Source organism: Parus major, chromosome 1A, assembly GCF_001522545.3.
Source record: "Parus major isolate Abel chromosome 1A, Parus_major1.1, whole genome shotgun sequence".
Lineage (NCBI taxonomy): Eukaryota > Metazoa > Chordata > Aves > Passeriformes > Paridae > Parus > Parus major.
In genome coordinates this window covers 64,856,412-64,928,089 of record NC_031773.1, presented here as the reverse complement: position 1 = coordinate 64,928,089, position 71,678 = coordinate 64,856,412, and the positions used below count along the sequence as shown (strand labels likewise).

The following is a 71,678-nucleotide window of genomic DNA, read 5'->3' as shown; positions in this document are numbered from 1 at the left end:
CCATGCCTTTAAAGAGAACATACTTTCTGCTAAGTGTTGAAAGTGTCCATGAGCCTTTCACTGCTCCCTCAACAAAGGAATGGCCTTTAATTCAATCATTTGCTCTCAGCTGCACAGCAAGGGTGTAACAGGTGTGTGCAAGCATAAAATGGTGCATTGGGGGTAGGGGTATTTTTCAAGGGCTATTCCAACCGCACTACAACATCTGATTTTAAAATGTTAATTTTAAAGTAGCTTTTGAGCAGGAAAAACTCCCTAGAGAACCCCTGGGTTTGGGGCAGTGAGCTGGGAAGGTGCTTCTTGGCATGGAGGTTCCTACACCCAGACACCTTGTGGCTTCATGTGCCACCCCAGGGTCCCTCACCAATGTCCACAACGCCAATGTCAACCCAGAGACTGGCACAGAACGAGCCAAGCAGGAAGCCCAGTGTCGGCCCAAACATGCCTGAGGATCTCACCAGGCCTGGAAGAGAAGGAGAATGAGAAAAACACCACATGGACAAGGCAAGCCTTCCTCTCTGAGGAAATGTGAGGAAGGAGCAGGCAGGATAGGGACACAGGCCATTATGGAATGTCCTGAGCAGCAAATATATAATGTACAAGCTGCCCTAAGCACAGCTGCAATGTAGATGAGAAGGTGGGATGCCCTTAGGAGCAAATGAATAAGCTGTGAATACCAGAAACCCAGGAAGCTGCACTGCATTTTGCTGACTGGATGTGTAAATACAGCACGATTTGATTTTGATGACCACTACTGGCAATCAACATAAAATAAAATATCTTCAAAAATAATTCAGGCATAGGTTCTCACATTCCCTTGCAACTTGTGTTGTTCTGTTGAAGTTTAGTTGTGAGGAGGTAACAGGATCAAACTAGAGCTCAGTTATTTGGATTCCTGAATTCTAGTGCAGAACTGACACCCTGAAGTTGCACAAGGCAATTCCATTACAAAATGAGGAATTCTTTATCAAATGCCTGTACATTCATCCAGCACTGTGCTCTGTAAATCCCATTGTGCTCCACTGCAGAGATTTTCCTCCTAAGAGTTGGTTTTGCAAACTCTCTTCTGAATATAATGATTGCTCAGCTTATCACCCAGAACTTCTGTAATAAATCATTACATCTTAACAAATATGCTACATTTTCTGTTCCTTCCCATGGCAACCCTGGTATTATTGCTGTCACCACAACTCTGCCAAAATTATTTTAGTTCATTCTATTAAGAAAATGCTGTCTCTGCCTCAAAATACCTTATGTTCTTACTCAACAAAACATCAAAGGACTAAGGAAAAAGGAGAGACAAAGCTGAGACTTCTTGTTCAGGGTCAAATAATGAGATTAATGCTCAAAATTAATCAGCAAGGCTTGACTGACTTTTTTTATTATTGGACAATTCTTTTTTATGTTTCTATATTACAAAAGCACTGATTATAAATTGATTCAGCCTGTTGGTAAAAAAATAAGATATAGAAAATAATTAAAGTTGGACAAGAGAAGAAATTTCTGTTCTATAGAAAAAAGTGTTCCTACTTTAACTTTTTTTGTGAAGTGGTTTAGTCCACCAAAATGGAATAAGTGACTGAAAACTGCTATTCTGAATGTAAAAAAGAAATATTTTAACAAACTGTAAACTAAATACTTTACTTCTCTTGCATAAACCAATTTCCATTTTGGCTGAATCCATGCTATTCTCCACGTTCGCTTTATATTTCTGATCTCACTTGCCCAGTAGTCCCCAACCTGTCTCAATCTCTCCCAGATTAGATTCTCACAAGAAAAAAAATCAGCTGAACTTTTTCAAATACCTTTAATCAGAAGCTCAGAGGCGATTACAAATATTTTGGATAACTGCTGAGTGGAATACTTGTTTTTGACAGCTAACTCCACAATAATTCCATTTTCTTTAACTTGCAGATTTCCTCATTCCCAAGTGGAGACATTGGCTGTGGCCTTACCCTGTAGCATTGCATACTGAGCTCTTCCCAAAACCGTGTCTTACTATATTTCTGCTCAATTCCACCAAATTGACTTCAGGCCACAGTTCTTGAGCTCCCTCATCCACACAAACACCCCATGCTATTAAATCAGTTTGCCAACAAATTAATTAGCTTGGGTGTAAATCTCTCTGTCTTGGGCAATAGGTTATGTACCGTCAAAACAAGATCAAAACCCCAATTAGAAAGGATTTGTTACAACACCTGGCAAGGTGTTGTTTTTCCTTCAGCAAATCAGTGACTTTAAAAAGCTTTCAACTGGAAGTGTGCTGCATGTAAAATTCCAAAAGTCAGGTGAGAGGTCCTGAAAGAAATTCACACTACTGTTATTAATTGTGACTACATCACAGATCTTCACGTTAAGGATCGTTCCCTTATCTGTGAAATAGTGATTAGGAAGAATTTGGCTCTCTGAAGATGTGGTACTGAAGATGATGTGCCAGATAAGACAGATACGATTTTGCACTTTGGGGAAATGAGCATTTGATTATGCTTCTCTTCAGCACAGAAGCTCCTCAGGGAAAGCAAAAAGACCATCCTGGATTTATGCCTAGAAAATAAATATGAGACATCTTTTGCACTGTTAGGGGTTTTTTTGTCTCTGTATAACTCAAAGTTATCCAGATAAATTTTTTGTTGGGTATTTGCTTGACTGTAGAAATGTTAAAGAACAGAATGTCTAGCATAAAAATCACTCATTTGTACATTACCTATGTAAAATGCTGAGTTTTCTTCTTTAGAAAAATCATCAATATATGAAACTCCCAGTGGCATAATTGGTGCTTCCCCAATTCCACGTAGAAGGTTCCCCACCAACACAAAGAGCCACAGATAGGAATCTGTTGTTCTCTCACATCCTGCAGGCCATAAACATTAATATTTCTGTGAACATGATTCTGTCAATGCTTTATAGCAACAGTAAAATAACATAAAATATGGGGTTTAACAATCATTATAGGGTGGGTTTATGTATATCATGTTTTCTAGCAGGGGTTTTACTGTTTCCAATAAAAAAGAGTAGACAACAGGGAGAAGCAGAAGAAGGGAATCCAGCATCAGAGCTTTATCTTACCTGCATTTATCACTGTGCTGAGTGTTTCTGTAGCATCTGTGACTGGAGGGCCCTCAGACGATGCTGGGGAGCAAGCTGACACACTCGTGGAGGAGTTGTCCACACTAACAGTTATCCTTTCATAATTGTAACTGGAAAACAACTGTGTGAAATACAACTGACACATGAAGGACTTTGCTTTGCAGGAAGCGTGTCTGAGCCTTGTGTTCACATTTGTTCATTCTTGTTCCACATACACAAAGTGGAGGGGAAGCCCATTTCCAGTGCTTTGCTTAAAAAAAAATAGGTATCTTCATACCATTTTCAAATGCTCTGATTATTCTAATTCCAATATTTTCCTGAGCTACAGAGCAACAAATCTGCATCCAGAGATCATTCTTTAGACTGCATGACAGAGGCAGAGGTCATCCACATCTGCCCACATACAACAGGGTTGATGTTTTTCCATAATGGCAGCTCTTTCTTACCTTTGTGGCAGGTGCAAGGATGTCAAAGGATTGGAAAGTATGACCTGCATCTGACAATTATGTGTTATGCCTTAAATGTGAATGGGGTATTCAGATATTTAATTCTCCCCAAGTTTAGATTAAAATCTTCAGCATTTTACAGAGCTTATCATGAGTAGCCAACATGGAGAAAGAACCCTTTTCCATCAAGATTGAATTACAGTTCTTACTGTAATTAGATATACTAATAATGCTTAAATACAAATACTAAATAGAAAAAAGGGAACACACTTTAAATATATTTTTATATATTTATAATTTATTATATTTCTATTATATGAATATGAATATATTCATATAATATAAATATATATGTATGTGTATATGTATGTGTATATGTATATTTATACATATATCCATCCCAGGTGAAGAATTCAACCCACTTTATCCTTAGTTATATATAAGCTCTGTAAAAATCTGAGGTTTCTCTCCTGCTTACCTGTGGCAAGAGGTTAGCTTTCAGAGAGGAAATCAGAAAGTCAATACTAAAAAATCCACCCATTTTCCTGTTGGAATAGCTGGAAGAAACTACTACTGTCACGCTTTTAACTTAGATGTATGCTTTAAAAACACTTCATATGATCAAGTTCAACTAGTGCACAAGGTGAAAACTCTCCATATTTACCGTCCCATTAGGAACTGAGGCATCACTGACAAAAAAGCTCCTACGGACATGATGAGACACCCAACACCAATTATTTTTGGCCGATGAACTCTTGGTCCAAGGTAGCTCACCAACACCATCACCATTAAGTTACCTGCATAAACAGGAGAGAGAGCCAGCACAAATAAATAGAATTTTTTGGGGTGTGAAAGTGTACAAAGAAGCATCTAATCCACTTTCAAAGAAAGTACATATACCTATCTCAAAGCTGCCATCAATAATGCCAACGATCGATGATGAGATTTCAAATCTCCTTTCGATTTGACTGGACATGCTCTTCATATAGCTTCCAGAAAATCCTTTGGCAAAAAAGGAAAAAGCTAGAGCTCCAAGAAATATCTGAAAAGAGAAAACAATTGAGTTTGCAAAGTAGTAAATTTTTGCTTTATGGTTGGATGCCTGAGCAACCCACTCAAGGAGCACAAAAATTTTATTCTAATTCTCTGTGAGGAGAATCTTCCTATTGTTATTATTAAAATAGATTTTACTTTCTTTTTCAGGGTGGCCTCCAAAAACTCTGCTACTTCAAAGAAAAGGAAAATTCACATTGATGGTGTGCATCTTCTAACTTTCTAGTACACATTGGTTCAGATGGTTCCTTCCTTGGGAAAAACTTGCAGCAAAATTTTATTAATTTCTGTTACATCATGGTATATATTATTACCTCCCCTCCTGTTCTAAAAAACATGAATAAAAAGATACATCTGCAGCTACCACTGTGAGTATAACACACCTCTAAATGAATTGTTAGTAAAACGTGACCTGATTTTTTAACTTCTGAGCACATTTATTGACTTCCATGTGCTTGGAATCACAACCATAGAATCAGAATGGTTTGGGTTGGAAGGAACCTTAAAGATCATCTTGTCCCACCCCGTGCCATGGGCAGGAACACCTTCCACTAGACCAGGTAAGTCAGAGCCCCATCCAACCTGGTCTTGGAAACTTCCAGGGATGGGACATCCACAGCTCCTGTGGGCAGCTCTTGCCAGGGCATCAACTCCTTCACAACAAAGAATTTCTTCCTAATATCCCATCTAAACCTACTCTCTGTCAGTTTGAAGCCATTCCCCCTTGTCCTGTCACTCCAGGCCCTTGTCAATATTCTCTCTTCATCTTTCTTGTTGACTCCTTCTGGTACATCAAGGCCACAGTGAGGTCAGCCCTGAGCCTTCTCTTCTCCAGTCCCAATTCTCCCAGCCTTTCCTCACAGCAGAGCTGCTCCATCCCTCTGATCACCTCGGTGTCCCTCCTCTGATGGCTCCAGCAGCTCCATGTCCTTCCTGTCCTGGGCCCCCAGAGCTGGAGGCAGCCCTGCAGGTGGAGCTTCAGCAGAGCAGGGCAGAAAGGCAAAATCCCTCCCTCCTCTGCTGCCCAAATCTCTTCCATCCCCTGATGGATGCAGCCCTGATCATTTTTCCCAACACATAGAGTATCAAACAGTGCCACACATAACTAACTGAATTTTGATAGGACTTCAAACAGCAATTCAGTGTTCCAGAGAAAATATGTGGTGAGGGCTCTTCCATACCTTTAGCTTTGAACAATTATGGCACACAGTCTTGGCAGGAACTGCACTGCCATCGCTTTCCTGGAACGGTGATTTTTCTTTAAGCTGGCCAGCAGTGACTGGTCTGTCCATGGTTTTCCTTCTCAAGGCCTGATATATAGGTCTTCCTGTTTGAAAAATATTGCTATATTTAACTATTATAGACATAAGAATTGCATGTTCTGATGTTTTTCAGACATACTCAGTGGCTAGACGCTACTTGAGATATCTGCACATTGACAGCTTTTCTCAGGAAGGGCATTAAACAATGTTCAAAGTACCTACTGTAATTAATTAAGGACTAGTGCACCTGATTTGTGACACTAAAGCTGTGACATTTTCTAAAGATTCCATGGCTTTCTTGGATAGATGGAAAAGACAGATGGTAATTCACTGAAGGGTTTTAGAAATCTCTGTGGAAAAGGGAAGTCTCCAGGAGGTTAGAACAGTTTGTCAGAAAAACATCTTCACCACACTTGAACCAATTCTTTCTGAGATATCCATTTTTGATCACTGTTCCAGACTAAATGGTCCTTTGCTGCCATCCAGTAGGCTTCTGTTATTATATTTTTGAGGATTTTCTTAGTGAACACTACCATTCTGTCAGCATTTGAATGACAAACATTATTAACTGGATAAATGTAGAATCAGACCACAAATGATGACAGAGGACAAAATAGGGTAGGTAAAGATGTACTAAGGGGAAAGAGAGCACTGATTAAAAGAAACAAATAATGACTTTCTCTAAGTTGGCAAGCTTTCACAAGCTCCCTGCAGGACAGATGATAAATGTAGATATTTTAATAAGACTGATAAACTTTTTAGTTTGAAAGTTGGCTCTGATTTAAGTAGTCAAATGTGTTGGCTGGTGTAGATTAAGCTGATCAGGGGAAAGCAGCTAATACCAAAACATCTGGAATGATAAAAAGTAAAAAAAACCCCAAGTATTGCAAAGTTTGTCTGTTGAAAAACTGGTGCAATAGTACCAAAATCAACTAGTAAGCTCTAATATACATTTGCACATATAGTAAAGGAGTACAGAGGAATATATGCCAAGAAATTGGCCTGTAATATTTTTCCCCCAAGACACTGGAATCTTAAACGTGCCACGCTGTTCCAGTTACATGGGGACTTTCAAGGCTTCCCTCCTGCAGGCCCCTGAGGCCAACTGACCTATGAGTGGAGCCCACAAAAGTGTTGTGGGAGATTTTTGTCACCAGGGTAGGGACGTGGCAGGACAACCCACAGACATCACCCAGTTCCTCTGGAGAGTTCAGTTCTCCCAAGCAAGATGCCCAGGGTGACCCAGATTCCCTGAGAAATGTCTACCTATGCCAGAAAGGACAACACGCTTAGAAACCCAACAATCCCCCAAAGGTTACTCCTAATGACTGAAAATAGGCACTAATGTCTCATAAAGAGATATAAAGCCTCATAGGCACTCTAATTTGAATTTTGTGGATTTTAGTTGCAAATCCTACTCCAGTAGAAGGGGACAATGAAAAGCAAATGTATATTTCAGACAAAGCCAAATATGAAATTTGTAAAGGGACCTAACCTACTTCAGACCATCTTTAACATCTCCTAAAATAAAATAAATTTAAAAGTAAGCTATAGGTAATTAAAATATGATAAGTCAGACTTACCCCAGTCTTTACAGGATAGGAGCTGGAAGATAGAGCTCTCTAAAGCAAATACATTCTTTATTGATTTGTATTTTGCTGATGATTAACTTTGTGAAACATCTGACTCTGTTAAACAGACAGTATCTAAATCAGTGACATGGCTTTCTTTTCAATATATTTAATTTTAAATATAAAATTTTATTTATGGTTCCAGACTAACAATCTACCTGAAACTCAAAGAAAATCTTAAACTGTAGAAACACTTCTCTTAAACCTAATCAAGCAATCACATTTTCCATAACCACTCTATGGGAATCTTAACTTTGGCAAGCCAGTGAACCACACCAGTGGTATTTAAAATTAAATGAAGCAAGAAAAAAATAATCAAATATTTAATTTAACAATTAGGGGTAATGGGTAGTTTTTCTACAGGGGGATAAAATACCCTGCTCCTGACAGTGCTTATCCTTAAAAAAAAACATACTGATTTTGCAGAATTGCACCTTTGCACTTCACAGAAAGCCTTTCAAGTTTAGTGAAAATGAGATGTGTGGAAAGGCTGCACTGGGAGCTCGCAACTAAACAAACAAACCAACTAACTAACAAATGGAAAGGAGCAGGGAGGGAGGGTGTGGAGAGACAGCGAGAGGCAGAGAGAGCACTTACGTTGTGTCAGAGCGGTGTCAGGCTGTTTCTTTCCTGTGCCCGAAGGCTTCCAGGCTTGGAGCCAGCACAACGTCACAGCCAAAGAGCTGCCTGCTCTGAGAAGTGGAGCACTTCACCACATGTTTCTTAAACCTTGGATTTCCTTCTTATGGTGATTGCAAAACTTTCCCACAATCACCGATACAAAAGCTGTGCAGAAGAAGGCAGGTCTCCGCTGCTGTCACTGCTTTGGCAGCCTACCTGCCAGCGGTGCCAGCCTCTCCCAGGTGGAACAACTTGTTTCCTTCACTCTTTCTTTTTATTTTTTTTTCCCTCTAATGTCTAAACATTGGAGCTGCACTAAGCACCTCTCAAGGGAGCTCCTTACCATCCACCCAACAACCATGGAGTGGGCACAAAAGCCCTGAGAGCACAGGCTCAGCTTTTCCAAGCACCTACAGCCTCCTAGCTTTCACCTCTTGGTGCCTTGGAGAAGGGTCTGCAGAGACACCAAGGGATGGCTGAGCTCCTGAAAGGGCATGAACAGCTCATGGAGAGCTGCCAGGTTTTGGGTATGAGCCCTCTGCATCTCAACCACAATGCAGAGGTTTGCATGGAAAGCCTTGATTACCTTTTTTTTAAGGGATTTGCTAAAGACTAAATTAATTAAATATATGGAATTCTAACTCTTAGTCAGAACTAAAAAACATTATGACAGCTAAAAGAATTTATAAATTTGCTAAGTACATAAATATATGTAAGCTCTCATTGTCACCTGAAGCTTGCAGGTTAACTGCAGACAATCAGTTTATCTGCCATATTTGCACTTGTTGGATTTTCCTTGATAGAATTTTACACATTTTACTGTGATTGTTATGTATTTTTTAACTGACTAAGGGTCTTAATTTAGAGTTTCAATTTTTCTGTTTTACCAGCAGGGCTATATGCTCTCTATATTTGCTCTCAGTGAGCAAATCAAAACACAGCTTATTTCTACCATTTCATAAGACTATTTGCAACAGAACAAAGTGTTATTTTCTATGATCATTTTAATGCAATGTTCCTGTATTACTATTTAAATACTGACTTCTTATTTAATTAATTTGGTTTTACTGCAAGGGAACAATGTACATGTTGAAATTCACTTTCTCTTAGAAGAGTTCAGAATATGGGAAATCCATCAAACCTATTCTTCAGATAAATTGATTCTCATTTACATACTTTTACTCATTTAAAGAGTAAAAAGAGTAAAGAACAGTTATCTTTGCCTACTTCTTAATGCCCTAATTATTTTAATTTTTTTGTTCTTTAAAAAGCTTAGATTAATTTACCAGAATATCATTAGAAAGAAGGAGATTTTGCATCATCTGACAATGTCAAATTTACATGTACTTCAACCTGTATTTGGACTGCTTTTAACTATTACAATATTGCAAAGTTAGCAGGAAAAAAACTTGTGAACATTAGCCATGGGTTTCCTATTTATTCTTGCTGTCAGTCTGCAACCAGGTGGAAAAAGTGAAGTATGTTGGAAAGGCACCTGCAGCTCATTGTCACTTGGGAGACCAGGCTCTTAAACACAGCTCCCAAGATGAGACACCCACAAGAAATGTATTTTAAAGCTGAATACACATAAGTTTATCCACAGAGGATATGACAGCTCTTATGATCCATGAATACAGATGGTGATATCCACTTACAAGGCAGCATCGCGTGGATTCAGAGCAGACGTGTCCAGATGAGCCACTCAATCAGGTTCACCTCACAGTCAGAGGAAAAAGAAGTATTTCCAAAGGCATGGGTTCTTTGATCTGTTCTAGATACTTTAGGTAGGAGATGGAATGAGCTCCAGATATGGCTGTGAAAGGCTAGGCAGCCAAGATCAGCTTTTGACAACAAAAAGTCGGGGGAGATGAATCCCACCATGAAAGACTTCAGCACTCCCATAAAAAGTCTTCTGCAGCTTTTTAAACCCGAGCTCCAGTGCCTGTGACAGCATTTGCCATCATGCCTTGTCCAAATCTGTTGTGATATGGCAGCTGCTGGCAGGTGAAGAAAATGGCCCTATGGCAGGGCAGTCCTGGAGAGGCAAGGCACCTCTGCCAGATCCTGGCCAGCCCACTGGCACATGCAGGTGGAGCACAGCATCAGCAGCACACACCAGAGCCTCTCCCCAAGCCACACTGTGGGCTGTTGTGTCAGCCACCAGCCTGACAACTGGCTGTACTGGGAACCTGTTCTGCAAGGCCCATGGCAGCACACAAACTCAAAAACAGGAGAGCTGGTTACCAGTTAGGAAGTGCTTGTTGTTGCTGCTGAAGTGTTGCTGCTTCTGATGTGACCAGGGCTGGCAGTGATGGGCTGGCAGTGGTGCGTGCAAGAGCCCCCAGAAAACGTCCCCAGGAGCAGCTCATGGGAGAAGCTGCCTCCTCCCAGCCTGGCTGTGCAGCACCACCTTCCACATTCCCAAAGCAGGACGTGGTGTCCCTGATGGGATGCACCCGTGTGCGATGAACCGCACCAAAAGGCTGCAAGATGCTCTGCGGCTGGGGACACGTAAGGACACCCAGAGAGAGAGTGCTCGGCCATCTCCTTCCTCCAAGAGGTTATTCTGTGTGGCAGTCACTTAAATTGCAGAATTTTTAGCCCTGGCCTCCTGCCACGCTGAGGTGAAGCAGATGGCAGCTTCCACTCTGGAGCTGCCTCTTGTTCATCTGTGGAGAAAGCTCTGCACGAGGGGGACCCGCTTGTCACCACTTTAGTTATGCTCAGTTGCACTGATTGGGCTTTCCTGCCAAACACAGCCCCAGCCTGCAGCAGCACAATCCCAAGTGCCAAGCTCGCAGTGGGAGACGACGTGGGCTGATGAGGCTGCAAGGGCAAGGCTCAGGGAGCTCGGTCTGCAAGTCACATCGTGAGTTTCCTCAGTCACAGAGGGAGGAGGAACATGAATTCTGACAGATTGTACCCTACTGCTGCTGAAACATTGAAGGACAGTATGTGCAAAAGGAGGGGACAAAACCAGTTAATCCTCTGCTTCAATATGAAAAGAGTTCTTAGAAGTATGATTTGTACATAAGTTTTTTGCTTGACACCAATTTTTCACCTCTGGAAAAGTGCACGAGGGTTTGGGGTTGCTAAGCCAAGCAACAATTTGATCTTATTTTATTAATTCCAGCCTCTTTAGGTTGCAAAGAAAACTCACAAAAGAAAAAGATACAAGTGGCAAAAATAATTTCAAAGTGCTCCTCTATGAGAATTTTCTCCAGTAAAACTTAATTTGGGAACTTTTCACAGGCATCATGCAAAATTGATACCATCAAACTCTGCAGTAAGGGAATTTCTTCCCCAAGGATGGGACCCTACTGAGTACCCTTGTGTGAAAACCTCAAACAATAACAGTAGTAGATGAGAAGTGCTATGATCTCTTCATTGCTATATGTGTGCTTATATGGAAACAACACTATTTAACTTGATAAAATTAAAAATAATTCCAACCCATAACACTTCTTAGTAAACTGTGTCTTTGCACTTACATATAATTTGTCCTTGAATTGATTAGGCTTCTGAAAAAGAAAAGGATATCTGAAAAAAATCAAGTTTATGTCAGAATTAATGCAAGACTTCCCATCTGACTCTCCAGCACATGCTGGAACAATGCCTTAATCTGAATAAAGGAATTATTGTTTAGATGCACCCTAATCTTACAAACAAAACATCACAGGATTTGAACAGCCCAAAGTGGGGATGCTTTCAAAGCTGAAAAGGAGAAGTTTCACTGCCACTGATAACTTTTGGAAAAGGGATACCCACTTCAATATGTGCCATTGGAAATCACATATTCCAAGTGCCTTATGTGCAATCTGAACTAAACACGAGCCTAATGAACTGATGGAGAAATTTATCTTCTAAAAATCACAGCCCTTTTTTGCTGCAGAAAGTTTGTATCAAAAGAAAGTGAACAAGCAAGTCTATAGTGAAATACAACCCAAATGAAATCACCTTCAAATATGTTATTATTGATGTTTTTCTCAGGCCAAGATCTCTGACGGCCTCTCTAAGCTACAGCTCAGAGTGGAACCTGTCCACTGCCTGTGCCAGCACTGTGGGAATGCAAAATGTGCCTGAGCCAGGGTAAAAGGAGCAAGAAGCAGGATCACAAAGTGTGGTGCTGCCTCCATGAGCAGAGCAGCAGTGGAGAGAAACCTTCCCCTTGTAAATAGTTAACTCTGGGCACTTCCAGCAGCATTTCTGTGCAAGGAATACACTTTCAATCCTATTTCCCTGTGGATGGTAACCTAAAAGCACAGGACAAATTCACTGCTGCAAAATGAGTGCAAATCCCCTGGATTCCAGAAAAATTGACCAAAATCATAGGAAGAACTCTTGTGAGGATTATGATGGGCCTAAACAGCTATGGCTTAACAGAATGATAGATCTTTAAGTGCTAGCCAGCTCTTTTATTCTTTTATAAAAGTACAGTAATAACAGCTTATTAACTAACTCTCAAAAAGTTTTCATTATGTCCTTGGTGGGAAATGTAGAAGGAACATCTCAATACCAATTTGTTTGTATATTTGGATATTATGAACTTACTTTCACTTTTTTAAAATATGAAGAAATCTTGAAGTATTTTATATGCAAGACCATCATTACTTATGCAACCTAGAGCTGTTTTTCTACTAAATGTGTTTCAAAACACATTTTTCTACTAAATGTGTTTCGAAAGTCATTAAAGAAAGCTTAAAACTTTGTGCTTTCACTTAAAAAGAGATGGGTGTGGGAAGCTTCAAGGAAAACATTTCCTAAGTTATCATCAGATCAGAACTTCTAATTGCAGTTCCAAAGGTTGCTTTTCTTACTGTCATTTTTTGAAAAAAAAAAACTAAACCAAAACATTTTAAGTAGAGTTTTATTTTTCTATAAAACTATGCATTAAGAATTTTTTAAGCATTAGTCTCAGTAATTGGTTTTGAGCAAGCTGGGTTTTTACATGAGAACTATCTAAAGCAAACACATTGTGAACTATCATTAACATTGTTGTGCAGCATAAACTTCAGCAAACATCCCATGAGAATGTCTTTCTTCTACCGAGGAATTTAAACATATCACCCTCTGTGATCTGGGAGAAAAGTCAGAGGTTACATTGATACAGCTCTAATCACTGTTTTGGTGTTCCACTCCAGGAAGAAGCATGGTTCTTTTTCACCCATTTTTCTTTGTTACAGAAGTTCTGCAAAGCAAAAGCAGGAGTCCCTGAGACGAGTTTCTGACACTCAGCTACATAGGACCAATGGCAATTCAATTTGCAAAAAATAGTTATTTGCTTTTCTTTTTGTTAATGTCCCAAATTACTGAAAAATCTCAAAGGTAAAATATTCACACAGAATCAGCATGTGAAAGCAATAGACATTACATTATACAGCATTTTACACTATACAAAATACTGTATATGCTATAAATTATATAGCATTTATAGATTATACAAAAGTAAGACATTTTTCAAGGAAGCAAAAAAAAATGCCACCAAGAAGCAGTTTTCAGAACATGGATGTTGAGCATGACAAATTACATGCATTCTTGAGACAAATCATATAGGAAAGGTACAGACTGACTTTAGGGAGATTGGCACTAGTAAATAACTGAAGAATTAAAACTATAAAAGAGAAGAAATTAATGTTAAATTGGATGAGAAACTCTGTATTAAAATTTTAAAAATTAACACAACAGGGTTCCTGCGACACATTGGGAAAGGTTCCAAAACAGCAAAATTAACAGAGTATAAAACAATCTCCAGAGAAGTAATAAAAGTCATGCCACCTATATTTTAGAATTTGACTTGGCAAGCATCAATAAATATGTGCCAAGAAATAATCTTTTACAGATAGTAAGGACTGTAATTTATTTACAGTACTCAATTTATAAAGTCAAAAGTGTTAAACCAACTCAGTCAGGACTAGAATTAGAGGCCTGGGACACAAAATTGTTCCCATCTGTTCATTACCATCCCTGCCTGCATTCTCTAGCACCCTTCATAAAGGGACAGGAGTTTAAGTCCCCTTTGACAGTCCTGGAGCTCCCATTTGCAGCTTGCAGTGTAATTGTTATACCCAAGGCAGATGCACCAGATGCTTTTTCTCCTGCTGTAGTGTCAATGCCAGGGATGTCAGCCTCAGCACCCTCTGCTTATTGCCCTCCCTTCCCAGAGACCACAGGCAATATCTTTTATCCCAGACAAAAAGATCATTTTGCCAGCCCAAAACTATGGGGGAGTAGTTTTTCTTCACTGTGCATCAGGGAGTTAGCAGGATCCCTTTCCATGCAAACACGAGCTAATGGATCCTTTTGGTACCTCCTCCCTTACCTTTTTCCTTTTTTTTTGCACTAAAGGCATATTCAGACCAACCTCAATCTTGGTACTCTCTCTTCCTGTCTAGTTTATTTAAAACTATTATTGTGAGTTTGTGATTAAAAACATACAAATGAGCATTGACAGCTCAGCTCAGCTGTCATTTAGAGCACTTAGGCCTTTGAACTTTACAGAGTAATTCCTTTTCAGTGATCTCTGTACCTGGAATACTGAACTGCAGCCCTGTATTGGCTTCTCTCCACTTGGTATCACATACACTGTGAAAAATTCACATATCAGAAAAGGGAGGGGGGGAAGATACCAATTACACCACCTACACTGAATGATTGCCATGGCTCACCCTCAGAACCAGAAGGGTTTCTGTGTGATATGGATTTCTTTGGGATTTATCAGCCTGCAGCACTGAAGGAAAACAGCTCTCCCACACCTACCTCTCTTCATGTCTCCAGGTGTTTACTGAACTCATAATTCTTTTTTTTAACAATACTGCTGTCTGACTCTGTGTGTGTATAATATCAAGTTCATGATGTTCATACAGAAATAGGAGTTGGAGAAATACCAGCTCTACTCTTCTCCACATAGACTTGTCTAATTAACACAGGAAAATCCTATACTGGATCTTTAGGCCTCTGTGAGGACTGTGTACAGTGAATCCAGCCTCTGCTGCTCAGGCCTTTCTGACCCAAAAACATAACAGGATAAATTAACAGAGGAACTTGTAAACAATAAATACTTTTGTTTTTTCTATATTTGTGCTTAGAAATAACTTCTTTAGCACCCAGGATGGGATTTCAGATGCCAGGCTTCTACAGAAACGGAATGCAAATGAAAAGGGGAGTCCTTTAGTAGACTGTATGTGTTAAATTGAAATGCTGGAAAATTGACAGAGAGCAAAAAAAAGTTGTCTATGTCTGAAAAAAGTTGTCAGTTAGTGTCTGCGTGCATATATATATATATATATATATATATATACACACATATATATATATACACACACACACACATACATATCTGAAAGGGATATTCCTACAAGATCTTGGTCATGGAGGTAGAACTCACAAAGTAGCAGCAGCAACATTGTAAATGTTACTATCCTATCATACAGACTCACCAGGAAGAACATTCAGAGTTACAATGGGAGGTAAAAAACTACATCACCACCACCACCAAGAGCAAAACAAAATAAAATAACAAAACAAAACAATAACAAAAAATAAAAATAAAAACAAACACCAAAAACAAACAAGTCTTGTGCCCTCTTCAGAATTTTTTTAAATTCTGAAAAATTCTGCAGAAACTTAAGCTTGTTTTACATATAGTTGTGTCTTTATATCAGAAAGTTTTCTTAAGAAGAATGGTGTACCAGCCAGCATGCAGCTGCCTTGAAACAATGGTAACAGCAAAGGTACAGCATGAACTGGCCCACTCTGTTTCTCATTAACCTCAAATGAGAAGTTTGTTTTCTCAAAGCTGGTTTTGGAACCATTTAAGTGATAACCTCACAAAGCCAGGCAGCTTTTCCACCAACACAGGGGGTCAAGGTTTTTTTAAAAAGCAAAACCTCTGGAATGAACTCCTTCTTTTAAACCACAATTTCCCACCTGTAATGGGGCTTTCTTCCCTCCAGGTAAGGGCCTTCCTCTTGCTCTGCCCAGGCTGTGAGGATCCAGCAAGCTGCCACCCCTAGTCCTGTGTGAGCAAAACCCCTGAGCACAGCGTGTCTGTGTCCTCTGAGCACCTCTCCTGGAAATTAATAGGCACATGTTGCACTTCTGGCCTGAAGCTACAGAATGGTCTGTTCTAGAAGGGAAGTCAGGTACTGCAATACCTAATATTTCACCTTCCAAAGGGATCCTCTGTGTTTTATCCTGTGATTTTAGTCTGCTGTGATTTAAAAAATGTATGCCCTTGATTTCCTGGACAAAGCAAGAGAGAGGCAATTACCAAGTAATTTTCTACATTCTCAGAGAAACTCCTAAACAAAGAAAGTTCAAAATCCCAAGCATCGTAACTGGGAACACTTCATGCCTTGTTAAGAAAGGAAAAGGCTAACAATTTTGTGTGGAAAAAAAAACCCCAACAAACAAATAAAACCAGCAATAGCCAAGAAGTTTTTGCTGGATATATCCAGTTTGTATCACATGACCAGACTTATATAAACTAAAAAGTGATTTGGCTTCTTTGCATGCCAAATCCCATCCCAGGTATTCTCAGGGTGTTCCTCTCCACAGCCACAGGTTGAACTAGTTTCTGGTACCATGGTTTGCTTGGATGAGAAAAGTCTGTAGGGAAGAGTTAGCTGCCAAAACTCCACTTGAGACAGAAAGGTTACAAAAACAGCCCACTGTTCACCACAGATGAAATTACAGAGAAAGAAAGTAAGCTGCCAGTAATACTTACCCAAAATTGTGATGTTCATGAATTCAGAGGCTACACATGTTAATATAATATATATATATATAAATATATATATACTTATATATATATGAATATATATACTTATATATAAAAAATATATATTTATATATTTATATATATATATAAAAATACATATTCTTATATATATAAATATATATATTTATATATTTATATATATATTGAGGTCATGTCTGATTGTGATATGATGCTAGCTTTGTGCTTGTGAAATATATATGTGTGTGTGTGTGTGTGTATATGTATGTATGTATATATATATGTGTGTGTGTGTGTGTGTATATATATCTATCTATATATATATATGTATTTCACAAGCACAATCAGACATGACCTCAACCAAATTACAGTGTAAGGATGTTGCTTTGGTCATCACACCTCCCTTCTGCCCACTAATTAAAATCAGCTTGTCAGGTAACATATTTTCCTCCCAAAAAAGTAATTTTCTTTCAAGAGAAAAAAAAACTAAATATGATCATAGGCTGGGCAATATGCATAATCAGAAATGTTTATCACACGCATCAAGAATAGGTTTCAATAGTTAAAAGTTGTAAGCAGCAGGGCGACAATGAAGGCTAGACAGAGACAAGATTTTTTAGAATACAGGTAAGACTAAAATAATGAGACACTTGGCAATTAAGTAGCTGATTAAATTAAAATACAGAGAAAATAGTGAAAACAAAAAAGCACATAGCCTGCTCATGCACAGAGATGTGCATTTTACAAAGAATTGACATTTTTCAGTGAGACTGAAGACTAATTATTTATTTGAAAATGATGGCTCAACAGCTAATCACAGTCAAAAAAAAACAAACAACGGAACATCAAAGATTATTAAAAAATACCTTGAGTACAAAATACTAGATAAATACATGTTAAAAATGCCAGATAAACACTTGTGTGCACATTTTGTGTATCATTGCCTTTAAAATATGATAATCCATTGCCTGAAAAACTTCAAGTGTTTTTTTTTTTTCAGTGTTTGATAGTACCCACATCCAGGCACCAGCACCTGGCCTTCCACTTGGTAGGCTTAAGGAACAAAATTCAGCTCTTGGGCACTTTTCACTGGGTTGAAACTTCAGTGACAGAGACATGAGGATGGTTGTACACTGAAAGCCATCTGCTGGGCTCTCAGGCACTCAGAAAATAAACCTACTACCCATTTCTATAATTTAATATTGGACTTTATCAGCTGTTTATATGCTGTTGCTTTATAAACTTCACACCACTGTTACTCCTACTGCCATTATTCCCATTTGTGGCTTGGGCTTACCCACAGTGCTGACACAGGTCTTGGTGCTTGAAACATCAGACCAGGACCAGACCAAACATTCAAGCACAATGAATGCCCTCTGAATACTTCCTGTACCCCATCTCTGTTCAAATGGGGGTCACAACAGCATCAGTTTGGGGTTCACTCATGCCCAGTGTCACCTCTTTAAACATAAACACCAATAAGGCCACTCATTTTTTAGCACGTATTTAAATGGTTTGCTGAATCAAGGTCAGCATGTTAAAACCTGAAGGAATCCAGACCAAAGCTTGGCTTTACATTTGAAGGACTAGCTTTAAGAGTAATTTTCTAATCTGCCATCCCAATCCTAGAAGTGTCATATCCTAGGAGTGGCACATCATACAGGATTTTACGAGGATCACCTTGGCACAACCCACACTCTGTTTCCTGGTTTTGCTCTGGAGAAGCAATGTTCCCACCACAGGTTGATGCCCAGAAGCTTCTTTAAGGAGGCATCACCCACCCAGGACTGCCTACCTGGATACACAGTCTGGGCAGCAAAGCCCCTGGGAACGTGTCCTTTTTCACTGCAACATTCTCAGGCAGATGAACCAGAACAATTAAACACATTAATGCATTTACTGAAATGCTAAATTTAAGACTTGGAAACATTCCTGCTGAAATGCTAATTTTAAAACTTGGAAATGTTCCTATCTGCTTCCTTCCACTTCAAAACACAGTGAGTAAACTAGGTCTGACCCTTTGGCAGTGCTCCATTTAAGTGGCACAGATTTGCCTACTTAACAAAGCCCTTTTGTTTCCTACATCTGTGAAATTCTGGTGCTCTGTAACTTCATGTTTCCCAGGTTACCTTGGCACCAAGCTGTGACTAAATGTCTGCAAAGGATTTTTAACTCCAGCTTTGGAGGAATATAACCACAAGGAAGAATGGTGGCTTTCAGTGAGTGTCCCATGCTAGCAAGAACAATGCTCAAAATCAGCTTCAAATGTCCACAAAGCTTCTGGGATAGCTGTGGTTTAATAGGGAGCTGCATTCTCTGTTCTGCTCTGCTCCTGGCTGCATCATGTTTGTCTTTCTTCTACTCCCCTTCCTCATCTTATATCTGTTTAGCTCTATCACCCAATACAAAGGGAAACAGGGGATATGACAGATGTTCTTGAGAATAATTTGTTTTAAGGATCACTTGTATTTGAAGAAACTCTAAATTCCATACCTGATTTCCTGTTCTGTGGAAGGAAATGGATCTTTTCTCGCTGATTCCACAAGGACAGGAAGCAATTCCAAGCACACACACATAGGATGTGAATAAGACAACTTAAAGTAATCACATTGTAACTGCATTAATGAACAACTGTGGCAAAATATCCTTCCCACTTTTTGGTGGCTGCAGAAGGTGCCAGGTAGTTTAAATGGGAGCAGGTCTGTGTCATATATAATAAATAAATAGGAAATATTTTCAGGTGCTGGAGCACAGGTCTGTGGTAATTCCATAAACTCCCTCCATGTCTAATGCAGAAGGGAATAATAACCAGGACCTGTAATACAAAGCCTTGAGAAGTTACTGCATGCACACTGGCAGATTGACCCAAGGGTCCTCTGTACTTGGGCCAAACATGAGGCAGTGCCAAATTAGATGCTAAACATGGATGCATTAAACCACAGAAACACCTCGTATGACTTATACCAACAGGGTTTTCTATTTTTTTTTCACCTGAGGCATTTAGGGTTTGTTTTTTTTCTCCTAAGATATTTAAGACATCATTAAGGCAGCAGATAACTGAAGTAATGAATCCTGATGATCTTTCCTTGTCCGTGTTCCATGCAAATCTTAAAATATCACCATAACACAGCATTTTTTAAAAATGTAATTTTTAAATTTATTATTGTTACCAGAACACCAGACCATGTCATAAACCAGGTTTCCAATATATTGACCACCTACACTATGCAGAATAACAAACAATCCCTGCCTGAGTGGACTAATAATGTCATTAAATAAATTTATGGAAAACTGGGGCCTGAAGAAGCCACAAATGCTGTCTACAGCCAATGAGAGAGACTCTGACAGAAACCATGTGAGAAATCCAAGATGAAATCTGGCATCACTTGGAGTCAAATGCAGAATTCTCTCTATTTTAAGAGAAACAGGACTGAACATACTATGAAACATGCTATGAAGCATGTTTCTGCCTCATAGCCCTTTCCTCAGACAAATCAAACCTGGCATTTCATAAGTTTTCTTATTTTTAGTCCTTCTTCTTTTGCATCAAACATATTTTTTCCCATGCCTTGTAATTACAAACTGATACTTTTATAATGTAAGTTGGATACAACTATGTGTAATTCTATTCTCTGTCCAAGTGTTCATTAGTTAAAGTACAAAATTTTTCACAAGGATATATCCAATATTTACACTGCAATGTTTTTTCCCAACATGTCCTTCTGTGAAATGCTATTTCACTGCTTCTTGTTCTTTATCCTGCATTTCTATTGGGGCATTTATTAAGACTGGCTTTTCAGATTTCAGTTTCTTCTTTAAAATCAGGAGAATTAGTGTACTTGGGATGAAGGACACTCCACGTAACACTGCTGGCAGGCCAAGATACAGCCACCTGAAATAAATAATGAGTTTCAGTAAATATATGCATTTATAAAAAAAGAGAAAAACTATTCAGGAAACATTTTTTGAAGTTTACACAGCCACTCTAAAACTTGTGCCCTCATGCTTTTGGATCTCATAGAAGATGAGAATGTGAGAACAGAGAATATGTCAATCAGCAAAATGGCCTTTTACATCTCCCAATTTCAGGCAAATGACTTAGCCAGTGAAGTCAGGCACCTGGTACTCTTATGGCTTTATCCATAGGGAAAAGAGAGAGTCCTGAAAGGGCTCAGACTACATGCTTAAAATTTCTAAGTATTCATAAGAATATTCTTCAAAATCAACCTCAACACAGTATTACAAGGAATTAGTATGAGACCATAAGTCCAACAAATTTTTCTTTTAAAATCCCACAACGACCCTTGAAGGACTACAAAAATATGGCATAATCTGAAAAAAAATTACATATGCAGTATTCTGGGCCAATTTCCAACTTGAGTAAATGTATCTTCTCTATAAAATTCTTCTCTTTTTAAATTCAAGTACTGTTTCAACCATTTTCTGTTCAAAGATATTGCAGTCACCTATTAAACCTTTTTCCCACATGAGGTAACTGCTTTTCAGTATTTTCATCATAATTCAGTGTTTTTAAGGCTTGTTCTCATTAAAGGTTATTAGTGAATATTATGGCACCTGAATATTTCTGTTCAAAGGTTTTTTTTCAATGTCTGTGTCAAAGGTTGCACTTGACAAACAAAGGCAATGCCAAAGAAAATCGTGTGACATCTCTAGCACAGGACCAGTTTGTCTACTAGGAAGACATAAAGTGGATAAAATTACATCTCTATGCATGCAATAATAGAGTAAGAAGGAGAAATTAAAAGAAAGTAGAAAATATACCTGTATGTGACAATATCATACATCCTACATGCTCCTTCTCCACCACAAGTCATAGTACCCCACTTCAAGCAAGTGGTATCTATCAAAGCTCCAAAATAAATGGGAGATGGAATTCCAGCTAAAAAGAATATCAACAACATTTTTGAGAATAGCAATTCTCTTCTGGTTATCAGATACATCCCAGAGCCTATGCTGCTTGTCACCTACTCCATCAGTACTGTCCTCTTGCAGCATGAACCTCATTCTCTGTATATCTTGTGCTCCTTCCTTATCAACCTACCCTCAACTAAAGATTTTCTTCCCTGCTGCCTGTTAAACCATACCCACATACTACAGTATGAACGGTGTTTCTTACTCAGAACTCAACATTTTCTCTCATCAAAGAGAGTCAGTGCTGTCCTCAATAAATATTAACAATAAGCAAGAGCGAAGGAATGCCAAAGGGCTTTCCAATGAGCAGCAGATGTAGTCCTGTGTCCTGGTTTCTGCTGGAATACAGTTAATATTTTTATTAGCAGGTGCTACAGTGCTGTGTTTTGGATATAATACGAGAATTATGTTGATATCATGCTAATGTTTTAGTAGCTGCTAAGGAGATTTATGTGTCTCATGCTCTGTTAGTGAGGAGCTGCACAGGAAACCAGGGGGGAGGATGGCCAGGACAAACTGGCCAAAGGGAAATTCCATAACCTGGAATGTCAAGCTTAGTACATAGAGTGAAGAGAAGTGGCAGGGAGAGATCTGCTGCTCAGAGATGGGATGAGTATTAGTCAACAGATCACAAACAATTTTATTCTGCATCACTTTTCTTTCTTTTAATTCCTCTCTCTATTTTTCCAATTATTACTATAATTTACTTTATTTCCATTACTAAACTATTCTTAACCTGTATGTTCTACCTTTTTTCCAACTCTCCTCCTTATTCCATGGGAGGAGAGTAAGTGGATGCATGTGGAGGCCCAAGGGCCTATGACTAAAATCACCATACCCCCCATCCTGGAAAGGAGGCAACAAATAACACCTCCTGAGGTTGGGGTCAGAGAAGGCCTCTGTCCCACAGATCTGCTCAGTTATACGTCAATGTATTGTTAACTTTGCTCCCCCATTGGTTTATCGAGTTTATGTCACCCCTGTTCAGCCCCTGTTTACCCTATATGGATCTTCCCTAGAATGTTCTCCCTTCCCTCAATCCCCATTGGCCCCAGTTTGCTGCAATCCTCCACCCCTGTTTTCCTATTGGTTGTTCCTGTCCCTAACCCCGCCTCTGCACCACTTTTACCCATTTCTATTGGACCCTGACCATCTGATCTGCCCCCTCGTACCCATATGTAATCCTGGACCCTCCACCCAGATTTGTCCTTTGTCCCTGGACCCCTTTGATGAATGGCCTCAATAAACCCCGTCAGAACTCCTTACAAAAGGCCTTTCCTGACTCTCTTTGCCAAAAGCTATCCGTAGTGTGTGTGTGGACTCTGTGACTGCTCGTGTGCCTGCCCAAACACCTTCACCTGGAGGCATTTTTGGGAAGGCAGTAGTTTTACCATCCACCCACAGTGCTACAGATGCAGCAGATTAACTTGGGGTTGAACCAAGATACCAGCCTATTACCCGGTAGGAATAAAAAGCAAACTGCAAGCAGTTCTACTTTGCCATGCTGCTGAGAGCTGGAAAAATAAATCCTAAATGCTTCTGTTCAAAAGCACTCCAAAGAAGCGATGACTCCTGTCCCGTGCCCGTAGCCCTGATGTGATTTTTCTCTAACTCTAGGTCAGCCCTAACTGTTCTTCTGAAGAGTGTTGTGTATTTTCTTACCAAATACTCGTGAAGCCAGCCCATGGATACCCACTCCAAACGACTTCTCTTCAGGCTTTAGAGACCTGTATGATAATCACACGGTATGCTTACTCATAGAGGTAACATTAATAAGAGATGTTTAACTCTTTTTTTTAAATCAAGTTCTTCATCACATTAGACCCAAACCATTCTAATAAAAGCATTGGCTGAGAGAGTTGATTTTGCTCATTAGGTGATGTTTGCTGAAAAGTTCCTTGTCTAGGACTGACAAATCACAAAAGGAAAAGCTACTGTCAAGGTATCATCTGCTTGTACTGAGGCCAAAACAAAGTGCAGGGTAGTTGTGCCTTAACAATATGTTCCTTTGATTGATAAACACACAGGTATCACACACACCACTCAATATCCCAGTGCCCTGACTCAGTAGTCCTGCATTCATTCAGGATAAAGCTGTATTTATTTATATTTATATATAAAGGATATATTCTGATAGTCAGAAGCAACATTACGTTACAGAGGTGACGTGACACTAAACATTAACAGGACAGAAATTACATAATATTTTTCTGCTTTTTCTCCTTCCATATGCAAACTAAACAATTTTTAATTCCCTGGAGAATTAAAACTTTAGAATAAAAAGTCCAATAGATTTCTTAAGAAAAGGAAATTTTACTGTACCTTATTAAGACCATGTATCCAGGCATGGCTGCTAAGGAAAAAATGAAGCTGCAGACTAATGACAATATTAAAAAATAATGGAGCATCTTGTCACAGTTTCCATGTCCATCACACTGGCCCAGAGTCGCAGAGATGTTTTGAGATGAAAACCCTGAGGCTGCAACACAGGTGCAGTTTTCAAATACCTGTCAAAAGAGCATTTTAATCACACAGATTGTCCAAACTCACACTCTGAGTGGCAAACCCACACTGGTGGCACCCATCTCGCTGTCTCCTGCACCTGAGCTTGTTACTCATGAGCAGCACTGCACTGTGCCCCTCTCCCAGCTGCCAGGCACAGGTCCAGCCATCCCCTGTATCTGAGCATAAAAGTTCTATAATACCTGGTTGCTTGTTTAAATCTACAGGGTAAAATAAGCTATTAAGTCCATGCTACAGACTTTTATTTTGGCTGAAATGTTCTTGGGCACTTAAGTTTCCAATTGGCAGCACCTTCAGGATAATTTCTCACTTTGTGTTAAGCATTTAAGACTCCTTTAGCTCTTAGTAGAGAAGAATTCTTCTTCATTTTATTTTTAAATTTAAATTTAAACTAATTTTCCTAATTTCTGGTGCTACTCAATGAATTTGTTCAAATCTTTCACTTTATATATTCAATTAAATGCACATGCTTGGATATCCCCCACCCTTTGTTGGTATTTCTCACCTACTATATTTCATAGTTAAAGTACAATGAAATTCACGCTTTACCACACTTCTTCCAGTTCCTCTTGAGGATTTACACCCAGCAAGACAAGGTGACACGTAAGTGATTCCATTGTTCCCACAAACAGGGTCCCATATTTTAAGTGGGCAATCACAATCCACGTTGCAGCCAGCCAGTAGAGTGTTTTCTGCATATGAAATTTGCTCTATTCTAAAACATATTTAGAAGACAAATAAATGTTCCGGTAATGAGATACCCACAGTAACCCTTTGCAGTGCTTAAGATTCTACTCTAGCTCAAGTGTTGAATCAGGACCCAGTCCTACATGCTCCTACATTGAAGTTATGCCTTTCTATCTTTCTATAGGGCACTAAATTTTATTATATTAAATTAATATTTTAAATTATTAAATTTAACTAAATAAATTTTAAATTATTAAAAATATTATGCATACCCTACAGCATTTTTCTCATCTATGGCATTTATGTTCTTGATTGTCCATAAGTGCTGCATCTACATCTCCATGTCCATTTCACAGACACACAACACAACCTGGTCTAGTGGAAGGTGTCCCTGCCCATAGCAGAGAGGTTGGAAATAGAGGATCTTTAAGATCCCTTCCAACCTAAACCATTCTATGAATCCCAATCCTGCAATGATCAGTGGCAGGCTCCAAATCAAGAAACTGCAGATAAGATATTCCCTGATAACTTGATAGTAATCAAATTTGACTCAACTGATAAGATCAAGAAGGGGACTTTTTCCTCTCTTATTCTGAAACTGAACTCATGTATGCCTGATTTGACCAACAACATTTATTTTCACCTGCAGTTACATGACTTTACTAATTGTATTAGTTAAAGAATTAATACGGACATGCAATTGCATGAGTCTTGATGTAGATATATATTTTTACTACTCTTTTATTGTTTGAAACAGGACTATCAGACCTACGGTCTCATGAAAGCAAAAAGCCTTGAGAATTTAGAATAGGGAACTTAAACAGAGCTCCTGGCTGATTCTTGACAAGGAAAATCCTTCTGGTGTCTTAAGACAAGTCCTCTTGAGTCCCAAAGAACATACCCTTGATAGGAAACTGTTAGACCAGCAACTGGTGAGGTATCACAGACAGTCCAGTAGGCAGCAAAGTAGAGAAGGTATTCCAGTAAGGACACCCAAAATGCTATGTTGGCAGCCTGGTAGATACTTATCTTGAACTTCTTCATGAATAAGCCGCCCGAAAAATACCCAACACATAGAACTGGTAAGTTGTAAACACCTATTCAAACGAGCAAAACTTCCATGTTAAAGGAAACCATCAAAGCTACTCTACTATAAGGTAACTAGAGGAGTAATTACTATAGCTGCTGTAAGGGAAGGTTGTGAGTGGCAAAGAGTCAGAGTGTCTGTGACTGAAAAATTTAACTACAATCAGAAATGGGTCTCTGCTAATTTCCTTTCACACCCAAAACCTCTGCCAGAGTCAACAGCCAGTGAGAACTGCCTGGCGAGTGAGCTACAGGGTAGGATTAAAATTGTTAATTGGAAAATAGCAATCTAGAGTTCCTCTCTAGATCCAACTCAAAAAAAAAAAAAAAAATAAAAAAATAAAAAAAAAATTTAAAAAAAATTCTATGGTTTCAATCCAGCTTCTCCAGTTGACTGAGAAACTCAGCAGAAAGATAAGCTGCTGCACATCTTAATTGAGACACATCTTAATGCACTCTAAGCATGACAAAACGGAGGAACAAACTTTCAGTTTTGACATGAGATTACTGAATGTGCTCTCACACTTCTTTGCTGATTGATATTTAAAAAGAATCAAATTCTTACTGAAAGACATGTTCAAAGTGGTTTTTCACAAACATCACATGGCTTAGTTTCATATCAGCTTAATTTTCTGAGCTGATTCAAAAGATGGGAATGAGATTATAAAATTCTGATTATAAAAAAATTAGATGTTTAGCAGAAAATGAATTGATGTTTAGAAATGCTTTGTAATAAGATATCAGTCACCCTAAGCATTTAACCTTAGTATGTTTATGTAAATACATATGAACATATGTATATATATAAAAATATAAATAATTTGAATAGAGACATCACTAATTGATAGAACAGAGCAAAGCAAAATGCAAACATACCAATTAAAAATATGGCATCTGATGCAGACTTTCCAAACTGCTGTTCCAGATATTTGGGCATGAAGGATATCATGCCATCAAAGGCACTGAACTGTAACACAGTTATGCATATAAATAACATGTACACAGGGTTGTGAAACAGAGCCTTGAGGAAGGGGATGAAATCTGGAATGAAATAATGCCATGAGTTAGTGGGATGTTTCATGAAAACAGCGTGGCTGTGGGGGAAAGAGGGGAACTGAAATGGTCCTCAACTGGATCAGGCTAAATCTTGTGCTTTGCCCGACACCAAAGATTACTTACTTAGCCCAGGGTACTCTAACATGTCTCCTCTACCCAAAGATACCCTCACACACACACCTGCACAAGAGTGCAGCTGTTGCTTATAAAAAAAGAATAAATCACAGCAGCAGCAGCAGCTACTGCTGCATCTTTCCTCCCTTTTCTGTCATCTCATGCCCCCAGAGCATTCATCAAAATCCCTGTCCTGCACCTGGCATACAAAGGGGTGCAAATGCACTATAGAGTTGTGACAAGCTGCCCCCAGAGACTTGAATGCTGATTTTGGGGTTTGCTGCTGGGACAGGAGAGGCCTCAAGAGAGCTGTGACCACAGTTATTCCTGCCATCCTCTCAAAATCTGTATCAGCCAGTTTTCATCCAAGTAAGCATCTGAGAAACTAATTTACACACAGGTCTTTTCTCTGCGTAATGCCCATTAAGTCAGGATTTGAACCATAAAAAAGCCCCACAATTCCCCTTTGTCTAATGTTCTCTGTTAATCAATGTGCTGAACTATTGTCAAGAAACTCTGCAGATAAATTTAAGAATCTACAAAACAATGACTGGGCCTCACTGAAAGTGGGCACCACTTAGAATGGGTGTGTATCTTTCAGAGGTAAGCAAGTACCTTTTTAGAAGATCTGTATGCAAATCTTTCAAAAATTAGACAAATATTAGAAACACCATAAATAGGCTGCATTATTTACAGATGCAGTGACATTTTTAATCAGAGCTTCTTAAGGAAATTTTATTGTTATTAAATTTTCAGGACCCAGCTGGAAACAGCACAGAGAGGGAGCTGCCACATGGAACTTACTTTCTGAAAATGAAAGTCCTGTCAGACAGGATCAGAAGACTACTCTGAAGATCATAGTCTTTGACATAACTTATTCAGTTACATTTCTAACCAGGAAATGTAGGAAGGATGTTTCCTTCAGATAAGGAAAGGAAAAAATAACCTCCTACAGATCCACAGATTTGAAAAACCACGGATGTGAAAAATGCCAACGGTAACATGAATAACATGGGTCGAATACATCTTTGTTCAACAGTGATTAAATGTTTATGAGGCACTTAAACACCTGACAATTCCCCTTTTAGGGCTTTCAATTGGACTCAAGAAATGCACAAGATTTGTGTTGGGTTTCTGCTTTTCTGCACAGTGAATGTGGGGTACAAGCAACCACTATCTGCAACTCATCCACTGATGAGCTATACTCGTATATATACACATATAATATACAGCTCACTGAGCTGTAATATTCCTGACCAGATTTCAGTGCTTTAACCCTCTCATGGGAAGGAAATACCCACATACATCTGAAATGCAGGAGGGGAAAAGGAAGGAGTCCAGATCCTAGATCTATGGAATCAGATTTCTTCCTCTGCAAGGAGCCATTCTAAATTCCTGCTCAAATCCTTTGAACTACAGAGGCATCAAAACAGAGTAGGCATTGCATATCTTGGACCCATCTCTAATTACACCAGTACACAGAGTTCACACCTTAGGATGAAAGTAAGAAACACAAATTCTTACTAAAGTAAGAAGGAAATAAAATATAACTTGCCTTTAGCAATTTCATACATGGTCTGCTTGGTTTCATTTTTATCATTTTCTTGCAACGGTGCTACACTTTTTTCACTTGTCTCTTCAGGTTCATTGCTTTCACCTTCCTTCACAAGTGACTTGGGCAGAAACCAAAATGGTATTCCCACGAGAAGATTCAGCAGTGCACAAATCAAAATGCCCAGCCACCATGCTCCAACCCAGCGGGCATCAGTAGCTGTTATAGTTATCTCATCTATAATAAAACACAAAAACAGACATCTTGGATCACTTCAGAAACATTCTTTGCTCTTTGCAAAAGCATTTTGTGCTTTCCTAGTCACCTCTGACATTATAGCATTTTAGTGTATCTTAAAATGAGGCTCATGAAGGAGAATATTCTCCAGACTTCTTTTCTAATGTTGCTAATGTTCTGGCAAATTTTGGTGGTTCTTATAAAATTAATTCTAGTCCTTTCCTCTGTTAAGCCAGATGACACAATTTTTCATCAAATAATTTATAAGCAGATTGATTTGTGTATATATGAATTGAATATCATACGCAGATCTTCCATTCTGAAAGAAATACAAACTCAGGTAGGATTAACACATATTAACAAGGAGAAATCTTTTAGTTCTGAAAAATGCACCAACTATAGACTTAAAAATAAGGTTTTATATGTTCATTACCTGCACCTACTGATCCAATGTCAACAAACAGCTCTGCACAGAATGAAGCCAACAATAAACCAAGGAAAGGGCCAATTACAGTTGCTGTATGTAGACATGCTAGAATAGGAAAAAGAGAAAACATTATCAATTAGAACCCAGACATAATTATCTTCTTGGAATTCTTACAAATGTTTAGCACAGTTGTACTGGAAAAGCATTTGCACCTAAAAATGGCATTCCAACAAGTTTCTCTCTGGTTAAATTACAAGTTCTACATTATTATTTTTTTGATAAGGCAATATTTACTGTTTTCTGTCATCCTTGATTGGACTGAAGGGCACCATAATAATCCTTTCTTTTGCTTTTGTTTATGTCTGTTTGTGTTTGGAAGGGGGGAAATATCACAACAGGATAGATTTACCCAGGTAGAAAGGTGAATTCTCTGCTTTGGCAAAATCCTCCAAATAAGAAATGCCTAAAGGCATGATGGGAGTTTCACCCATTCCTCGCACAATGTTTCCAACCATCACAAATATCCACAGCAAGGACCCAGGCTCCTTTTCACATTCTGTGGATTAAAAAAAAAAGGTCAAAATGAATGTTTTAGTCCCAAATGTTAATGAAAATGTAGAGACAAAGAATTGACCAATAGCTTAAGCTTTGGTGGTTAGGCCTGTCCTATTAAAAAAAAAAAATAACTGGTCACAATACTCTTTTACTTCCTTTCTCTCCTTCAAGTGGGATCTCGACCCCATAGTCTGCTTCAGATTCCACTGTTCTCACCCACTGGGTCGTGCTGAGATTTCTCAGTGCAAATTCATTAACAAATAAAAACCAGCTTTGTTAGCAACAGCTGCTGCCTTTCTGAGTGAAGGCATCACTGACCACAGATGGAACCCAGATCTCCTGTTTCAATGTCAGACAAACACAGGTGAAGCAATCCATGTGCAGATGTGGTCAAATGTACTCACATATATGAATATCACAGCCTTGCTTGTCCATAGACCAATGGAGAAACAATCCCTTTACCCAAGTGTATTCATAGGCTTGAGGATCTGTGGGTTCATTACCACATTTAATAATTTAATAATTTAATAATTAAATTATTACATTATTAAATTATTATAATAACTTATTAATTTGATAATTGGGTCCTTACCAGCAGATTACCCAGGAGGCAATCTGATCCACCCTACTGATAATGAGTGTCCTTAAAAGGGACATGCTCTGCAAGAGCTCTGTAGTCTCCTTTGCCCAGCTATCGAGGGAGTTTAATAGGATGGTTCAGACTGAATGCTTCCCTCTGAGGGAGGGAGATGAATCCCACCCTCAGCATGAGAAATTTGTGTGTTTTCATTAAATGGTTTCCCCTGAGCCCTTTAACATCCCATTACATGCACGTTTGCTAGTGCACATACATATTTCAGTCTCACAGATAAGTTTTAGCTAGTTTAAACTCCTTTCACTAAAGGGAAGTGATATCTATATTTTAGTTCCAGCTCTGTTTCTCATTCTTCTATTTCTTCTGTGGTACAATACATAAACATCCTTATGCCTCTTACCCATTGCTGAAATATGCTTCCCACTTCCTCATGGTATCACAGGATTTTGAGTCAAACAGAGGAACATTGGTGAGAACAACCTGGTGTTGTACTACCTCAAAGTAGACTTGCCAGGGATGTTAATTAACTGCCTGGATAATGTGAAAACTGCATGAAAGAAATGTTTTAGCCCTGGAGTCACAGACCAAAGAAACACAAAGGCCAGGAAATTTCCTGACCTCTAGTTTCTAGGCTTTCAAAGAGCACTAATCAAAAGCAGAGCCCTGAAGCAATTGCTAATAAAAATAAAGACCTATTTACTTAGACACTTAGAAAAAATAAATATTAATAGACACAGGAAAAGTCATACCTGTTGATGGTTCCTCTGTAGGCAAAGCAGACAAATTTTGATTAACAAGGCATAAAGGCATCACTGAAAAATTTTCCCACTGTGAAATGCTGCTTTCAATACGATACCTGTTGGAAACAAAGGAAAGAATTTACAGGTCAAAAAGGTATTCATAAGAACCATCTCATTTGTCTGTACTGAAGTAATGGAGCTACCTATAAGAGGAGTGTGTAGCTATAGGAAGAAGGGAATCCATGTCAAAAATTAACTGAAGAGAGGGTGTTCCCAAGGCTGTCAGAGCCATTCCACACTGGACACAAGAAGATGGAAGGAGCAAAAAATACCTTGTTGATAAAAACCTACACAACCTTACATTATTATTTTTTCAAATCAAGCAAAAAATAATTTAAAAGTTGTTGCAGAATAGTAATTTTGGTCAGTATAGGCCTTGCCAACACAGTGACCAGGTATGATGTGTCATCCAGGTTCCTGACCAGGAAATCTTTGAAAAGCACCTTCTATTGTCCATCCAAGCAGGTAACAGCTAGTGTAATGTGACAATACCACAGCCCACTGTTACTTGGGAGAGCCCACACAAGGGGGAGCAAAAGAATGAAGTCAAGGGCAAGGGAAGGTGGCCACCAAAGGGGTGACTCTCCTCAGGAGGGGATGACTGACTTTTGAAGCCATCTCAGGAGCAAAACCAAAGAAATGGCTCTGCAATGATCATAATGAATCTGTGCTCAGCAGTGTCTCTCCCCAGAAGCATCACACTGACTGGAAGGATGTAGGGATTAACGCAAGTTAGGATCACAGAAGCTGCTGTGAGTTGAGCAAAACACTCACCTTCCAAAGAGAAAATGAGGAAGTGATATCAGAAGGCATCCAAATGACAGAATTGTGCAGCCCAAAGCAATTATTCTGGGTCTGTGCAGCTTTGCTCCGAAGTAACTCACAAATGCAATCAGCAGCAAGTTACCTGCAAAGAGAACCTGGTTCACAATTTACAAACCAAGGCATCCCATGATCTCTGAAAGTGCAGCACAAATTTGAGTAAATCTTGTAAGCTCAACTTCTGTTTCTTTTTTTGTCTTGTAAAAAGTGTCACTAGACAGGGAACTGCCTACAAGGTGCAGTAATTCCCTGCTATGTATGATCTTTTTTTGGAAGTTATATCACACGAAAAGAACATGAGAATAAAAGGCAGAATGGAAAAGAGATCACAGTGAGAGAGATTTTTGAGTGAATCTTTATAGAGAAGAAATTTCCCTCTACTTTGCATAGAGATCAGGCCCAGGAACTGCAGAATAACAGCTGTTTTAGGAAGTTATCCCCCTAGGATACTTTATTTTGTAGTGTGTAGGGAAATACAGAAGTGTATACTGTAGTGTTTTTGTAGTGAAAATAATAAACACAAGAGGACAATAATACCAAAAAAAAAGGAATAATAATTTAATACTAATTTCAGTAATTGCTTTAAGAATAAAAATTAGAGGCTTTTATACCTAGTACCATTTAAAAACAAAAATGTACTAAAAACCTTCATTTTCCTCTTCTCCACTTTCACTTAGAATCAGTTGATTTTCTTCATTTATTGCTATGTGACTAAGAAAAGAATCAAGCTTCAAGTTATGAATCAGGCCCCATAAAAATAGCAATTAAGTAATTGTACACCTACTAATTTTGTGATCTTTTTGTCAGAAGAACAAAATCATGTCTCTGAGTGATGAGCGTCATGCTCTGAAAAAAAATAATGCCTTTTTTATGTATAATTTCTAAACAGGCTGTATTAAACCTCAATGGGGCTCAAATGACACTTGAAGATGTACATTTAAATTTATCACTGGACAATAAAACTTACTGACAGGCAAGGTCAGGGGCACTAAAAGTAGAACATGAAATTTTCTTTGCAGGTACAGTTGTACAGGTATAAAATCTTAAAATATTGTTGAGTTTAGATGAGGATTCACAGTTCCCACCAACCAAGTTTAATTAAAGGAATTGCAAAATGCTAAATATGACCTTAAATTCAAACAAAGTTTACAGAGTTATTTTTTTTGTTTTCTTCAGAAATATTCAGTACACATCTCATAAAATAGTTCTGCTTTCTTAGTTGCTCTGTCATATCTTGTGATAGTGCAGAAATTAGCTGAACCAGTTTTTAAACCTATATTTGCCCATTCAAGTGGTCCTACTCATTTCCAGGACATAAAATGATTACATACCAGCTCAAAAGAATGACAGAGTTGGCCACTATTGCCACATACAGTAATTGGGAGCAAATGAGAGTCACTAGTTCATGCTCAGACCACACACTACATTTCCAAAGAATCAGAAATATTAAAATGAGAGATTACCAATTTCAAAGCTTCCATTAATGATGCCCACTAAAGAAGCTGGGATATTAAACTGTTTCTCTATCTGTGTGTACATGCTGTTCATGTAAGCACCAGACATCGTTTTCCCAAGGAATGCAAGTGACAGTGCCAGCAGAAATACCTAGGAAGGGAAGAGAAGAATGCATAAACAATTCAGAATTACATATATATATATATATATATATATAACTATATTCCATGGTTATTTCCTCCAGTGAAGGTGTGCTTCCAGTTAAAAAAGTGGGCAGTTATGTTCCACTGATATGTGTGTAAATCCCATCATCTATTCTTTTCTAGAGTAATGGCTTCACTAAACAAACAAAACAAAAATTAAAAAAAAAAACCAAAACAAAACAAAAACCAACAAAAAAAAATACCAACCAAAAGCTTGGTTCTTCATCTTTTACTGACCAGGACTGTCTTCAGAAACCCCAAATCCCATCCACCCAGCCAAGGCAGCCGTGTGCCTGCTGCAAGGTTGCCATCTGCAGGACCTTCCCACCCTCTGTTCATCTGAATGACAAATTGCTTGCAGAACTAAGATCATTTCCTTTGGCCAAACTACTCTATCCAGGATCTGCTCTCCCATCTCAGCAGAGGTCATGAGGCCAGAAAATTGCAATCAAAAGGAGTAAATAACATGTCCTTTTTGCCAGTTAGTAGTAACTGACAGTTAAAAAGTTAAAATTAATGAGTGCAGTAGTATTCAAATCCTTTTAACTTCAGGCTTCTTTATAAACAGCATTTATGAAATAAAATCAATATTACTTTTAAATACATCTGCTGCAAATGCTAAAAATCAAAAGAAATGCATTTGGGTTTTTTAATTACTATTTTAAAAAAGCTATTTTACAAGATTGCTAGCATTTCTTGACAACTTGAATTACTATTCAAGATCAGCAGCAAATTTTTGCTGCACATCCCAGTCAGTCAGGCTCATTTCACAGCTTTAAGAAGGAAGGGTAAACGTTTTAGACTGGGGGGATTACACAAAGTCGGTGGTGGAGCTTCAAAGCAGCAATCAATCAGTACCTCCAGCACATCACAGAGTGTAAAGTTCAGGGAGAGCAAAAACCAGCTCAGCTGTTTACAAACGTTTTTGACCTTGGTTAGGGCATGAGGTGTAAAAAAGAACAGGTTATTCATTCATTTAGTCTAGGCTGTAACTTCTACCAATGCAAGCAATTACAGTTTTGTGCTCCTACAAAATCACTAAAATATTGCTGTACCTTCAGCTTGGAAATGCAGCAGATTTTGTCCTCTGCACGTGGCTTCTCAGGCTCCTTCATGTTGCTTTTTTTAACTGATACTGATGTCTGTTTCTGGGTCTGTCAGCCATCCCATTACAGTGGTGAAAAAAAAAATTAAAGAAAAGAACAAAAGTTTTTGTCCCATGTTTGAAAAAAATATTTATTCCTTCTAAGAGATTTGATATTTTAGCATTTTCCTTAAATAATTGCAAACCGGATTGCAACAAAGCCTGCAAGCCCATGGATTTTATTCTAAATGAACCAGCTTGATTTGAATAGAGACATTAATCTCTTGCATTAAAATTAGAGGAAATTAAAATAAAACCAAAACCACCAGACCAACTCAAGTTCTAAATGGACACAAAACAGACTCCAGTCTCCTTCCCCTCCCAAGATTTTCAAAAACATTCCTCTTTATTCATCTGCCTACTTTTACTTATCTCCATCTCAGCCTGATGATTAGAGTGTCTCATAGTGCTAATCTGCCTGCTTTCTTAACATTTTACATATATTCCAAAAATGTGTTCAAAGAGGGAGCAAACATATTCCAGGGACTTGGAAATACTCACGTGTAAAAGCCCCGACACATCTCAGGGTTTGGACAATGAATTAAACAGGTCTCATTCTGAGGACTCCTACAAAGGCTGCATTAAATAAAGTTATGCCATACAGTTCCCTGATGGCAAGCTGAAGCAAACCAGGGCGAGTAAGAGCCCTACCTGATAAGCAGGATGGATACAGGTTAATTTCCTATTTTTTTTGTCTTGGATACACTTTCCAAGTGTAGCAGCTGCTCTGCTCTGTGTTTTTTCACTTCATGGATCCAGGGCTGGGGAGCAAGCTTGACAAGCCCACCAATAGGACTGAATCATGTTTCAAATTCTTCAGCTCGACACCCTCCTGGTCAATCTCTTCAAACATTAATTTCTACAACAATGTTAATCCTCTCAAATGTGTTTCCTAACTAACTTGGTTCCTAGCAAATTCACAGGCATTAACTCCTTCTGTAACTACCTTCTCACTTCCAGTTTTTAAAACCATAATGCATCATTACAGCATTTCTGGAAATATTTTACAATTAGCTGTAGGTGGTCAGCACTCAGACAATAGATACAGAGTTTTTATTTCTGCTTTGCTCACAGATACTTCCACAAACTGTGTTCAGTCACAGGACTAAACTGTGCTCATACAGCTTTTTTTTTTTTAAAGCTGAAATAAAATTTATATCCCAGGGAATTGTTTATGCCTTATCTAAATGCTGCTTTTCTCTGAAGCCCACCAGCAATACCAAAATGCAACAGCAGTGCCCTATATCTGTCTTCTTCTAGGAGCTGGGAAAGGGATTCTTTCCCTTACTGCACCAGTCCCTGCATTTCACTATCACACCCAGGGAGCATCATCTGGCTGATTGCAGGTTTTCTCTTCTGGTGCTACAAGATACCAGACAACAAACAACCTGTTACCATTTGACTTGGGGAATCAGACACATCACACTGCTCCTCATTCAATTACAGAAGACAAAACAGTATTGTTTGCCTTTAATTATTTATACCTTCCCTCAGAGCATAAATTATGATCTGGGAAAAAAAACCCCACGATATTTCAATCAATGTTTTACTGGGAAGATTATTAAGATTATTAATTGAATAACAAAGTAGGCAGAATATTTCTAGCTCTGTTTCTGAAATGACTTTCCCCAGCTTTATAATATTTTGTGGTCACACTTTGTCAAATGTTACTAAAGCCAACACAGACTAACAGCCTAAATTATCAGAAAGACACAGGTGCATAACTCACTCAGCTCAGGTGCATTCACACCACACTTAAAGTGTAAAGAAGTTAAAATTTCTGTGCCTAAAGATTAACCAAGTGTGCTCCCACTCCCTTCTCCCATCCACCTGCTCTCCATTGTACATTCCTCTTGAGTGTCTTGTTTACACTCTTGGGCTCCTCAGACTCATCTGCAAACATCTCATTAAACAGGCCAAAATATAGCTATATTAAAATACAGCTATATTAAAGCAGTTTTGCAGAGGTTTACCCTCAGGTTATTACTGACCTACCAGCTGTCATGTAAACACCTGCACCTGAATCCCACTCATGACCTGCAATGTTTGCTGGAATTTCAGGGAAGAGGGCAGTAAAATTCCTCCCTCCCCTTCTGCACTGAGTTGATGACGCATTTGTGGCAGGCTGGGAAGTTGGCAGTGACACCAAAACTTCCAGTCATCTCCACTGTGTGACAAAATCTCCCCAGGCAGGCAGAAAGACAGACAAGTGATGAGAAGACACCCACTTTGCACAGTGCACAGAGGTTTCTCACAGTGTGGTCACTTCAGAGCAGCTGCAGCACACACAGCATCCCATGTAAGCTGGGCTGGACAAGGCTGCCTTCAAACCAAAGCAGATCCTTCCTGTGTGGACCAAAACAGCCTTTTTTGGTGCAGGCAGACAAGCACTGAGACATCACTTTGGACCCATTTGTCCCACACAAACCCAGCAAGACATTTTATAGTTTTAAATTCACATTTCATTCTGGCTAACTAATAAAAAAGGACAAAAGCACCCAAATATCTGGATTTAAAGTTGATGATGCAATGTTTTGCAAGTCGCCTTGCTGAAGTCCCAGGAGGACATGCTGCTTTAAATGTAAAATTCATCTTCCATTTAGCTCAGCTTAGTCTTATAGATAAACTGCCACATCTTTATTTCATTCACAGGGTTAAAAATCACAAAACATAACGACTCAGAAAGCAATTATGGTGTCAGAATTTTTAACTAATTTACTTCTCTGGTTGCAAAAAGCTTTTTAAAATCTTGTTTTACTAGGTACAGTTCAAACTGCTACTCAAATGCAATTACACTAATGTTAGACTGAGACAACAGAAAATATTCTCATGGCAAAACAATTAGGTACTTACAGTTCTGAAAAGGTTTCTGCAAGAAATCACTGATACGGCACACTTGACCTTTGACATTAAATCTACATTGTTGAAAATTAACCAAGCATGGGGCCAAACTTGTGTTTTTGCCAAATTTCAGCTGTGCATTTTAGAATGCTCGGATGTGACAGACATGGACCGAATTCTTAGAAGGAAAATTAAGCCCATCTCTTTCTCTTCCCTGCAAAAAAAAAGGACCAAGGGCTACATCTGTATCAGATCTCTGAGCATGAAGCACTCCTGTCCACTGAAGACATCCAGAGAGCACCCACAAGCAAGGTGGGACTTTAGGAATGCATGTAAGTATATAAATGTACAGGCTGGGTGGAGTTCCAGGAAAGGTGACACAGGGTCAGAAGGGAAGAGGGGAATGAGATTGTGTTATTGATTACTGGATGTTACAAATCAGAGAGTAATTTGGCCAAGCATAAGTAGTTCTAGTTAACCTGACAGGAAGAGATAATTTGAATTAAGTCCTTTAGACATCACCTAAGAATCAGAAGATACACCTTCAAGTCTTGGTGCTGAGACAGGTTTCATGTATGACCTTAAAACTCTTGTTGACACTTGCTTTTGTCCCCCTGCCAGAAAGTACCAATGCACACCAGAATCCTAAATGCTGCATGTAGAACTTGCAGTGAGGGTGGGATTGGGATTTGTGAAAGCCTGAATTTCTGATATGGTGTCTTCTTAGTTCTCACACATGGGGAAAAGTCTCAAGTAAAAAGCTCTTTACATGGTTCCAATATGTGAAAAGCCTCATACTTCCTCAGAAAATACACATTTTCTTAGAGCTATAGCACTGCTTTCCATTTTCTCTTCCTAGTGGTCCTCAAACCACACCTGATGTCTGCCTGTACTGAAATTTAGTTTATACATCTTAACCAGAAATAGAGAGGATGTTTCCACCTTTGATCCTCTAACAAAAATCTGAGGTAAATTCTTATTTCACCCTAAGGTATTTCAACAGTTTTCTTGCATTTTATATTTTCTTCACTTACCCACTGCCACTTTTTGGAAACTAAAAAAATCCTCTGACAAGATAATAAGACAAAAACCTATGGTCCAAAATGTGAGGATACTGCCCACTGAAATAAGCAAAATGAGGAAATAAAAGCCATTGTCCTGGAGTTTAATAAATTATTAAATAAATAGCCATTAAATAAGTTTTACTGACATTAAAAATCCCCAAGACATAGTAACATCACATGCAGGACTGTGCACTTCTACAGTCTCTAACATTATTTTATTCAACAATAATTTCAGCTCAGGGCAAGTAAGGTTGAAGATTCAGACCCAACTCAGGATTTACAAAAAATGAAAATCAAAATTTCTAGTCAAATAAACACCACCTTGTAGTAAGCAGTTAAAAATTTCCTTTAAATACTTATCTCCATAACAGAAAAATTAACCCAGGGGTTACTTTTAAGGGGCAGTTTAAGTGATTTATAATTGGCAACAGGTACAAATTAAATAACCTCTCCAAGAATAGAGGAGTAGATATGTGAAGTTATCATAGGTTCATAAATGCACAGATTAATATTCAGTAAATTTATGTAAAATTCAATACATAGGGAATTCAGCATTGTTCTTGATCGTGATTAATTCATGGGTAATAAAGCATTATAGAGTCTGTGACATCTTAGCATACAGAATTCCCTTCTTCTCCATGGGATTCTGTTAAAGGCCATATTCTCACTAAGTTCACTATTTCCTGCATTATCAACCTTCTGTTTTGAGAAACTGAGACACCACAGGTGTTTTTTTCCTGTCTGGAGAGGTTTTGTTTGAGGGGTAGCTCTGTTCATTCAAATGCTTCATTATGAGGAATATACCTCGAGAACATTGAGTATCTGTACAGAATCAGGTATAACCTATTCTTAGCAAGGAGTTGTGTTGAAGATGCTCACTCAGAGCCTCACAATAGGCATGAGAGCCAGATATTTCCAGAGAGTAATTTATCCCATTTTAAGACAGCTGTCTAAAATAAGTGGGAGGAAGAACCTCTCTGGAGGTGCTTCTTTCTTCCTCTTGATTTGGAAGTCTCAAGAACTTAGCTTAGTCTGGATAACTAATTTTAGACAGATAAAGACCAGATCAGCTGACTCCTGCCCTGGTTATCTTTCTTTGTGTCATTCTAGATCCACTCATCTTGGCCAAAGAGCAAAAATCCTGTGAGCCAGCATCTCCCAGCCTAAGGTCAGGATCCACTTACAGCTGCTTGTGCAGACAAATTCAAATGGATTAACATTGTTCTTATGGAAATCAGTAGAAGGTCTCAGTGAAAAATGCAGAGTACAATTATTGGTCCTAGTCTAAATGTTGTATGTCATGATGATCACCTACCAAAAACACAGATGACATTTCTGGCCTCACTCTAAACACAACACGTTATTTTGAAACCACTAAGGACCAGGTAGCTCTTTCCCAGCACTGCAGTTGTAAGCAACCACTTCTAATCCAAGAAAAGCTGGGAATGAGAACTATTTCTCCACAGAACTCCAGCATCCCTGGGTTGCACATCCCATGGGAAGTGGAATGCAAGCTAGCAAGGATATCATGACACAGAATAGGTTCACCATCATTTCCCCCATAACTTCAGAGCTGGATTCTCCATTAATCAAAAATGCATTTATATAGGCAGTGTTTGTACCAAAAGAAGGTAATGAAGAGGAGCCACAAGGTCCCATTGCAGTGACTAGTGAAGAGACTCAGAGGTAAGATCTTGATGTACTCAAACCAGGTAGAAAAGCATCCATCTGCATTTCATAAAAAAGTAGGGTGCTGTTTACCCCTGTAGGCACAGAAACACAGATAGGCACAAAACTTTCTGCCCATTTTGAGTCTGAATTCAGATTTACTTTGACCATCCAGTAAGATGTTCTTCCCTCTCATCTCAGTAGAGTTCATGTCAGCTACATGAACTTATAAAATATAAAAATTCAAATCTGTCTCCTGTCCTCGACTCTGCCATGAACTCTACTCATCCCTTTCAACTCATGAGTGCCTCAATTTTTTTCCCCTGTAACACAGGAACAATAAGCAAACTTTTCTAGAAAGCATTTAGACCCATACTTTGGAGATAATGCTGCATAGGTGCAAAACATTATTCCTGTCTGGTTTTCATAACTAGTTATTTATTTAAAGTAGTGATACTGTCATAACAATTTCTCCCTTAAGAAAGCAGTTTAGCACATTGATTTGCAGATGTATGGATTTGGGGGCTTTGCTTTTGTTTTGGCGTAGCATATTCATGCCTTCTAGCCTTGCAGCAAAATTCATAAAGACATAAAATTCTTTATTCTTCATAAAATTTGCTGCAAGTCTGGAAGACATTCTGTTGTACGAACTTCTGGTTTTAAATGTTAGAAAACATAAATGTTTCAATTGTCAAAACAGCTTTTCAGAATGTTGAAAACCTAATTATATACTTTTGGGCAGTACTTCTTAGTTAAAGTACAAAGGGATTTGTTGTGTGATGAGGTCATCAGCTTTCCACTAACGAGGCAAATTGTCTCAGGAACATACTTTGAGAAAAGTTAAAGGAATGAATGTACTGCAGGTTGACTGGCAGTTCAAAGCTTCAAAGTCTCCCTGGAGCCTTTTCCTCTGAAAAAATGACATTACCTATGATTCATCAATCAGTGGTTTATGTAACCTGATAGCATTTCACTTTCACTATCCATCAAGTCCACAGGGTTTTTGGTGTGTGATAATATGCTTTGTGTGCAGAGATACCATCAGGATAGATGGTTAAAGGTGATACTCCTGGCCTTTCTAGGTAAACTTTACTTAGCTCAGTCCTAAAAGTTGTGAAACATGAGTTCAAGATCCAGGATCTTTTGGGAATCAGGCACATAGCTAGGCATGCACCTGTGAGCACGGCTTTCTAGATACAAACATCTCATTTTTAAAACATGGGAAATTTTCATAGGATCCCCTGAAATAGCTACTCTTTCTCAGGAAGGTTAAAGTTGTATGAAATATACATCCTCTTTTGGCAGTGAAAATTAAAGCACTGACTTCAAGTAAGTGTAGCTTTAAGAGTTCCTAATAAAAAATACCTCACCTCTATGGTGATAACTACTATGGTTCTTTCAGTAAGGGCTTTTTAAACTTCTCAAATTGTTATGAGTATTGTAAAAGGCAGCAGAATGATATAATGCCTTAAAGCAGTGGGCTTTAGTTATCCATAACACCATGAAGATTATGCCTGCCTATGAAGACATCCTAAAAAAATAGTTGGAGTGTGTTAACCCCTCATTTACATGAAGTGGTATGAAATGTTCTATTAACATGAAATTAGAGATGACATTGCCAACATTGCTTATTTTTAAACACAATACCACTAAGCATGAACACAATGCCAATAAGCATGTGGGAATGTGATAGCTCTCAAAAATGAAAAGAGCCATTTGCAGACCGTAAGAACTCTGAAAACTATCAAAATCAAGCCTACAGTCACTAGAATCATGCCAGAAACTTGGAAATGTGTAGGAATCCTGAAAATCAAGAAAAATAATAAAAATAAAAAAGACTGCTTCTGCAGACAGTAATTTATGTAACAGAAAATACTCCAAAATCGAAAGCAGAATTCAAGAAACCCATTCTAAATATACAGTAGGTATTCAACACCTACGGATTTTAAAGATACTTGTCCTGAAGTCTGTGCTTCTCTGCTGTTCTGCACAAGGCACTTTTCTTAACCAAATGCTTTTATAATGTGACTTTTCAACCTTTTCCCATTGAAGTTTTATCATTCATTGGCACAATATGTGTTAATATGCAATTATTTAAATATGTTAATGAGTGAAAGGTTCCAGAGCCTCATTTTTCCCTCCAAGCAATAATGTCATGCTTTCAATTTTCCACTGGGTGTTTGGCTCAATAACAATCTATTGCAAAAACAACACCACCTTTTGGACTAGCCATGTCACTTGTAACTCCTAAATTATTTGTGAGAGCTCACATTTAAGTTCTGACTTTTTCACACCATTCCTGAAATCTGTTATCAAGGATGAGCCCAGCCAAAAGTGGGTTTGCTGCTAAATGGAAAGAAACATCAATATTTGGTGTTAAAGACACAACCAAAACAGACCAAAAATCCTCTAAATGTTTTCAGATGCATGTGCTGAACTTCTAATGAATTTTTAATGACTTCTTATAGTAGAAAGATAGTTTCGTGTACTTATTCACATTCCTTGTGCTTATCAAAGTATTTTCTCATCTCCAGGTAGAATGAAAAGGTCAGGTCTAGCACTCACACATACAGTGATTCAATACTGTAAATTCAGCCCTACTGCACTTCTTTTTGAAGAAGGATTATCTTATTTTGCAGCTATGTGTGATGACATACCATAAACAAGTTACTTAATGTTTCATGGCATCGTCAACGTAAATTCTCCTACGTAAGCTCATAGACTGCATCTACCCTTAGTGAAAAATTATTAAGAATATGACTGATTCTCAGTTCAGCACAAGTCTCCTTTTTAAACAGCAGGGAAAATGCCACTATTAATAGCAGAGCTGTCAAGACTGCATCATCTAAAAAACTCAGAGTGTTTCAAGACAAAGCCAGATTGTCATTCTCTTGCAGCAGTTTGCAGAGAAAAAAAAAATCTGATTTTTTAAAAGTGGGATAGTTTAAAAGAAAACTTAGTTAAAACTTATGCACTACATCAGGTGTGAGATGAATCTGTGTAGAATTCTTTTGAAAACCAGTAGTTTCTCTAAGAGGTGACTGATTTCATTTGCTTTGTATTTGCCAGTGATTCATCTGCAGTGGAATAAGTCTGGGGAGAATGGAGGGTGGTTCCTGGTCTCACTGCATCTCCTATAGTTGTCTGTGCTCTTTATAAAAGAAGGGGAAGAAGGGGTGGAGAGTTCTCACAGTTACACTGACTAAATCAGCAACAGCACTTCCACACATGCTCGATTCCCCTCTTTTTTCCCTAACAGTAGAATTTAGGGAGACTTCCTTCTGTCATTCAGTGGCTTAGGGGTGGCCTCATTGAGGCCTTCCAGTACCTGAAGGGAGCCTACAAGAAAGATGGAGTGAGACTGTTTACAAAAGTATGGAATGACAGGACATGGGGGAATGGCTTCAAACTGACAGAGAGGAAGTTTAGGTGGGATACAAAGAAGAAATCCTTCCCTCTGAGGGTGGTGAGGCCCTGGCACAGGGTACCCAGAGAAGCTGTGGCTTCCCCATCCCTGGAAATGTCCAAGGCCAGGTTGGATGGGGCTCTGAGCTACTTGGGACAGTGGAAGGGATTCCTGCTCATGGCAGGGGATTGGAACTGGATGATGTTTAACATCTCTTCCAACCCAGGCCATTCTATGATTCTGTGATTCAATACAGTCACTCTGCCCTTCCTTTTAGCAAGGCTTTTTGTTCTGCTCTCAAGTACACATGAACACAGCACATGTTAGAGAGCTCCCTATTCTGTTGTAGTAGTGGCAGTTATACATTCCAGCAATATCTTTGAAACCAGAATGCCTTTTCATACATTAATTGCTATAGAAAGTGGCTGAAGAGAATTAGCATAGCAGGAAGCAATGGATGACTTAGTTTACCAGAAGGAGCAGTATTCCTATTCCATATTCATATTTGCCATTAGCACTGTTTAGAGCCCTTGAGAGTGACATTGGTAACCAAAAGGGAATCCTGCTTTTGCTTTTAATTTTGGGAAACAGGTTGCAGGAGAGACAGGGGAAAGGAAAATCAAAAAGTTAAACCTTCTGTTGTACTCAAAGGTAAATTGTTGGATGCAATTAAAACTCTATAAACTGTGTAAGAATGGCACTAGGAGCTATAACTCACCAGCCACCAGGCTCTCAGTTCTGACTTTTCTGATCTAAACATGGAATTTATTCATCTTGCTTGAGGGATTCCCAGCTATAGGCACTGATTCAGCACAAACCTCTGAGCTCATTCTCAGAGAAATCATTAGCAATAGTCCTTACAGGGTACATCATTGTTCAGTCAGTGGCATGAGCTGAGTAACAGAATACATCATAAAAGTTGATTTAAAATACTGTTGACTACCCAAATTACTTCTTTTCATTTGTTCATCAATTCCATGGAGGGACACTGTTTATTTCTGAATCATCTGGTTTTTTCCCACTGGAGGAGAAATTATTAACTTTCCACCTTTTACCTCTCAGCTGCTTCTTACATATTTCTTCCTCAGGTTTAGCATCACTTTGGAGATCAACAGGAACAGCTTTTTTATTTTTATCAGCCCTGAAATGGCCCATATGCAACAGGGGTAACAAAGAAAGTTGTGCTAGCAAAACCATGTTTGATAAAGCACTATTTGAACAAAGCAGTTACACAGAGCTTAAGTGCTAGCAGTAGGAAATTACAGCTCCACACACACCAGAAAGTACAAACATTGTATTTTCAACATCATAGCACCAAGCAAGAAATCCTGGGAACAGAGCATTCTAGCCAAAATTTTCAGACTTTGCCATCCAAATGTAAAAATTTAGGGAACAATCAAGGTTCCTAAACATAACTGTCTAGAGAGATTTGACAATCCCTCTGATGTTTCACATAGTTTTTAGTTGCTGCAAGAGTGTCCTTATAGCCGGGTTCATGAATGTCAATCCTGGATATTTTAGGACATATGAAATGACAGCAGGAAAACCTGATTTACTTTTCTCATTTCAGATTTGGCCATATAGGGTACTTTGACTTTTTCAGAGGTGCTGATACTATCAATGAAACCTCCTTTTTATGCTTTACTTTTGGTTTTCCGCTTAATTGAAAAGGAATGAAAGGCCACTAAAATTGCTATAAACATGAAACAATTGCATTAAACATTGTGCTCAACTCACGTAACAGGTACCAGCTGTGACACATGAACCATTCTGTGTCATTACTGGCAATGTTTACACTGATGAGTTTTAATGCTGCTGCTGTTCTGATTGCTGGTTTATTCAAAAAAACTGAAATAAGCCCATTGCAAGTTAATGACTAAACCTTTCTTTTTTTCCATTTTGATACAACAGGCCAACTAATCCATCAGTTATTCACACACTTCTAGTTCCTGGTAACTGAGCAACAGCATAATTTACTGGAGACATCTGCCTCACACAGCTGTACAGCAGCCAGGGAAGTGCTTGCACCAGGTGATGTGGCTCTGACACTCACAAATGGGAGACACACATCCATTACCAAGAGTCTTGTTAAAGTTATTAGGCAAATGTAGAACTCAGATGTTGAAAAGTAGGCATTGAGAATGGGAACCAGGTGCCCAGCAGGTGCCAAGAGTAGCCTAAGAAGAAGGTACATGTGAGAAAGAGGGAGACAACCTTTAATCTCGGGCACTGAGCACCTCAGAGAGTTGAAGCACGCCGATGGAATTAATTTTCATTTGTGTTTAGACACCCACAGTGTAAACATCTGCACCTGAGCTGCACCAAGGCTGCTTTTGTAGGCAAAAAGGAGAAACATGCACAGATCATCTAAGCTGATTTAGACTTCTGCACTGGAAACAGGCACTAGAATGGTCTCTATATATCATCTCACATTTAGTGATAAAAATCCCAGTCCCCAGGACATGAAAGCAGCAGACAAGGCTGGTTCCCTGTTCCTCTACATTCCAGGGCAGAGCATGGTCAGCACTTTGCAGTTCCAGACATTGTGTAGGTACTTTCCAGAAGTAATCAAGGAATTGGGAAAACATGTCTTCTAGATGGTTTCTAAACCTCAGCTCTGGTGTCACCTAACCCTCTTATAGGAACAATTCTTTAGACAAATCTTTGCATAAAGACTTAAATACCAGTATAAATATCTAAAATTACCATACTCAGATCACAGATTTCTTTAATGAGAATACTTTTTTTTTTTCTTTTTCCTTAGGCTGATAACTGTTGTTATGCACAGGAATAAAGGTTTTTTTCTAAGACCAAGGTTAAGGAACTTTGTCAGTGGTAAAAATACCTTTCCAACCACTCATTGCACTAACTGCAAAGTATCTGCCAGCATCTTGAAATTTGAGGTATGAATTGTTCTGCTGTCAAAGAGATTCCACAATTTAATAGTCCATTCCTGTTTGTGCAGGAAAACACTACTCCCACTTAAGAGAACTTGCAGCAGGATCTGCAATACCTTAATTTTGTTAACTTTTCATGTGACTAATTGCTGGATAGACTTCTTGCTGACTCTGCCAAGATGCTGTGTGGCCCAGGAGGCTGGCAATGCTCCTGGGACATCATGAGCCTACTTTCACTTTTACAATGCACTCAAGAAGCAGCCTTTCTCCTCTTCTCTCAAAGAATTGGTGGCTCCCCCCCAGTCTACTTGCAGGACAGCTGCAATTAGAATTTGGGATCAATATTTATTTGAAAATTGGTATTTCATTTTATTTCTCTCAACCCCATAGCTTGATTCAAGTTTGATATAGAAACCACTCACTCAGATGCCTTAAAACAGAAGAGATTCTGAGTATTAGCTTAAAGTCATTTAAAATCTTGAACATATATTTATCTATCCGTTGCTTTCCAGGATTTGAAACAACATCTGTCACATGGACTGAGCATAAAGACCACTGCTGAGTGTCAGATGGATTTCTTTCCATCCAGGAAAAAGCACACTAAGGCATTTTCAAGTTCAGTAGCCAAGCAGTGAAGATTGGCTGATGTCAATCCCCAGCCAGAGTATCTGTATAATTGTTTTTCAGCACAATACTATCTCTGTAAAATGGGTTTCATCATGCCTTCACTTCAGAGGAGTGAAATTGTCCAAGTGAAAGCAACACCAGAATGTTACTTCATCATAGTCAGATTCTACAGTGAGTCTCTGGAGAGAAACTTGTTTCAGATGTTGCACGGAATTTACTGTGATGGTGAAGATAAAACACTGTACTTACTTCTCTTACACCGGGACTGTCCATCCAGAGAGGGAATAACAGGAACCTGGTGAAAAGAAGTATATGATCATATTAAAAACAGAGAGACAAATATCCAGCAGTAGCACCCCTTTAAAATAAAAACAAAACAAAAACCACAACACACAAAAAAAACATCCACAACAATCAACAAAACATTTTGTCACTTTCTAGACTCTTATTTGCAGGCTGTTGTAATCAAGTTAAGAAGCTACTATCCCAGCTAAATATTCCTTCTGTATTCACCTCAAGTAGCACAGATGCCTGAAGTGAGCCAACACTGGCACTTGAGCCATTGCAATGAAAATCTGGTAGTACAGACTAAACCAACAAAGAAGGGGGTTTCCAGTTAAGGCAATGGGCCTGGAACTGAAGCAGTTCAGAACTAATTCGTGTTCTTGGGGATAGAAAAGATGCACATGGTGACTTCTTATCACAGAGAACTTTTGTGCCAGAACCTTGACCTTTATAAATAATTGAAAGACCTGTTTTCCAAAGGCAATGTGGTACCTTAGCAGAAACTAAGGAGACAGAGGGGGAAAAATATTATTTGCCTAATCTCCACTGAAATCAGAGGTAAATGGTTCTAATCTGCATCCTTGGAAATCTGTAATTAGGTATTTCAGTAACAGTGGATTTAGTCTATTACAAGGTGTACATTTTCCCCTGAACCATATTCAGTGCATACTAGAGAAATAAATTTGCACAGGTAGTTTTATTCTGACATTTCCTGGCTTTTTAATTCTAGTCTTTGCCTTCTGAAAAGTATTAATTGAGTCAATTTTCACCCATGACAAATCCACCTGTGTTAGTAAAATATGAGATTTTACATTCATAGTGACAGAATTTTCATTCACATTTAGACTTGACTGAAGAATGTACATGATTTCTACTGTGTTACCCTGAATGAGAAGTCTCTCTGTCAATTTAAATAACTTCCACTCTTTCCTTATTCGTCATACACCTTTTATCCCTTCAGACACCTTTTGCTTATGATCTATATTCTACAGCAAACCTCCACAACTTTAACTTTTCCATCTTTTCTGAGGTATGTTTTCTTGTATTTCAATTACCAGTGGCCTGGTGTTTCATTTGCTCTGGCTTTCTTTGTAACTTTTGTTACCTTATTTAGCCCTCGAAAACACCCACAGGGAATATTACCTCAGCAGCTTATCAGAGCTGTAAAATTGAGGCTACATTTCTGATGTGCAGTATGTTCCTGCAGTACCTTCACGAGGGCATTCTGCATACACCAGGTGAATATTTACTGATGTGCTAGTGCAATAATGACCCACCTGCCTCTGCTCCTCTCTGGGGCACTTTCTGTCTATAGGGATTGGAATTAACGACAGGCTCTCTGTGCTGCCTGATGTCAGAGCTGAGAAAGGTGTCAAGGATATATAAGAGCCGTATTACTTGCCAGGAAGGAAGAGGGAAAAGGATACTCCAGAACTAGATGCAAGCTTGGAATTGTTGGATGCACACTTCTGGCTAACCAAGAGGGCTCACTGGCTTCTCCAGTTAGATCTGTGACCACAAAAAAAGGTAAATAATTTCCCTTTTGTCTTACTTTACTGCAGTGCAACAGATATGCTTTAGAAAAGCACAATATCTCCCATTATCAAGAGCATTTTTCAGGAAAAGACTGAGACCAAGTTTAAAGTAAACTGCACTGGGGACCAGAATCTGAGACTGAGATATGTCAGGAAATGCAAACCAGAGATAAGGGATAGGATTTGAAACTACTGGATGGAAAATGAGTTACTGCTGAGAGCTGTATTTCTGAAACTGAATTGTGTCACTAAACTTGAGGGGATCATTTTTCTCACTCTAGCCTGTGAAAAAGACTAGCTGCTCTTGATTTAGGACAGAATGGGCATGAGTGATAGGATATGCTGAAGAGTATTTGGGTTAGCTTTTGGTTTTGAATCATTGTTCTTTTCAGAAAGTTTGGAAGGAAAGATGTGCAACCTAAAGCTGTCAGTTTTCTTCATTGCACTTTCTGTCACTCTGAGCTGTTTGGAAGCTACACCTATTGAGAGGTGAGTAACAAATAATCATGTTTATTTCCTGTTAGGGAAAAAAGGTGTTCAGTTTATTGCATGTGTTGCTTTTGCTTTCATGTCTCAAATAATATCAAAAAACAGAGTTATTCAAGCTCACTCTTTTATTGTTGTTCTAAGATTACTGTCTGTGGCTGATGATCTATCTGATGGTACTTCCAAGAGACAAGGATGGATGTTGCCTGTTATGTCACAGAATCCACTCTCAGGACTTAGTGAGGAAATGCCAGAACAACCAGCAGCAAAGACAAAAAGGTATTGATTTTTCCTTGTTTCTTCCAGCCATATCAGATTGAATCATGAAGCAAACTTTGTTCCAGTGATATTCTGCTACTTGAGAGACTTCACTTCTGCTGTTCTTTCTCAAAAAAAAAGAGATCAAAATATCCTTATAACTAAATAGAGCTTTCCTGTAAGCACAAAAATCAGCTTTTCTATAACATAAAGATCAAAGCATTCAGGGTAGAACGTGAAATCCAGGGATAAACTTGGAAATCATTTAATCATTTATAATTATTACACTTCTATAAATTACAAATACTACATTACCTTGAGAAGAAAGGTATATTTTGCAAATGCCTTCTTTTTTAAAAAATTTGCCAGATTTCCAAGCCTGAAGGGAAAAAAAAAAGAAAACATACCCTTCCTAATAATGCTACTGTTCTGCTAGAATGGAATTATTTTATAGTACAAAGGCTTTCAGTAATTAAGCAAATTTTTTAATCACATAATTAAACATTAATTTAATCCCAGGAAGAAGGAAAAGAAGAAATTGGTTCTGATAGAATTTCACTTGCCTGAAATACTTTCTCATTTATAAATACATAAATTAAATTTCCGGCAACTTTCTAACAAATAAAAAAACATTCCAGGATTTATCTGCAATTTGTACTAAAAAGATAAGCAGCACTGAACTATTCTGCTTTTCACAGAATCATCAAGGTTGGAAGAGACTTTCAAGTTCATCTAGTTTTGTCAGGCTTTTGAGTGAATTTCTTTCAATGACAATTCTCTTATAGATGAATTCAGTACATAAGTATGTGTATATAGTTGCCTGTTCATCTCTCTTTGAATATATGTTTAAAAAATACTATTACATGACAATTTTTGTACCTTCCAATGTAATTTTAAAACAAAGTTCTCATATTTTTACAGCTCTTCGGGAAAAAAAATATATATATATATATATATGTGTGTGTATATATATATACAAACCTCTCCAAAATAACTGTAGTACTCAAACACAAGGCATCACATTTATGAGTGTGGTTTGCATGATCTGCTTTTCTGGGGCCTAGAACCAGTTTCACTGGGTGAATTGTCTGCTGGCAGCATATATTTACTTAAAGGCTACTGACCACACAGCTAAAAGGGATGCTGGGTTCAGCCAGGCTAGACGTGAGACAGAAACCCAGGAGCTTCCTGTAAGGGCTGGAGCTTTAAACTTGGGGTGTCAGGGTCTGATTTTGTAGCTTTAATGGAAAAGAGAATTCTGTCTCCACAAACAAAGCAGGATCTCTGTGAGAACCACTTGCTGTTTGAACCTCATATGTTAAGGACTTTATTAAAACCAATAGGAACACCCATGAAAGTCAATGAGAGGTTATATAAAGCCCTCCCCAGCAATTTTCTTTTAATCTAATTACACATTTAAAATATTAATTGCTAAAAAATTGGTGCATATCTACTAATGAAGAACAAATATAATACAGACATTCCTTTCACAGCTGCTCTTCCACTTGGATTCTTAGATCAATACAAATTATTCCAAAAGGTTATATAACATTTTAGATTATATATTTAATAATCAGTAAGCAAAGGAATATATTGGCAACTACTCAGAGTTTTAAAAGGGGATATTGTTTCTCTTCAGAGTAAACTTTAGCCACAAACTGGTGTCTAACTCATGCCATACCAGCATGAAGAAGTCCAAGTAAATAAGCAATAACTCAGTAGGCAATCTCAGCAAGCCTTTTTGTCTGAAGGAACAACACAGCAGTCTAAGAAACAAATCTGAAAACCAAGGCTCTCTCAAGCTAACTATTTTATTGCAATTAAAAAAAAAATAAAACCTCATGCCACATAAGTTTTACATGGAGTTCTGTAAATGGTCTGTTGGTTCAGTTCATAAAACGGGGTTTTTTTAGATATGATTCTTCCTTGGACACTTTTTAAAGTATCAAAGGATTCTCTCACCACAACAGAGCTTGCAAGTTGCTGGTGTTTCAAAAAATATTTGGCTGTTTTTCAGTAGATGAAACCTGTTTAGTCAGAGTTTAGTAGAGAGAGAGAGAAAGAAAGAGAGAGAAATCTAAAGACCTTCCTAAGTGATACTGAAGTTGGCAGAAGCTGTCAATGCCTGCTACTTCTCATGATATGTGGTGCAGATGGGAGAAGGTTTTAGGATTTAATCCACTTGGTGTGGACTGGAATATTACCACTCACTTCAGTGAGAGCAGGATATGATTCTGTGGAAACACGAGAACTAAATAAATGTTAGTGATCTTCATTATGTTAGTAATCCTCATGATATCAGCAAGAGCTCTAAATAGATTTAGAAGTTCAGCTGAAAGTTAAACATTTAGTCATTGTTTTCACTTAGTGTCTTACCTATACTATCATTACAGGTTTTCTAGATGTCATAAACTGCTGTGCAGGTTATCAATAAAAACGACATATGACTGTTCAGGTCTCTGCATTTGAATAACCCCTATCATTAAAACTGATAATAGCACCCAGCACAAGGATTTTTTTCAGGCACAAAGTAGGTGGTGGGAAGATTCTAATGTTCCTGTATTTGTGCACGTATTCAAAGAACTCCCACATTGGCAGAGCTCAAATGACTATGAGAAGTGGCACACTCGATTGCTCATCGTTTGACTTAATCTTGGCTCTCTTTGTTTCACCTTGGCAGTCACCAGCTGGAGAAGAGGAAATGCAACACGGCCACGTGCGTGACACAGCGCTTGGCCGATTTCCTGGTGCGCTCCAGCAACACCATCGGGGCCGTTTATTCACCCACAAACGTGGGCTCCAACACATATGGAAAGAGGGACACAGCAGGGCTATTGAGCAGAGAACCCCAGAACCACGCACAGCTTTAGGGTGTTGAGATGGCTGCTGACACAAGAAGCTCGGTTTTTAATGTATCAACAACCTCTTGGTCATTTATTACTTGTACAGTCTTACCAGTGCCTTGTTTTCTGTGTGTGTCTGTGGGTGTGTGATTTATGTTTATCATTCCACTATGCATGTGCAATGACATGCATAGGCTATTCTTTCAACTCCAGAAATCTGCTTGTTAAATTCCTTTGTAAAAATCTATCGTGATAATAAATGGAAAAGTAACTGCAACAAGGTTTTTTTAATCATTATTACCATTATTATTATTATTATCATTATTATTATTATTAAAAGGATGAAAAAGATAACCCATGATGTGTATGTCTTTATAGTCACAGTTTGGTAAGAGAAAGAAATCACCTTAATTAAAGAACGATAAATATCAGAATGCCAGCAAAAGTTATGTCCTAATGAAAGTAAAGCAGAAGAGTCTTCTGGTTTGAAACATCTGCAGCATCTTGTTTTGTACAACTGAAGGAACAACTAGATGAGAAAAGGTGCATTGTGCACCATAACCATAAAATTATGCTGTTAACAATCAAGGAAAAGTGGTCTTGCAGCACAGGTTTCTGTGCCTGCTGCAGGGGATTTTAAGGATTTGCAGTTCTTATGTTAAGATGGTATCAGTAAAATGTAAGCATAATAAGTGCTTTTAAATATGAATATGATAAAACTGTGATAACTATCTAGCAGAAACTCTAGTCCTTGGGTATTCCTTTCCTTGAATAAGAGTAACAAAGGGAAGAGAAGAAAACAAGGAGTAGTTCAAGAGCCAAAATGCTTCATAGCAACTTTTTCCACTGGCATACTTACATTGCTGCCAAAATCCAGGGAAGATATTTCAGAGATGGGCAGATCTTAATGAGAATCTAACAGTGTTATTTTCTCCTATCTCAGGCCAGAATCATGCAGGTTTAAAAACCTTTAGGTTCCTTTAAAGTGTTAAGCAAGTTTTCATAGGGGTAAAATCTCGTTATCACAGAAATGGCTGTTTTGTCCACACTTTTTTCAGTGAAAGGTTCATTGACATCTGAAAAATATTATTATCCAATTATGAAAAACATTCAGTAGAACCTTAGTTCTGGAGAAACAAATGAAAATTTAATAACTCCTTTCAGTTGGTTTGTTTCTGTTATAAAGTACACCTCAAAATAGAAACATTATTGCTAAATTTAGTGTTAAATGGCATATTCACTTCATTTCACAAAAATACATGGGAATGAAAATTACTGCACAGGATTGCTGTGTAAAAGTGTTACTAATTACTCTATTAAGAAAATTTTCAATCTTCATTAATGCTCTAATGGACATTAATTCTGAATTTTACAGAGAAAACCATTTATATGGTATTAATTTTTTCTATTTCTGCCAGCTGAAAATGCTTTCTATTCCAGTTACTTTTGAGCTACGTTGCACACACACACTCTGTGCTTAATTTGTTTTTCAGTTAGAATATTTATGTTTCAGAAAACAAAAGTGAGAGGACAGCTTTGAAGTGTCACTATGACTTGGTTTGTAGAGAGGAGTAACCAAGTGGAGTCTTCCCTGTGGGTGGATGCCGATCTCTAGGCTGATCCCAGCCTGGAATATGAGCAATGCTTTATGCACCAGCTTTTGTTTTTTCAGCTACCCTTTGACAAACCCCAACAAAGCACAGGCTGCCCATGCACAGCACCAGTGGAACTGGGTACATTAATTTCTGCCTTATGCACTCTTGAATGTGGTGGGTTTGATACCAGCATCGATTTCACATGGTCAAACTATTCCACAAATCCTGAAAAAAATGTAACTCATATCCTAAATCAGTGGAACCACTGAGACAGAGAAGAGGGGGACCATCTCGCCTGTCTTCAGCTCCTCTTCATCTAACCAGCTGTCAGTGCTCTCCTGCTATTTGGTGGAGGAAGACAACTTCCAATTCATCCCAGCTTAGACATCTATTTTAGGATGGGATTAATCACTCCTGAAGTGCCTCTGTTTCTTCGTTGATGATAGAGAGTGTCTAGACAATTAAAGCTCTGAAAATGAGCACTTAACTTTAACATAACTAGAGTTAGGTGACAGGAATCTCATCTGCATTTGGTATGAACTGTTCAAACTAAAATCAGTCAGAAAAGATTTGGTTAATAAACCCACACCACCAACACCTCAGACTCCAAATCAACTTTTGTTCTGAGCTATGTTAGTTAATTCATCAGCCAGAGCATCTTGAGAAGCTTCCTTCAGTGAGATTTGTTTTTCCCTCCCCACATTCCCTTGAGAACACAGCTCTGCTCCACTTCCTCCTGCTGTTGCTGCACTTAGGTCTCTCAGAGAAGAAGGATCTAGCCTTAGTAAGTCTGGATACAGGCACAATCCTAAGGGAATGAGCCAGGAAAAGAGTGGCTTGAAAAGGGGAAGAAAAAAAAAATTTAATAATTAATTAATCATAAGCATTTAAGCATTACTTCATCATCTCTGCAAACAGCATAATCAGAATTTGCAGACTATGTAAGAAAAAATTAAGTGCCTCTGTGCAGTTTTTAAATCCCAGTATGTATTTCTCAGCTTCTTCAGGGATGTAAATATTTCTTGAGAAGAAATAGCTTGGGTTCTTTTTCTATTCATCTGGATTCCCTACATCTTTCAGAGAATATGCAAGTGGAAAAAAAATACAAAAAAGGAAAATTAAGAATACAAACAATGTGATAAACATGTCTATATTCCCCTTAAAAACTAAAAATACTTAATCTCTGCTTTTTAGAATGTTCTATTAGATTGTGTTTAAAAAAAAAACAGAGAACAAAATATTGAATTTCACTAAATGAAAAAGGGAAGAGTAAAAGTCATCAAAAAAGAAAAAAAAAAAAGGATTATTTAAAAAAAAGATTGTAGGAACATGAAGAATGGTTTAAATGGAGTACTGGGCCCTAGGGTCTAATATTTCTTAGGAACTATGACAGCTTCATAAAAGACAGGATTTATATCTTCTCATGATGAATAGAGTTGAGGAAAGAAATTGATTTCACTTGTAAAAGCTTAGGCTAAATCTAAGAAAGCACAAAATATTCAGGAAACATAAAATGTATTTTACTATTTAGTAAATTTGGAATTAATAGTTTCAATTTCTATTAAACAAATTAGCTATTTTTAAATAAATAAGTCTCTTGATGAGAGTTTTGAACACTAGACTGACAAAGCTTCCGTTTACTTTCAGTGGGATTAGTTATTAGAAAGTCTGGATTTTACTGAATGGCTTTCACTACTAGAAAGGTAATACATTGATACCCTGAATAAAATCCTTTTCCTGTAATGCTCTACTGAATATCTTCAGGAGCTGCTGTCTTCAGTCTATAGATTTATGCTGGGTTTGGGTCAACAAGCTCATTTACAAATATAGTTTCACAGATATGGTAGACTTTTTGTTCCGAGTTACAAGGTTAAACAATTTTGTTGTCTAAGTTTGTTATCACATAGAAAAGGGACAAAATGCATTGCTTTGGCAATGCAAGGAGCAAAAAGCTGTGCTTAGGAGTGGCAAATCTCCTTGCTCTACACAGAATAGTGGCTGAAGTCACGTGAAACAGAATCTCTCTATGGGATGTGACAACTTCTGTTCCAGTCATCCTACTGTTATCTCTGTTTTTCCACATTCAGGAAAAATTCCCACATTGAAAAACAAAATATTTGTGTGAAGTTGTGTAAGGCTCCAGAACCAGACTCAAACTCAGACCTGAAATCCACCACTTAAACTAAGCTTCAGTTTAGGGACAAAAATCTGGATTCTCTAGTTTTCTTAAAAACTTTAGACAAATTGGTTTCCAGCTACAATTGCTATGAAAACTATTTCTACTTTATTAGATTCAGTTAAGAATTATTTCTCTAACTAAAACCTATCTTAAAATGTTAACAAGTCTCAAACTAGGAATCATACATGCCATGAATGCTAAAAGTCATGTCATCAAAAGCTCACTAAAGAACAAGACAGTGATGATAAAACAATACTTAAAACTGCTGTTCATTGTGCAAGAAATTGACTCCTTGAATGCTAAATCATCTGAATAAAAAGAACAAATTCAAATGCATTTTAATCCTAACAATTGGGCTGACTTGAGTAACAATCATGCCATAATGTCATTATTTCCTAGAAATGCTTTTAAAAATACAAAATATGTTTAATTATGCAAATTAAGAATCTTAGATCTGCCCCTACTATAATAACTTTTTCCTCTCCACCTTAAAAGGCTCTTTTTGATCCTGCATTAGAGACAATGAAACTGTTTATTATAGCCTCTTTTATAATACCCTAAATATAAATAATTACAGCACAAGTAACCTGAGATCTCAAGCAGAACAGCTAGTGAAATTTATTATTTTGCTTTTTAAAATGAATTAATATACTGGGATGTATCAAAATAATTGGAGTTGTAATAAATAATTCATTACACATGTGAATTTAAATAGCTGGAATCAATCTTAAATTAAGTGCTACTCAATAGTGTTAAAATAGCATGAAACCCAGAACATGCTTATTATTATTTACACTCTCACCAGAGGCAGACCTCTTTTTTTCAAATGGAATCAGTCTTTATTCATTAAGCAGTCCCTTTGGAAGGAGTCAAAGTGGGATTTGCTTCCACTAGGGGAATTGTGCTAAAATTTAAGCAGCCTGTGATTTATTGTCAATCCAGCACTGAGGAAGCTGAGCTACTTAGCTCTCAGAATACTTGGCATTTTTTAATATCATTCTTGAATGAGCTCACTACCTGTGTTGCTTGTCAAAGTAGCCATGTAACAGAGAAAATGGTGTTTTGTAATTTGTTTATTTATTTGTTTTACAGAAGGAAGCAAAAAAGCGGTCATAAAACTGGAGGAGAGGATAAATAATGTTAAGGTTGCAAAAGACATGAATTCTTTTTCCATGCTCATTAAGCAACTGGCAGACTTTTTTTTTTTTGTTTGTTTCTAAATTGTCTGCTGTGCTATGGTACAGGAAGGAGAGAGGAAAAACTAAGAATCTGGGGCAGAGGATTCTTTGTCTCAGAGAAAATACAAATCTGAAGCAGCCTGAGACAGTAGGAGATGGTCAAGTGGACCTTCAGAGGAAAGATTACCTCACTGGCTCCAGGTACTGCTTCTGATTTCAAAATGACCACACAGTGATATTAGAAACATTTAGGTTGGAAAGCACTAAGATCATCAACTATTAATCCAGCAAGTCCCTAAATGTCACAGTCCACATGTGTTTTTGAGCACTTCAGTACCGGTTCTGTAAACACAAACACCCTGAGTGAGCCTAACACAGCACAGAACTACAAATCCATGTTATCTGGAGTGGAACAGCTGCAGTATAAGTCTCTGCTTCATTCTAGTATTATTCCTCTCCATTCCACATCTTAGCAAATATAACTTCTGTGAATCACTACTCACAGCTGTGAACAAAAATAATTTAAACCAAACTTCTTCCACGCTTTTTACATTAAACAATTAGCACTACAGATGAACTAATGACTGCAGAATGATTTCAATCAACTACACCATACATCAAAGAATCATAGGATATCCTGTGTTGGCAGGGACCCATGAGAATCATCAGTCCTGCTCCTGGCTGTGTGGAGAACAGCCCCAAGAATCCCACCATGTGCTTGAGAGCATTGTTCAAATGCTCCTTGAGCTCTCTGAGGCTTGGGGCTGTGACCACTTTCCCGTGGAGCCTGATCACCCTCTGGGTGAAGAGCTTTTTCCCGATATCCAGCCCAAAACTCTTCTTGCACCATCAGCCTTTATGTCTGAAAGGAAGCTGTACTCTGGAAGATAGTTAAGACAGCGTTTTTTCCAGAACAGCATGCTGCAAAGAAAGACATCACTGTGTCCCTAGAAGGGTGTACATGAGTTCAGGCCTCAATCCAGCAGACACAGTAGTTTTACTGTACTGTCCTGTCCCTTATGTGATGCTGACCTAAGTACAGGGACCCACCTGTCATCTTCTGGCATTTCCCTAATTTCTTTATCATTTTGCACCCCGGAATCCTCAGCAAAGATATGCTCACAGATCACCCCAACTAGGGACTGTGCTAAAGAACTTCCCAATAGCTTTCCCAGAAAGATCACTCCCACTAGGAGGGATATTTCCCCTCTCACTCTGAGGCAACACAAGAGAACCTGAATTTCAAATGCCTTCCTCCATACAGTTGGAGGTTACAGGCTGTCTCTAGGAAGTGCTGCTTGGACTGGTGGTCCTAAAGGAGGCAAATCTCCTCCTTTTTAAGGCACTATTAATTTCCAGCCTGGCTTTTTCTCTTTTTTTTCCTCTCCCCTTCTTGTTTTGGGAAAGTTTGAAGGGAGGAAAGAATGAGTGAACTAAACACTGCTTTGAAAACAGCACAGACAGGAAAAGCAGCCGGGGAAAAGATAACAGAATGTTTTCCAAATCTGCACACAGACACAGCTTCACACAGACTCTCAGTCACAAAAACAGCCTGACTTAGATGTACAGCTCAAGCAGCTATGCAGAAACAACATGGATTCATCTAGTGATCACATAAGGTAACATGGTACAAAAGAGTTTTTCCAACACTGAGGTCAAAACCAAAATTTTGAAGAAGGCGAATACATTTTTGTTGCTTAAAAAATCTTTTTGACCAAAAGCCACAGACACTTTCAGACTGGTATCAAAGTTTTCAACCTTAATGAATCTGTACTCTCCCTCAAAAGCATTCTGCCATGTGTTCAGGTAGGTATTTCATAATTAATTTAACAAACTAGAGGGAACATATTTCTGATGTTGTTTTTCAGAAAACTAATAATTATGTTAAGATCACTATCAAGCCATGAAGTACAAATCACAGAATCATGGGATATCCTGAGCTGGAAGGGACCCACAAGGATCACTGAAGTCCAACTTCTGGACCTGCACAGTGCAGCTCCAAGAATCCTACCATGTGCCTGAGAGCATTTTCCAAATGCTTCTTTCTACAAAACCTGGCTAGAATAAGAAACACTTGTAAGCCAGGAAATAACTTCTGAGTCAGTTTAAAACCCCAAAACAGAGTTATTTCAGATCAGTTGCATCACTAATAAGAGCAAACCTGACATTGTGAGAGTTCTGCAGCAGAGCAGCAGCAAAAAAGCCTTGGCATTCAGGCCATTTCATTCCCACTCTGTATCTGTATGCATGCACAGGAGCAAACACAGCACAGGACAAAATTCTGCTGCTTCAGGTAAACAGGAATTTCCTCTTTGCATTTAATTTGTGGGAAAACACACTGAACTTCTTAGTTTCTGCTGGGCCTCAGCTGACTAACCCAGAATTTTATTATTTATAATTGTCCTGCCAGAACTAATATTAAAATTTATTTTTATCTTCTTAACAAATTCTTTTTGTCAAAATCTCTATGATAAGTGCCAAAAGAATATCAAAGGTGTTTTAAATCAGGACACATGTTATTACCTGCTTTGGGAGATGGGGAAGAGTGACCTAAGAAGCATAATTAATATTGTGATCAGGTAAAGTAAAGTATTTAAATAATTTAAATTTAAATAATTGCAGGTAAAGTAGGAAAAAATGGAGGATAGATGCAATTCAGGAGGCAGCTAATCAGCAGCCTGGGAAATATGCCAGAGATGTAAGTGAAAATAGAGAACAGCTAAGGTAAAGGGATGTCTATAGGTGATACAGCTAACTTTTGCATTTTTGAGACCAAAATGCATCTTAGGGGCTTCATTCACCAGCCCAAGAAATAACACTTCTGTCTTACTCTCAGGACTCAAAGATCATATGCTTTGGACAGGTTTTCTACACAGGAGGTAGTTTCATTCTAGAGGTGAAAAATCTCACTTTCTCCATTTAATCATCATATCAGGTAACAAGTTTGAGTAAAGGCTGCAGTATTTAACCTACTGCTGCTACAGATCTATGGAAAGAATCAAGATTGTGCATGTTTTAAGGAATTGTTTTCTTTACCCTCTATTCAGCATGACAAGAAAGAGGCACCAGTGACATCAATGAATGACCATAAATTTTACTGCTCATGTATTACACTATATTTATTTATATATCCTGGAAGGGACTGGAAATTGGGTAGGTGACTAATGCTGAGGTTATAAATTGCTGAGAGGAGAAACCTAAACATAACTGTGAACTTCCTCCTCATACAAATACATCCATCACATTCTAATAATGTGAAGTGCAGTTCTAATGAAAACTGATCTGAACAATGTTTTTTTAATCCCAACATCTGCATCCAATGCATATTCACTCACCAAGCAAGACTCTTGAGTCTGTTGGGTTTTATTCTACAGAATTAAAGAACTAGAGAACTAGCATAAATCTCTGTGGCATCAGCTTTTCTTGTGTCTTCCATATCCTATAAAATCTCTTTTTTTACCCTTAAAGTTTGCATAACATCTGATCACTGGGATCAAAATAGCCATCAAATGAGTTGCCACAGACTGTGAACTTGTTATTTTACATGCTGGGTGACACTCAGTGCCTCACAATCTCTCTATGAAATATCTGTTTGAAAAATTCTTAGTGGTTCAAACTGAAAAAGATAAGCTGGAGACAAGACCTAAAGAAATTATGCACCTGCCTCATCACTTTCCATGGTGTTTCACTCTCAAACCTATTAATCAGTGCTCTTAACACTGCTTCACTGTGGCAGTAAGCAGGCAAGAATATCGACATTAAAATTATAATGGTGGTGTAAATATGCCTGTAAAGCCATTTTCTCTGGGCAATGTGCTTTGCTATCACTGCCAGCTTCAATTGTCAGAATGCTGTGGAATTCCTCTTTGTAAAACAGCAAGTTTGACAGTGAAATCCACATAAGTCTTCAGACTTTCCAAAGCAAAACTGAGTAACAAAGTCATGCACACCACATATCAGGCAATGTTTAAATACAAAGCCAGTCCAAGAAAGCCCAAGTGCATGAGCATTAGATAAAGCAGGAGTATTTTGCCTAAGGATATATCACTCAGTATCACCCATTATCATTCTCTGTTTAACCCTGTATTGCACCTACCTGTGTTAGTCACTCACACACTCTTTAAACCTCTGTTGTTTTCCCCCACTTCCTATAGAATGCTTTTGCTTTTCAATGCATTAAAGGCTATTGTTGCAGCCACAGAACACTCCCATTGCACACATCTATGCCCAATATGCAACAAATAAAAATAAGAGTGCCTTCTCCTGTTGATACAACCCCTGCTCTCCTGGCCCTGCAGCTCTTGCCCCCAAACCCTTCTCGAGACTCATGGTCACTATCCTGCTATGCTGAATCTCAGCACAAATATGTCACTTGAAATATATAAATCAGTGCCCAGAATAGGATTCTGCAGTGACCAGTTGCTACTGCCCAAGGGATCAAAAGAAAACAGAGGTGGCCAGACTGGCTGCAAACTTGAATACAATTACATAGCTGAATTCATACACAAGTAAAATATAACCCAGAGGAAAGAAAAAATACCAGTTTTCTAGTGAAGCACAGAACAGCATCAATTTCCAGAAATGAGGCTTAGCCTTAACTGGACCGGGGAATGATTGCTCTGAGCCTGTGGTATGACTAGAACATTAAAGTCACTTCTGATGGCAAGGCAGAAGGGACCCACTGCCCTTACCACCTCCCCATTTCCAAAACTGACCCCTTCCTCCCTTCTACCTCCACATCACCAGTTCCTCACTGGCAAGCCATGGGCTATTGATGGCCACCCACACTCACCCTTGCTCCAGGCTGCACCTGAGAGATGGCTTAGAACTGACTAAGGGCTGCAGCCCCACACTGCCTGGAGAGCTCTTCACTCCTCCCACACCCAGGTCCCCTCTCTCCAGCAGAGCAGCAACGTCCAAGCTCAGTGTTCCAGCTGCTCATCTCTCTTTCAAAGAAAACTTAGGAATAAAAGCAGCTGTGAGTCAGGAAGACAGCCAAGTTTGTTTGCCCTTGAAAGGAGGTGGTCACACACAGTGAAAGACAAAATGCACAGAGAACTTTGAAGGAAATATATCCACCCTACTATCTCCTCTAGGCATTAGTCAAAAGCTCCCCAAGTTGGGCAGCAAGATACCATTGTCACAATCCTGAGGTACACTTCTTCTGTGCTTTTTTGACACAAATAAAGGAAGCCCCAACCTAAGGGCATACACCTTGCCAAGGAGGAAACACCTTACTCATAGGCCGAGGTTCCTTCTCACTGTGTATAAAAGTCAAGCAGTTTCCTCACTTTAGTGCCAGAAACCTCCTTAGAATATACTGGCAATTTCTATAAGCAGCAGGGTCAGCAAAGAAAGCTTAAAATGCTTAAAATAAATTTCAGAGACAGAAGCTGTGATCATACATATATGTGTACATGTGCAGTAACACCCATAGGTGACTCCTGAAAGTCAGCAGGAGTGTACTTCTACAGAATGAAACTTTTGGAAAACAGAGAAGACGAGGGCTAAATACTTGGAGAGCAGGAAAAATGTTTTCTTCCTGAAGTCAGCCCTCAAGTGTGAAAAACAGAGTAAGAGAAGCCTGATTACCCACCACTTTCCCTTGAAAATTTCAGATGCTGGCAGTGTTGCAAGCTAAAAAGTGAAAGACAGGGACACCTTCACACTGTGAACCCTCTGGCTGGAAAAAACTTCCAGGTAGATGACAAAACAGAGAGTAAAGCACACTTTGATTCTCAGCATGAGTGTGGTTCATCCACCAGGGCACAAGGATCCTCACACTCCTTTGCCTCCTTCCTTCTGCCAGGAGAGCAGGTTGGAGCTGTTCCTGCTGCTTCTGCAGACACAGGCCATGGGTATGAGCAACAGGGCTGGGTGATGGACTGTTCCACTTGGGGTCACCACTTTCAGTCCTTGGTTGTCATGATTCAACACCTTTGTCAAGGAAAAGGAGAAGACAACCTCAAGGATCCTGGACCAGGCTGCCTGCTCATCTGAAAGTCCTTATCTTCCCTGCTTCTGCCATTGAGGCTGACAATATTAAAGAAATACAGACATATGGAAAAGCATTTTGTGAATCCATCGGTACACCTGAGCTCATTCCTTTCTTACAGGAATCCCTGATCTTCCACTGAACTCCTGTTTTCTTCATTAGCCACTATCTCAGCAAACAACCAGCACTGCTCAGGCCATCAAAGAAGTGATGCTACCCAGCAGGGAACTGCTAAGATGGTTGTGAGTGTGGAAAAGTCCTTTATGATCACTGTGGCTCTGTTCTTCAGAGATACCCTTCCAAGCCTTCCATTTCTGTTTAATCAGATTGAAGCATAAAGTTTTCTTACTAAACTAAGAACCCAGTTAATAATAGATTTGTTACAGGTTTACAGACTGACCCCCTGTATGAAATATCAGCAACAAGAATCAACATAATTGATTAACAAGGATTAATAAAGAGTCAAGCTGTATTAAATACAGGGCAAACAATAGCTCTACAGATTTTGGTATCTGATGGCTACAGGTTTCAGAGGAGCACAAGCCAGCACAATTAGTGGAAAGGCTGAGTTGAGGGAGAGGAGGTAGGAAATAATCAAAACACTATCAAAACAAAAATAAAAGCCTCAGTAAATGTAAACAAACACTAGGAAGTGCTGAAGGGTCCTCAAGGCTGAGATGTGCATAATTTCTGGGGGATGTGAAGAATTAAAATAACTCCTAATGTTATTTAGGTTCAGAGCTTACATTAGGCATAGGAAAAGAAGGCAAAGAAAAAGAAAAAGGACTGGGCAATGAAATGTTAATATAAGCTCTATATATAGCTCTTAATAAAAAAAAAAACAATCATATGAAAAGTGAGCTAGAGAAAGGAGAAATTAATATGGGAAGAAAAAAAGAAAAAGGAAAACAAGCTGAAATTGAGAATAGTATAATTCTTCAGCACACAGTTTAGAGAACATAAAGATATCCCAGAGGCTGTCATTATACCCTGAATACCCACAGCAGGGGCAAGAAAAGTTAAACCTTTCAAGACATTCAACAGATATAGAAAGTGCTAATCAGAAAATTCATGAGCAATTAACTAAGGCAAAAAAAAAAAAATAAATAAATCCATTTACACTAAGCTCTGGAAACAAACAAATAAAATATGGTATAAGTAGCACTTCAGTCAGTCAGGGTGTGGAAATAATTTCGACCGTGGCCCAGCATACACATTCCTCTGCAAACCCAAATAGAAATCATGGGAGCTAAAGGGCTTTGTGCTAGCAGGAATATGATTCTGAATATGATGTCTCTTGTACTGGGGAAAAGAACAGAAGAAATCTGCCAAAAGCCTAAGGAAAGGCAAAAAGTTCCTTCACTAAAGCATCTAAGGCAATTGGAAGGGAATAAAGCTGTTCCTTAAATTTAAAATACTCACACCCCACATGTGGAAGTATATATTTCTTCTAAAAGGAATTTGCACTACAAGAATGCGAGCAGAGGTTTATCAGATGACTCAGGCCATTTGAGAAAAAATTAGTCAAGTATTCTTGATACAAGTCACTTCATACTTTTCGGATATGTTTGTTTCAGGGACCCATTTTGTTCACTATGGAAATTTAATGAGCAATACTAAATACTTCCAGAAAAAAAGCAAAATTAAAAGCATGCAGCCTTTCTCCTAGCTCCTGATGAAATCTATTAAATTCATTGCCTTGGGAGCTTAATTCTGTTTTTCAAGCTGAGGCATTTACAAAGTGATAAAATCTACTGGGTTTTCTCCCAACACCTAGTGCTCAGATAAAGAAATAGCATCTGTTACTTTATTGATGAGAAGTCTGTATTTCTCCCCTGTTCATGCTGCATTCAGTTTTGCTCAACTACAGCCGTGCTCTCACTGCTGCTCCCTGTCCTTTCTCACCTCTGTGTTCCACACACTTCTCCCACATCTGTTGAATTCCACATATGATTCAATCTTTTCCTTTTTAGCCAGGTAAGGAGGAGACAAAGTGCACAGAATAACTGCTAATTATTTTTCTACCACACCCTTTCTAGACTGCAGCCTTTCTAGGGAGAGGTAGGAATAATGGCACAACCCTTCAGCATCATACTGAAGTCCCCTAGGTTTCTCTCTATTCCAGAAGAGAAGAAAGTAGAGCAGTTTACAAATACTGAAGAGTTTTTTTTTAGACCAGCTTAGAATTTATTAGCAGGCAGGAATTTCCTTCCTGCTCACATAATGGCTCCAACCTTGAACAAACTTTTGTGTCACATGGCAGAAAAGAGAAGACAACAGCTACTCATCTCATCAAGAATCTCCTGAAGTGCTATTGAGATCAAAAATTGGCACCAAACACTCAAAACACCTTTATGTCAGGTGAGATATATGATACCTGGCTGTGTAATTTTGATTTTGTATCAATTACTTGACTTTCCTTTTTTTTAAGCACAAAATACCTTTCATTCAAGCAACGTATGTTTGATAGCTTTTGCTGACATCTCTGAATATTAATACCTTCTTCCATACTCACATGTGCATTTCGACAGTCAGAGACATGCAAGGATTCAGAACACTTCTAAAATTATTTCTGTGGCTGGTTAACTGAATGAATTTGCTGGAAAAGACAAGAAAATGCTAGTCAAAACAAAATTCTGGAACTGAAGAGCCATACAGTGAGTTAATACAATCTTCAAACAAATCTAGCAATAATACAATCAGCATTAGCTAGCCCTGAAACCAGTTCTCCTCTTAACAAGTGATAGGACTAAAGGAAATGTCCCAAGTTGCCCCAAGGGAGGTTTAGATTGGATATGAGGAAGATTTTCTTCACCAAAAGGGTTATAAAGCATGGGGACTGGGCTGCCCAGGGAAGTGGTTGAGCTGCCATCCTTGAAGTGTTTAAAGGATGTGTCCTGTAAAGATATTGTTTAATGCTGGATTTGTCAGTGCTGGGTTAACAGCTGGTCTCAATGGTTTTAAAGGTCTTTTCAAACCTAATTGATTCTGTGTTTTGGTTATTCTTGGGGAATTCTTTCAACAGTAAGGTTTATACTCACACTTCCCAAATTTTCTCCAGTTATAAGTGGGTATACATCCACCCAAATACACATCTGCCCTCTTACTAACCCCACTGAAACACCTGCAGGTCCAGCTGAATTTTGCCCCTCTCTACGTGATTGTTAGTAGGAACTTTACAGGACTTCTTTAAAAGTGAGGGCTGAGGGCTTTTTTAATCCATGAGAAGAAATCATGAAGAAAAGCGAGCAACAAAGAATTGAGGACATTCTGCTTCACCCTCCTTGATAATAAATTCTGCTTTATAGAACCATAGGATGCTTTTAGGAAGAGAGCTTAAAGATCATCCAGTTCCAAGCCCCTGCCATGGGCAGGGACACCTTCCACTACTCCAGGTTGCTCAGAGCCCCATCCAACCTGGCCTTGGACATTTCCAGGGATGAGGCAGCCACAGCTTCTCTGGACACCCTGTGCCAGGGCCTCACCACCCTCACAGGGAAGAATTTCTTCCTAATATCCAATCTAAACTTACTCTCTGTCAGTGTGAAGCCATTCCCCTTTGTTCTGTCACTCCAGGCCCTTGTCAAGAGCCTCTCTCCATCCTTCCTGTAGGATCTCTTCAGATACTGGAAGGCTGCATTTAGGTCACCCCAAAGCCTTCTTCAGGCTGAACAACCCCAATTCTCTCAGTCCCTCCTCACAGCAGAAGTGCTCCATCCCTCTGATCATTTTGGTGCCTCCTCTGGACTTGTTCCTACTTTAGCAGGTGCTCCTTACACTTTCTCTCCTGAAAAAAAAAAAAAGAAAAATCTACATGATGCATAAGCACTCCTACAACCCATCATTCTGATAGTCTGCTGTCACTTATTGCAATAAATACTCATTCCTGCCTGAGATTTGGAGCAGGATTCAGGCAGACAAATGAGCTGCAGGACAGTAAGAAAAATTTCATCACTAAATGTATTATTGTGATTATATAATTTATTATTTATTATGATGTCTGACCTTCAGTTATCTTTGAGTAGCCTTTTTTTTGCCAGAAATACACCTGGAATTGTAACCCTCCAATCCTTACAGTCAACAATAAGCAATCATTGGATTTATATGGTTTTTTAACACTTTTCAAATGTTCAGAAATAGTGTTAGCATATTTCATTTATCAGCAGTACTGTTTGGCTATACAGCTTATTTTCTAACACAAACTATTTAAAAAATATTTCTGTCAATGTATGCTGTGGTAAATCACATTTAAAAATTGGCCTGTGATGAAACTTTTATAAAATGTAAATACTTCTTCCTCTGAAAAATGTGATTAGGCAAGGGCCTTAGGGTGCCCAACAAAGTCAACAAGTATTTTGCTTTTGCTTTAAGCCACACAATTCTCTTATTATTCTCTACACTGAAAAGAACACTGTTTGCTGTGTCAACATAGCAAATGTCCAACAGGAAATACTGGAGTATATGAAATAGCATATTTATTTGTCAAAGTAGTTTTGAGGAGAAAGGGTTGTTTGTGGATTTGAAAAGACCAAGGGACTGTTTCCAGTATTTCACTGCTTTTCTGTAGTAATTTTAAAGGGTAATACCTAAATAAGGTAAGCACTCTCAGAATCAGGTCGCAAAAGTTGTGCTATTTAACACACTGGTATTTTTTTAAAAAGTCATATATTGAAAAGAAAGGAAAATTACAGATCATTTAAAAGCAGAAATCTGTTCCTTTACTTTGTAAACTAAGGTGTCTTGCAGCCAGAAGAACCATGTTGACTTACATGCCTGACTGACATTCCTTTTGCCACCAGTAAATTCACTGGCATTCTGTATTTACTGAAGAATATTTTCCAAAAATGATAAAAAACAAATGCAAAAGTTGTCTGTAATGTGAAAGATGTTTTCTAAGTGTGGCTTTTTCAAAGTTAATGTCCATATTATTCATACTTACATAAGCCCCCATTTTCAGATCCCAACAAGGTGATTGTTAAGGTCATGATTCTTCTGTCAAAAAAGATTTTGATTTTAAAACTAGATAAATATATTTATAATTTTATGAATTCTGCCCAGAAGATAGGGTCATGCTGACCTTTTCAGAGAAATTATATGACAAAGGAGAAAGTGATCCTGATAGCATCATGCTACTAAAACAAAAAAATTCATGTTCCAAAAACTTTGATCAGGTTCAACCTCTGATGCACCAGCAGAGTTAAATGACAGCATCTGCGTGAAAATGAATCATCAAAAGGGACTGATGAAAAAAAACATTGCAGAAGAGTTTCTCCCTCTGCAAATGTTAGAGAAAGAGAGAGGAAGAGAAAAGGAAAAAGAAAAGGAAAAGTGAAGGGGGAGGAAGAGGAAATGGAGGAAAGGGAAAAGGAAAGTTTTTATTTGGAAAGCTGTGCAGTCAGAAAACAAGAGGCCATGAATTTCTTTATGTACAGCATTTTAATGTGTAGAAGTATACTGGCCACACTTGCTCAGAAAAGGAATATTTGTTTACTTTGTTGGTTATTACAAAGCTTTATGACAGAATCTTGAAAATTAAAATAATTTTTCTTCCACTTCAATTTCTTCCAGTTGTTTACACTTCAACTTATTTACAGATGAGCCTAAACAGAGCTCATCTTAAAATGCCACACCTCAAAATGTGTTTCCTACAAACAGCAGAGAAACATTTGCCATTTTCCTTTATATCAGACTGGTCAAAGGCTTAAGACAGGCAATACTCAGTCCTCATCATGTCAGAATTACAGTCCCTGTTCCTCTGCTGTTATTCACATGGTAATCAGTAAGGCACTCCTACAACAGTATGTTTAGATTGGAGGAAATTCTTCTCTGTGAGGGGGTTGAAGCCCACAGAAGCTGTGAATGCCACATCTCTGGAAGTGTTCAAGGCCAGATTGGATAGGGATCTGAGATGTGTGGTCTAGCAAAATTATGACCCTGACCATGGCAGGGGGTTGGAACAAAGTTAAGTACCCTTCTAACCCAAATTACTCCGTCATTCTAAATATTTTTATGAAGTTGCTAAGTGCAATTTTCCTTTCAGCCTGTCTTATGCTGTTGGAATTATGATTTTTCAGACATTCAAATTTTTTTTTCTAAATAAGAGCCTTAAAATGTTTTTCTTAATTTTAAAATGTTTTTCTTAATTTTTTTCTAAATAAGAGCCTTAAAAGGGTTTTCTTGTCTGTTTGCTTCATTCTGTGTGTGGGAGTACACAATTTTTTTTCTAATGGGATGCCTATGCTAAAGACAAAGATGCCACAAGTGATTTAGAGCCCATCCCTGTAAGTAAGCCACCAGGTATTTCCAATGACTGATAGTTAAACCACTAGATTTTCTAAGCCCATTGCTCTGAAGAAGTAATGGTTATACCTGAATTTATCTCCAGCTCCAAAGCTTTCTTGATCAATATGCCTACTGAGTAAACTCTGGGTCTGCATGTGTTAAAATCACCAGTAATTCCACCTCTTACTCCATTTTTTTCCCCACAAGGGATTATTTCTGGGCCTATTCTATTTTTCAAGAATGAGATTTGAGTTGCACATGACACTTGCAGAAGTCCCATATCCCATGATATTTCTCCATTATGTGGTATTTAAACTGTCATTGCTGTAAGAAATCATGGTCAGTGGAGAAGGTTCAGCTTCCAGGTAGGAAGAACAAATAATTGACATTTTGGATACATTTTAAAATACACTTCTATGTATCTACTTAGCAGTATAGCAGCACTTTCACCTTCCTAGCAACCTTTGTTCAATTTGGTCTGAATTCCACACCAGCCAGTGCTGCTTTTTCAGGTGCAAGCATTGTATTTATCCAGAGATACATGTTGGCAAAAAGATATGTTTGATGGGAAAACATGCAGAGCCATCAAACCATGCAAAACTTGATAACATTCCAGGAAAAATTTTGTTTTGTGGAGTGCAAGAGGTGACCCCACAAAGGCAAGAATAAATTTGTCAAAAATGAATTTGCTGAAAGGAAAGAGGAATGTAGCCCTATAAAGATCCTACAAGAATCCTACAGTCACTACAGAACATTCTTATGATCTCTGCAAATAGTCAGTAGCATTTGTACTAATTTCATTAAGTCCTCAGTTGGAGTAACTTGAGATGGGCTTACCACTTCTGTATAGTCAAAATAAAGTAACACAGAAAAATAAAAGGTTATCTTGGTTCCATTCCTGGCTCAGAATGATCAAGGATGGTCAAGCTCCATTTCCAGAACTACAAATCATAGCATGACTTTTTGCTGTCACTTGCTTACCTGTGAAACATGTAAAGCATTTTGAGATTCTGAGATGAAAGTGGTCTTAGCACACCATAAAAAGGAATGACACAGAACAAAACAAAACCAAAACAAACCAGAAAAATAAATTGTTTAAGCAAATGTATTTAAAGTAAATCAAGTTTTTAGTGACAATGCTACCAAATCCCCTGGTTTAGACTGCAGCTTCTTACTTATGGAAAAACTGCAGTCATAGTTTTATCAGTATCCCTACATAGAATTATCTGTATATATGCCATGGTGTCATACATTACAGATACCACCACAGAGCGTGGTCTTCTCTGTTGCACTAATAAGCCATGTAAAATAACAAAATTTTAGAGTTTTAAAACTCCATATAGAAATCATGTATTCAATTAAATTCTCAATGGCAAGGCACCTGTGACAGAAAAGCTGGAAATAACCAAATGTGTGATAAGCACTACAGTTGTTCATCATAAGCCCCTGAAGAAATGAAAAATAAAGCAGTTCACAGAAGAAGTCTCTGTCTCAGTTCTGATAGTTTCATTTTT

General features: G+C 38.4%; 3 protein-coding genes across 12 annotated transcripts in view; 1 reads left to right on the top strand and 2 right to left on the bottom strand.

Annotated features, from left to right (window-relative positions):
• Positions 1-8,143, bottom strand: part of LOC107205182 (solute carrier organic anion transporter family member 1C1-like) — an 18,834-nt gene extending 10,691 nt beyond the window's left edge. Inside the window, exons 1-8 of one of the 2 annotated variants that reach the window (XM_033514737.1) lie at positions 8,077-8,143; positions 7,432-7,536; positions 5,768-5,913; positions 4,434-4,575; positions 4,198-4,330; positions 3,067-3,197; positions 2,705-2,851; positions 365-463 (exon numbers count right to left, since the gene is read on the bottom strand). In XM_033514737.1, the coding sequence (XP_033370628.1) occupies positions 365-463; positions 2,705-2,851; positions 3,067-3,197; positions 4,198-4,330; positions 4,434-4,575; positions 5,768-5,878 (763 nt within the window). In that variant the 5' untranslated portion in view covers positions 5,879-5,913; positions 7,432-7,536; positions 8,077-8,143. The remainder of the gene's footprint in view (positions 1-364; positions 464-2,704; positions 2,852-3,066; positions 3,198-4,197; positions 4,331-4,433; positions 4,576-5,767; positions 5,914-7,431; positions 7,537-8,076) is intronic. The other variant, XM_015629459.2, reaches the window with a different exon arrangement.
• An 11,826-nt stretch (positions 8,144-19,969) lies between these two features.
• LOC107205143 (solute carrier organic anion transporter family member 1A2-like) lies at positions 19,970-47,891 on the bottom strand. 4 transcript variants are annotated; one of them, XM_015629375.2, is made up of 16 exons: positions 37,879-37,951; positions 37,254-37,371; positions 34,937-35,035; positions 33,687-33,828; positions 32,176-32,308; positions 31,351-31,457; positions 29,861-30,007; positions 29,458-29,556; positions 28,791-29,024; positions 26,942-27,106; positions 25,881-26,076; positions 24,842-25,007; positions 24,092-24,276; positions 23,432-23,496; positions 21,620-21,737; positions 19,970-20,729 (listed from the first exon to the last, which is right to left on the bottom strand). In XM_015629375.2, exons 3-16 carry the CDS (start codon positions 34,994-34,996, stop codon positions 20,570-20,572), a joined length of 1,977 nt encoding a protein of 658 aa, XP_015484861.1. In that variant the 5' UTR covers positions 34,997-35,035; positions 37,254-37,371; positions 37,879-37,951; the 3' UTR covers positions 19,970-20,569. The 4 variants fall into 4 exon arrangements, with proteins under 4 accessions (XP_015484861.1, XP_033370629.1, XP_015484859.1 ...); XM_033514738.1 differs by lacking the exons at positions 37,254-37,371; positions 37,879-37,951 and adding an exon at positions 47,778-47,891; XM_015629373.2 differs by lacking the exon at positions 37,254-37,371 and having other exon boundaries at positions 37,879-38,027.
• Positions 38,029-53,428, top strand: IAPP (islet amyloid polypeptide). 6 transcript variants are annotated; one of them, XM_033514742.1, is made up of 8 exons: positions 38,042-38,198; positions 38,726-38,834; positions 40,041-40,098; positions 40,540-40,616; positions 49,129-49,340; positions 49,741-49,837; positions 49,979-50,113; positions 52,773-53,428. In XM_033514742.1, the coding sequence occupies exons 6-8, from the start codon at positions 49,758-49,760 to the stop codon at positions 52,960-52,962; spliced, it is 405 nt and encodes a 134-aa protein (XP_033370633.1). In that variant the 5' UTR covers positions 38,042-38,198; positions 38,726-38,834; positions 40,041-40,098; positions 40,540-40,616; positions 49,129-49,340; positions 49,741-49,757; the 3' UTR covers positions 52,963-53,428. The 6 variants fall into 6 exon arrangements, with proteins under 6 accessions (XP_015484866.1, XP_033370635.1, XP_033370633.1 ...); XM_033514741.1 differs by lacking the exon at positions 38,726-38,834; XM_033514743.1 differs by lacking the exon at positions 40,540-40,616.
• The last annotated feature ends 18,250 nt before the right edge of the window (positions 53,429-71,678 follow it).

Coding starts and splice junctions, on each gene's coding strand:
- LOC107205143 (XM_015629373.2), bottom strand. CDS start 37,935: ATGTCAAAGGTCAAGTGTGCCGTATCAGTGATTTCTTGCAGAAACCTT. Junction 31,458..32,175: donor CCTCATTTTCTCTTTGGAAG/GTGAGTGTTTTG, acceptor TGTTTCCAACAG/GTATCGTATTGAAAGCAGCA. Junction 29,557..29,860: donor GAATTCACCTTTCTACCTGG/GTAAATCTATCC, acceptor TTCCTATTCTAG/CATGTCTACATACAGCAACT.
- IAPP (XM_015629380.3), top strand. CDS start 49,758: ATGTGCAACCTAAAGCTGTCAGTTTTCTTCATTGCACTTTCTGTCACT. Junction 49,838..49,978: donor GAAGCTACACCTATTGAGAG/GTGAGTAACAAA, acceptor TGTTGTTCTAAG/ATTACTGTCTGTGGCTGATG. Junction 50,114..52,772: donor CCAGCAGCAAAGACAAAAAG/GTATTGATTTTT, acceptor TCACCTTGGCAG/TCACCAGCTGGAGAAGAGGA.